Genomic DNA, 72,089 nt, shown 5'->3' with positions numbered 1-72,089 from the left:
GGGTAGGTTCTCAACCTCTGGCTCGGGGTTAGCATCGTACGAAAAGTCTTCATTACGGTGATCATCCAAGGGGATAGGATGATCATTCTCTGGTTCTTCTCCAAACCAACCAGCTATGACTTCATTCGGAAGGTACTGGTTGTCAAGGGAATGGAGTCCAGCTATGATTTTTATGCGAGAATTTAGGGTAAGAGGATTATTATTAGACGACCTATCTAGATAATTATTTAGAAAACCTTCATTAGTTACATCGCTAATTGTGAAGTGCATACCAGATATGTGTAATCTAAACAGGATAGACCTTCGAATAAGTGACCTTATTTCCAAATTCACACAGAATAGGGGTAAGGCAAAATTACCACTGATTCTAAGTCTATAACATCCTAATTACATGTAGCCTTAGTGTATCCACTTAGCAACTATCAACCTAGTAATGAGGATTCCGTTTTCTCAAGTATAAAGTACTTATAGTAACACCAAATACTCCTATAGTATTTTAAATTTTTATGTTATGTTCTATTGTTCTCATTGTGGTAGGGTTGGTAAGATTTTAGCATTGTTGCAACCACACACTTAAACTTAGGCACATGCTAGTCAACCCTCGGATAATATAGGCGATCAGGCTATATCTTCCCAGTTTTGACCATATGTCTCTAAGCACACTTGTGTTGCCCAACAATCGTAATTCTTTTGTACTGTCCTAGTGACACTGATTTTAGTATGAATGCAGGCACGTATACTTACTTAAATATTTTATTATTTAAAGTATAAACTCTAAATCAGAGTATTTTTAATCCCATTGTATTTATAGTTAGTATATCTTTTATGGGTTGATATACTCAATTCACTATAAACAATGCTCTGATACCAATCTGTCACACCCCAAAACCGAGAACGGCGGAAACGTTCCGGGGCGGAGGACGTCATGTATAATATCAACAACAATGTAAAGTAGTAAACAAGCAACAACATCATCCATTGCATTAATAAAATAATTATTATACAATTGTATTCTGACAAATTTTGATAAACACTAGAGCATAAATCAAAATGAAAGATAAGTCTTGAATAAGCTCCATCTTCCGTTTTCCTTGCATCGGTACCTGTCTATGATGACCTGAGGATACAAGTAATTTTGAAAGCGAGTATCAGCTTTAAAGCTGGTGAGATCATAAGTATTAATGTGTCTTAATTTGTGAAAACTTATAATTTCTAAGACTTGACATTGCTTTGAAAGAAAACGAGTATAAGTATGAAAATATTTGTAGCTCAACTGTATATGTTTGAAAATCCCTAGAAATCCCTATGATTCCTATTAGTAACAAAAGGAGTCTTCTACCAAGACTTAACTGTTCTGTGTGTGTGTGTCTCTTGTAAGAGTATGTATTTTTCCAAAGTATAACTATCATTACTCAAAATATAGATTGTATATTTATGTTTAAGTGAGGTTATCACTGAAATATGTACTGGAATAAATTAACGTAGTACTAAATCGTAGCTCTAAAAGGGCTACTATTTATCAACAGATAGCATCTACATTACCGCGCTTCCTATGAAAAATTCACGAAGTGAATGTAATGGGAAAGAAATGGTACTATGGTGTAGTGTCGAACTACAACCGTACCTATTACCTTAAATCTAGGGTAATACTACCAAGTACCACAGTATTTGGATATATATAAATATATATATCAATACACCGATACTCAAATTGCCTTATTTGATGGATAAGGTATAATGTGATGTCTAGATCCCAGACTGTTTCGCTCCCCTATCAAAGGGATTTTAGGACCTACACACGACCCCTGCATGAATGCAAGCCGTGAGCATCACATTACCTGCGATCATGTATACTCGATATAACAATCACAATCGTAGTGTGTTTTATCAGTATAGTTAGATCCTAAACTGGTTCTGAGCTATAGCCCCTAGTGACGTCTATCCTATGTATATGAAAGCGTACTCATGTAAGTGTGATCATGTAATTGTACTTATGGTGTACTGAAATGTTCTACGTGTGCTAGCTGTAATGTGTGTTCTCTCTATCTAGAAAGTATTGTCATGTAAGCGTTCTAGTATAATTGTATATGTTCTCGTTCTAGTATAGATGTATATGTATTGTACAGCAATGTTCTAGAAAGTATTGACTCATCAATGAACTGACTCGTTGTATGATATCGCGTTCTAGTAATGGTTCTAGTATCTTCCCGAACTACCCATATGGTAGCTTACTAGTGATCTAAGTGGTACGTATGGACGTGGATGTATACCCTTGCTACCCAAGGGCATAGGATGAATTGGAAGGACCTTTTATGACTTTATGTGTACACATGATATATAACTAATATTTAAACGACCTTCGGATGAGTATCCAATATCCCACCAGACCACATCCAAATCGAGAAAAAGGAAATAGGGTGAATAGCCTTCCTAAGTCTTTTAAACATTTCTTATATAACTATATATATAGAGGCATGCAATTTATAATATAAAAGCATAAATAAGTTTGGTAAAACATTTGAAACATAAATATTAGTATAAGGAAAGATCGACTTGATGTCAATCTATAAAACAATTTGAAGGCATAAGTTTGATAAAACAATATAAGTATAAGGAACATTTGTTTGAAACACAGTTGTAAATAAGTTTGAAATATGATAAACAGAGTAAGAGGTATAGTGTAATAAGGAGTTTAAAACATATAAAATGTTTATAAAAATCATTTGAAGGAAACTGTTTGGTAAAACGGCTAATGAGTAGCCAAATCTTTTGAATGTTGTATATTAATCACATGTGATTGATGTAATAAGTAATATACTCCTACTTACTAATCACATGCGATTGACATAATAAGTAGCATGATTCTACTTGTATCCCCCCCCCATAAAGCATTTAAAAGTAGTTTAAAACATTATTTAAGGGGTATGAACTCACTTGATTGAAGTGGTTGATTTGAAATAGTCTAGAGAAGAATCGAGCAGAACTTCGACAGGAAGAGTTGAAAACGCGGGAAAATCTCGGGATTCTCGGGAATCTCGAGAACACAAAACCTTCCTTCAGGATTTGAAGGTGAAAACCGGGTCTTTGGGAGGGTCTCGGGGGCTTAAACGCAGAGTTTCGGCGCTAGAAAGAAAGGAATTGAGCAATGGAGCTCGGAGCCCTTGAAATCTACTTATAGGGGCATTTTTGGGGTGTGCCACGTCGTGGCAAGTGATGGCCACGTCGTGGGGAGTCAGACATATCCTCTTCCATTGATTGGACGGCCTCAGTCACTTGCCGGGTCGCGGCAAGCTTGTGCCACGTCGTGGGGGCCTGATAGCCTCGGATTTTGGACCCCGAACTTGTAAAATCCATAACTTTCGCGTACGAGCTCCGTTTTCGACGTTCTTTATATGCACGCGTAGCTAAAAACATGATCTACAACTCTCGTTTAGACTTCATTGGCAAATTCTGATTTTATTTTTAATTATTTATTTTTAACGGGCCGGGACGCGATAATTCCGTTAAAAATCCATAACTTCTTCATCCGGTGTCCGTTTTCGTCAGAATTTTCGCCGTTGCGCTACTAATGTTGAGACCTTAGATTCTCATTTATTTTGTTTTGGTCAAAAGTATCTCGAGCTCTATTTCGAGTTTTTAGCTGTCTACTGCTATACCCGAATCTTGGAAAAATCATAACTTTCTCATACGAAGTCAGATTTGGACGTTCTTTTTATGTACGCTCACGGTTTGAGGTTATCTATAACTTTCATTTAGATCCTTAAGGCTAAAAACTATTGTATTGAAAATTCGCGTTTTTCGTTTATTCGGTGATGCCGGTTTTGCCGAGAATCTTCGGTTGGTCATAACTTCTTCGTTATAACTCGGATTTTAGGGTTCTTTATATGTACGAAAACCTTGATACGATTCCTACTACTTTATTTAAACCAAATAAGATTTTAGGAAAGTTATATTTTGACCTAAATTTGATTGGTTTACATTACATTGTCTCGAAATATCGGGTTGTCACATCATCCCCCCGTTAAAGGGAATTTCGTCCCGAAATTAGAATTTAAGCAAGGAAGTATGCACGAATGATCGAGTCGTGAGGAGGAAACTTCCTAATCGATTGGTTCTAGCGCACCTAAGTGATAATGGGTTCTCGGTTGGCATTCCAACGAACCTTCACTAACTGGCGATGGTGTTTCTTCGTCCTCTTGACCTCTCGGTCGAGGGTCACTACGGTTCTAATACGAAGTTGAGGATCTCGAAGAGTGGACTTGCAATAGACTTAACGGAAAGGTATGGTTTCACGATCGAGATGCGAAGAGTAGAAAGTATGTTACTGAGTTCGCGGAGTAGGTCTAGTTTGTGTGAGGCACAGGACCGATTCTGATAAGAATCTCGGAGGTCCTGTCTAACTTGGATTTAGCTTTCCACGCTTTACGAAGCGTATTAAGCCATTCCTAGAGTGAGTTATCCTAAAGAACTTGGTCACTCACTTGGAATCTCAAAGGTTCCTTTTCTTACGTAACTTCCCAGTCAAAGGCCACCCCTTGCTGGGTCAAAGTCGTACGAGTTTCTGTAGCTTGCGAGGAGTTCTGAATGAACTAAGGCGGTAGGTCGGTAAGACCTAGAATCTGGCGAAAAACTGTCGGCGTCTCTGGTGTCGATAAATGCTCAACGGTTTTGACAAATTGAAAGAGTACTCAAAATTTCTCACATTACTATCAGTGTGTCCTAGAAATTTGACTCTTCAATTTCAAAACTCGTGCCTAGAGAACTTTGCTAAAAGTTCCTCTGTAGGAATGTTACCATGGGCTTTCTTCTTACTACGAGGGTAGATAAGTAAGACATTACATGGAGAAATGATGACTGATCCCAGTAAGAAAGACGTAACTCTATTTATTTAGCTCATGAAAACTATGGGCGTATTGGTCCTATCCGAAAGGTATCACTACGAACTCGATGTGTCTGCATCGAGTTCAGGAGATAGTCTTCCGGACATGCTCCCCTAACACTCGAACTGGTGATATTCGGATTTTAGATCCATTCCTGGAAGTAGTTTCTTTCCTTGCGTTTGCTCAACCATTTTGTCTATGCGAGGCAGAGATAACAATTTCTATGAAAATCTTGACGGAGTCCTCGATATCTGAGGCTCATACGTTGCAATCCGTCGATCTCCGCGAGAATATGACCGGGGTTCTCTAGTGTGAGAAGCCTAGTCTTCTAATTCTCTTTCTGTGTAGTTCGTCAAGCGGTTTGTACTATTCTGGGATCTCCGAGGGTGTTTAAACTATAGGGCGATCTGTTTTCGGGTGTGGTACTGGGTTCTAAGTTTGTTCACATGACGATGTGATTACTCGTATACTTAGGCAGTTCTCCGTCCTGAAGTCCATTTTAGAATTTATACAGGGCTTCACGATCACAATCTCGTGTATACGAGTTGTATATAATTAAGATTGAAAAGGTAGTCGAATAACTGATTCTTCCTTACCCTCACATCCCATCCGGGAAAAGAAGTTAAAGTGGAATCATCAATTCTAAACCTGTAGAACCTTGATTATATATCACTCTTATGCATGCATTTCTCAGTGATAGATCAATCATATAAATCCTTGGATTGAACTTGACGTACTGCACGAGTGGTACTTCGGGGATTTCTTCGGAAAGAAAATAACTAAGAGGTACTCCTGGAATGAGTACTTCGGGGATTTCTTCGGAAAGGAAAATAACTAAGAGGTACTCCTGGAATGAGTACTTCGGCATTTTGATGTGACGGTTTCGCTGGAAAAGTGATCTAGAAGAAAGAGATGTACGCATGAAGCTGTTTTTGTGAGGATCAAATTGAATCGAGTCATATGATAATGTCGGAATCATACTGAAGATTAAAGACATTAGATTTGAACATAAGACGTTCACAGACTAAGCACAACCGTGCAACCATGAACAGAGTTACAGTACTTTAGATTTACCACAAGACTAATGCTGCGAATAAGATATACTACAAAAGGCAAGTATACGCAGCACGAGAATTCCTATACAGACAGGATTTCGCAAAAGGTAAGACTCTAGTTGCACCAGTTCTAGATAGTTTATAAGTCTGTTACAACGAAACGCCTAAATTACATTAACGTGGTTCCTGAGCAGGCTCCCCTGCAGCTGTGATCCTGAGAATCTTCCCGTCTGCGCCAGAGTTCTGCGTTATCGGGCAATTCTTCTTGAAGTGCCCTATCTCACTGCATTGGTGGCATGACTGGCTAGTACCCACATCAGTGGAGGAAGTGAAGTGTCGGGTAGGAGTTATGGGAACACGGGTGCTTTCCTTGTTTTCCTTCTTTGGGCAATCTCTTTTATAGTGCCCAAACTCACCACAGTTATAGCAATTTAGGCTGGCCCTAGTGGTGGAGGTAGCTCTACAGAAACGGACGATGTGTCCTTTCTTGTTGCAGTTCACGCACTGCAAGACTCGGCACATTCCCTCGTGGTGGAAATTGTACCGGTCGCACTTCGGGAGTGTTCCCTTATATGGTCTGCTCGGTACTGGGATGGCAGAGGTTTGTGGCTGCTGTCTGGCAATTTTCTGAAACTGTTTGCGTTCCACTTTGGCTTGACGTTTTCTTTTCTTGTTCTCTGCTTTTTGGCTTTGCGAGCCTGCGGCTGTTACTGTTGGACGACTTCCTGGATGGATATCGCGATTTGAAACTTTATTCCCATAAGGAGCATTGACTGTGCTGATAGCGCTACGGTGCGCCATGACTGCGGTTACGACAGCCACTACGGCAGCTGTAACTGTCGTTTGAAAGGTGGCGGCGTCCATCGGAAAAGTAGAGGTCTCGTTGCTTGGTTGGTTGTTTCCGGACGACGCCATGATTCTGTAACATGAAAGAGTAAAGATTTGTAAGCGATTCTGGTTGACCCTGATGTACTTAGATTGTTTCATGAAAAGAGTAAGAGTATGATCTCTAAAGTTTGACCTACATCCCTATGATGCAGTCCTGGTACGGAATGGAAGTATGTTCGTAGAATGGTTACAAGACGTTTGTCGTTCGAACTGAGGTATCGTGGGTTGGTGAATAACAAGATCCAACCACTGAAAGAGACTTGGAAGTGTCGCCGGAGAGAAATCACTATAGTCCAATGACTTGACTAAAGTATGATTTAAATAGACTCTAATGAAAGTAAGATAAAAGTACTTGAAATGAAAAAATGACGCAACAGTTAGCCGGCTGTCAATATCTTTGATATTCACGATGTAAGGGTTTTGGAAAACGGCCTTTTAAAGGTCTCACATCATATCCCCAAAAGATAGTTCCTGACAGCATAAAGACCTAACTAAAGTTCGTACTGAACAAGATAATTTCATAGAAAATGCCACATCGGGCATAGACAGAAAACGATTCCTTTTTATAAGGGAAATAAGTAAAGCGTCTACTACGGGTGACGGTCATCCCTCTGGTGCACTCTTAGTTCAACCAATTGACGTTCCATTGTCAAGTAGGTGTCTTTCGCACACCATCTGGCGTACTCGGAGTCCTATGACTTCGGCTTGTGATTCAGCTAGTGCTTACAGCAGGGTTTCGTGGTTTCTCTCTGATCTCTCGTGAGCATCCTCTAGAAGAAGGGTGTGGAGGGTATGCATTCTAGCATAGGCGACTTCTTCTGAAATCTGATGTAGGGCTGTCCTGCCTTGAATCTCATTTATGGCCTCTCTGCGGACCAAGATTGGCAAGACTATATCTGCTAAGCCCTCATTGCTCAAGTCGTAAAAGTTTCGGTTGCCAATAAATGGCATGGGCTGATCTTGTTCTTGGCTCCATGTTTCCAAGCATTCCACTCACTCAGGGTCAGGCCATGAAAAGTTGGAAGAGGGTTAGGAATTTGAAACGGGAGCTACTCGGGGTAGGTTCTCAACCTCTGGCTCGGGGTTAGCATCGTACGAAAAGTCTTCATTACGGTGATCATCCAAGGGGATAGGATGATCATTCTCTGGTTCTTCTCCAAACCAACCAGCTATGACTTCATTCGGAAGGTACTGGTTGTCAAGGGAATGGAGTCCAGCTATGATTTTTATGCGAGAATTTAGGGTAAGAGGATTATTATTAGACGACCTATCTAGATAATTATTTAGAAAACCTTCATTAGTTACATCGCTAATTGTGAAGTGCATACCAGATATGTGTAATCTAAACAGGATAGACCTTCGAATAAGTGACCTTATTTCCAAATTCACACAGAATAGGGGTAAGGCAAAATTACCACTGATTCTAAGTCTATAACATCCTAATTACATGTAGCCTTAGTGTATCCACTTAGCAACTATCAACCTAGTAATGAGGATTCCGTTTTCTCAAGTATAAAGTACTTATAGTAACACCAAATACTCCTATAGTATTTTAAATTTTTATGTTATGTTCTATTGTTCTCATTGTGGTAGGGTTGGTAAGATTTTAGCATTGTTGCAACCACACACTTAAACTTAGGCACATGCTAGTCAACCCTCGGATAATATAGGCGATCAGGCTATATCTTCCCAGTTTTGACCATATGTCTCTAAGCACACTTGTGTTGCCCAACAATCGTAATTCTTTTGTACTGTCCTAGTGACACTGATTTTAGTATGAATGCAGGCACGTATACTTACTTAAATATTTTATTATTTAAAGTATAAACTCTAAATCAGAGTATTTTTAATCCCATTGTATTTATAGTTAGTATATCTTTTATGGGTTGATATACTCAATTCACTATAAACAATGCTCTGATACCAATCTGTCACACCCCAAAACCGAGAACGGCGGAAACGTTCCGGGGCGGAGGACGTCATGTATAATATCAACAACAATGTAAAGTAGTAAACAAGCAACAACATCATCCATTGCATTAATAAAATAATTATTATACAATTGTATTCTGACAAATTTTGATAAACACTAGAGCATAAATCAAAATGAAAGATAAGTCTTGAATAAGCTCCATCTTCCGTTTTCCTTGCATCGGTACCTGTCTATGATGACCTGAGGATACAAGTAATTTTGAAAGCGAGTATCAGCTTTAAAGCTGGTGAGATCATAAGTATTAATGTGTCTTAATTTGTGAAAACTTATAATTTCTAAGACTTGACATTGCTTTGAAAGAAAACGAGTATAAGTATGAAAATATTTGTAGCTCAACTGTATATGTTTGAAAATCCCTAGAAATCCCTATGATTCCTATTAGTAACAAAAGGAGTCTTCTACCAAGACTTAACTGTTCTGTGTGTGTGTGTCTCTTGTAAGAGTATGTATTTTTCCAAAGTATAACTATCATTACTCAAAATATAGATTGTATATTTATGTTTAAGTGAGGTTATCACTGAAATATGTACTGGAATAAATTAACGTAGTACTAAATCGTAGCTCTAAAAGGGCTACTATTTATCAACAGATAGCATCTACATTACCGCGCTTCCTATGAAAAATTCACGAAGTGAATGTAATGGGAAAGAAATGGTACTATGGTGTAGTGTCGAACTACAACCGTACCTATTACCTTAAATCTAGGGTAATACTACCAAGTACCACAGTATTTGGATATATATAAATATATATATCAATACACCGATACTCAAATTGCCTTATTTGATGGATAAGGTATAATGTGATGTCTAGATCCCAGACTGTTTCGCTCCCCTATCAAAGGGATTTTAGGACCTACACACGACCCCTGCATGAATGCAAGCCGTGAGCATCACATTACCTGCGATCATGTATACTCGATATAACAATCACAATCGTAGTGTGTTTTATCAGTATAGTTAGATCCTAAACTGGTTCTGAGCTATAGCCCCTAGTGACGTCTATCCTATGTATATGAAAGCGTACTCATGTAAGTGTGATCATGTAATTGTACTTATGGTGTACTGAAATGTTCTACGTGTGCTAGCTGTAATGTGTGTTCTCTCTATCTAGAAAGTATTGTCATGTAAGCGTTCTAGTATAATTGTATATGTTCTCGTTCTAGTATAGATGTATATGTATTGTACAGCAATGTTCTAGAAAGTATTGACTCATCAATGAACTGACTCGTTGTATGATATCGCGTTCTAGTAATGGTTCTAGTATCTTCCCGAACTACCCATATGGTAGCTTACTAGTGATCTAAGTGGTACGTATGGACGTGGATGTATACCCTTGCTACCCAAGGGCATAGGATGAATTGGAAGGACCTTTTATGACTTTATGTGTACACATGATATATAACTAATATTTAAACGACCTTCGGATGAGTATCCAATATCCCACCAGACCACATCCAAATCGAGAAAAAGGAAATAGGGTGAATAGCCTTCCTAAGTCTTTTAAACATTTCTTATATAACTATATATATAGAGGCATGCAATTTATAATATAAAAGCATAAATAAGTTTGGTAAAACATTTAAAACATAAATATTAGTATAAGGAAAGATCGACTTGATGTCAATCTATAAAACAATTTGAAGGCATAAGTTTGATAAAACAATATAAGTATAAGGAACATTTGTTTGAAACACAGTTGTAAATAAGTTTGAAATATGATAAACAGAGTAAGAGGTACAGTGTAATAAGGAGTTTAAAACATATAAAATGTTTATAAAAATCATTTGAAGGAAACTGTTTGGTAAAACGGCTAATGAGTAGCCAAATCTTTTGAATGTTGTATATTAATCACATGTGATTGATGTAATAAGTAATATACTCCTACTTACTAATCACATGCGATTGACATAATAAGTAGCATGATTCTACTTGTATCCCCCCCCATAAAGCATTTAAAAGTAGTTTAAATTATTATTTAAGGGGTATGAACTCACTTGATTGAAGTGGTTGATTTGAAATAGTCTAGAGAAGAATCGAGCAGAACTTCGACAGGAAGAGTTGAAAACGCGGGAAAATCTCGGGATTCTCGGGAATCTCAAGAACACAAAACCTTCCTTCAGGATTTGAAGGTGAAAACCGGGTCTTTGGGAGGGTCTCGGGGGCTTAAACACAGAGTTTCGGCGCTAGAAAGAAAGGAATTGAGCAATGGAGCTCGGAGCCCTTGAAATCTACTTATAGGGGCATTCTTCATCTGGTGTCCGTTTTCGTCAGACTTTTCGCCGTTGCGCTACTAATGTTGAGACCTTAGATCCTCATTTAGTTTGTTTTGGTCAAAAGTATCTCGAGCTCTATTTCGAGTTTTTAGCTGTCTACTGCTATACCCGAATCTTGGAAAAATCATAACTTTCTCATACGAAGTCAGATTTGGACGTTCTTTTTATGTACGCTCACGGTTTGAGGTTATCTATAACTTTCATTTAGATCCTTAAGGCTAAAAACTATTGTATTGAAACTTCGCGTTTTTCGTTTATTCGGTGATGCCGGTTTTGCCGAGAATCTTCGGTTGGTCATAACTTCTTCGTTATAACTCGGATTTTAGGGTTCTTTATATGTACGAAAACCTTGATACGATTCCTACTACTTTATTTAAACCAAATAAGATTTTAGGAAAGTTATATTTTGACCTAAATTTGATTGGTTTACATTACATTGTCTCAAAATATCGGGTTGTCACAGTTGGGAAACCTGGTGAGTACATAGGGATTTCAATCCCACAATGTTATACCATATATATAGTTTAAAACTCACAAAATATACCATTTCACCATATATATAAACAACTCTTATCCCACCCCATCGATCCTCACAACGAGACTATCCATATTCTCGGACCTAAGATTAGCCGTTTTACCTAATATATACTCCCGGATCAGAAATGAACGACTTTACCTAATCCATACTCTCGTACCAGGGACAAATGACTAATCCATACTCTCGGATTAATGATGAATGATTATGCCTAATCCATACTCTCGGACTAGGGACAATGACTATGTCTAATCCATGCTCTCGGATCAATGACATATACTAAAGTTCTATTCTCAGAGTATAAGTCACTCGTACTCGTAAGAAAATACTACCTAATATTCCTCATAATTAATTTAGGTTTACTCTTCATCCTAAATCATCACATATAATCAGGTATGTTCTTTAACATGTATTTCAGGGAACATCAATTAACTCGCACATAAACATATAATTAATACTTCAATCAATACTTGTATTAAAATCATGTTCATGAAAGGGAATATGCACTCACCTGGGAAGGTGGTGAATCGACACTCGGACAGCACTTCGTTACTCTTAAAACAACTTCTTCGACAAAACCTAGTATCATTACCACTAGAGTTTAGTCTGACGTTAACCGCGACAAATTAATAGTCTAACTATTATTATTATTATATAAGAGTTAAATAACACTCAATATAACTCATAATAATAGCCCAAATACTTATTATAAGGTCCTAATAACATTACTATATTGAAACATAAGCTATACTAAAGATAGCGTAGGCATAGCTTACTTACAACAAGTTTTCTCGAAAATTGGGCTTCGCTGGAGCAGCGTTCCCGAGCCGAAAGGCTCTTTTCTCCGGACTCCGGGAGCCTCCGGGCTTCCTTCGGGTGCTAGGGGGTTTACCAAAGCTTTTAGGGGGGTTAGGGAGCTTAGAGAGAGAGTATAGAGAGAGAAAGAAGAGGGTTGAGGGGTGAGGAAATGTGGGAACCCAGCACCTCTATTTATAGGGGTGCTAACTGACCTTCTCGCCGAGTTGGTGCATGTGGCAGCCTTCTGGTGGTGCCACGTGTCCAATTCTGGTGGTGCCACGTCACCCCCTATCGCGTATCAGCCTTCAAACTTAGAAAAATCATAACTCTCGCATACGAGCTCCTTTTTTGACGTTCGTTTTTTCAACGTGTAGGTAAAATCAAGATCTACAACTTTCATTTAGACTCCGTCGGCTAATTCTCGACCGATCTCAAATTTAACAGTAGGAGGCGTTTAGACTGCTAAATGACCGCGAAGAATTCGTAACTCCTTCTTACGGAATCTGTTTTCATCCATCTTTTTATCGTTGAGTTCCTATTAATGAGATCTTCAACTCTCATTTAGGTCGCGCAAGCCAAAAACCGCCCGAACTAAAATTCGAGTTTCGGGTCGTGCACTGCAAAGCCGAATCTTAGAAAAATCATAACTTCCTCATACGAAGTCAGATTTGGGCGTTATTTTTATCGACGCTCTTAGTTTAACATATTATACGACTTTCGTTTAGATTGCTAAGGCTAAATCTCGCTCTATCGTAGATTCACTATTTACGCTTCCCGGTGTCGTGCCGGTTTTGCCGTAAAACTTCGATGGGCCATAACTTCTTCGTTATAACTCGGATTTCGGCGTTCTTTATATGTACGGAAACTACAACTTGGTTAAGACTATTTATTATAAATAATCTTTTGCTAAAAAGTCATTTTCGACACTTATTGTCTCTAAATTGACTAGCCCGGATCTACGGGCGTTACAATTATCTCCCCCTTAGGATGATTACGTCCCGGAATCATCAACGAAATAGGACAGTATAATGATTCCATATGTTATGTCTTCATCCTAGGTAATAATCTTAACTTCCTTGTTTCTTCGAATGAATATCTAACTCTTGGACTCCATGACTGCAGGCGGTGCTCGATCTTTGCACTTGCTCGTTAGACTTTCAATCATGACCTTCGTGTCACAACCTCATTCTTTATCAGAGACTCCTTCTTCTTATTAACAAACTTAGGATAAGTTAAGTTGATTACTACAATTGACCGATGTGTCATATTCTAATGACCTATCATCGTATGTAGCAACGCTTAGACTCAGGTCTCTTAGAGTCAAATTCCGGAATGGAATATGTCTTCCTTCATGGTCTAATGTGATATAATCACATTTTAACATGTAGCATTTCTAGCTACCAACTTCTTAAACAACGAGCGCGAAACTTCGCTTTGATTTCAATCGTTTGGTTTAAGTCAGACGCTACATCAAATTTGGTTCTCTGAACCACGTAACCTACTAATCGTAGTCGGACTCAATGTGATATGACCACTAGGGTCGGAATATTAACAATCTTCTTAGTCATTACCGAAACGATGGGTAACAACATACTTGAATAGAATGAAATCAATTACTAGTTTCTTGGTAACCTTGTGACTTTCCCTGATCCAAGTGTGAGTCCTGTGCTTCCGGTAGTATAGGCCTCTACTACCATTCACACCTACTCATACTCGTCCCAAGTATTGTCCCGCAGTTTTCCAAGTCACCACACAAGAAAATCACATAACAGCTTAACACATCAAATATCAAAATGAAGGTTTATTACTCCTTGAAACTATTACATAGGTGTTCAAGTTCACCCTAGACTATGCCTCTAATAGGCTACATCATATGATTCTATGGTTATTTCATAACTCGACCTTCGGATGTCAAGCCTTCACTCTTGAATCCTCGCATTGTCATCTGCTTCGTCAAGGATCATTTGAAATGCTCTCACCTTTGGTTTTAGCGGCACATTTGGCTTTGTAGCCCCCTCTTTCCTTGGGCAGTCTTGCTTGAAGTGTCCCTCTTCACCACACTTAAAGCAGACTTCTCTCTTGGTTGTGCATTCACTAGCATAATCACTAGTCTTCCCGCATTTAAAGCAGGTAATCTCCTTAGAGCATTTCCCAACGTGCTTCTTTCTGCACTTGTCACACCCTTGTGTTCCTTCTTCGAACTTCTTTGAACCGGACTTCGAGAATTTTCTCTTCTTGTCGGACCTTGAAGACCCTTCAAACTTTCTCTTCTCGCCAACCTCAACCTTGTTGGCACCTCTTCCCTTAATCATATCCTCCACAGACTTGGCAGCCCAAGTAGCTGCCTCTAGAGTATGTGCCTGACGCACTGGCACCGCGTACTCCTATGGAAGTCCCTTTGCATACTTATCAATTTTTGCCAGCTCATCCGGAACAAGATGCAAGGCAAACTCCATCTTTTCTATGAAGTTGTTCGTGTATTCATCAATTGACATGCTTCCTTTCTTCAAGGTTAGGAACTGGTTCTCTAGCTCGAGTAAGTTTTGAGCTGAGCAGTACTTTCGTTTGAATTGCACCAAAAACTCTGCCCATGTCAGTTGCAGGGGCTCATTGGGGCTCGAAGTCTTCCCTAGGGTATTCCACCAGCGAACAACGCCTCCTCTGAATTGACGTACTGCAAACGTGGTTTGTAGCTTGCCTTTGCAACCACATGTCATGAAGGCCAATTCCATCTCTGAGATCCAATCCATGACCCCGATCGGATCTTCCTTCCTAGTGAAAGTCGATGGCTTGCAAGTTAAAAAATCTTTGTACTTGCATCCATTCCTCTCGACTCCTTCATCTTGATTGTTCCTCCTAATCACTGGGGGATCAGCTTGACCAACGGTTCCACTGTAGTTCTCCTCCTCAGTCTGCCCTTCGTTGAACTTGGGCCGTTCGATCTGAATAGTCGCTTCCTCTCGACTTTGCTGGAGCAAAAGTCTGGTTTCCTCCATTTGACGATCCAACATCATTTGGATCAATGGTTGCACTCCAACCATCGTTATTGGCTCAGCAGCGGCTACCACAACTGGTATTTGCTCAATCACTGGGAGCTGATCTTAGTTCCCATTTGCATTCACGTTTCTGCTACGGGTCCTTGCCATCTTGATCTATACACCGAATAAGGTGAATCTAGATCTTTATTTAGGATTGATGTTTAAATCATCCTTATCTCTCCAAAATGTTTATATGCTAGTTCTAATATCGTATTTAAACGCTTAGAATCCTAAACACATAAGGTTTCCAGATCCAGTCGGCAACAGACCATAGATCTGAACAAATAATAGCATGTCAGGCACAAAGCATTTAGCACATAAAAGCATTTTAGGCATAATTCCTAAAATAAGCTAGTGCTCACACCTCACAATCATCGCTTAGCATTCTAAGTTTAAGTCTAGAAATAAATCCATATTCCTAGTTCGCTTAAACTAATGCTCTGATACCAACTGTGACATCCCCATTTTCACGGCCAGAAAAGACCGATTTTGTTTATGGTTTATAAAAATCAGAGTCCTTCTTTTAATAAAAATGTTGCGGAATTTGTTCCCAGAAAAACATGATAAATAAGTTATCAAAACATTATCGAAGAATCGTATTTTATTTATTTTAAAACGTTTGGGATGTCATCATTAATACAGAAACAGAAGCATAAACATAAATTACTAGTGATCTACATCTCTTTAATCTCTCAGTGTAATATGACTTCATGACAACACCTGTAACATAAATAAACTGAGTGGGTCAGGTTGGGAAACCTGGTGAGTACATAGGGATTTCAATCCCACAATGTTATACCATATATATAGTTTAAAACTCACAAAATATACCATTTCACCATATATATAAACAACTCTTATCCCACCCCGTCGATCCTCACAACGAGACTATCCATATTCTCGGACCTAAGATTAGCCGTTTTACCTAATCCATACTCCCGGATAAAAAATGAACGACTTTACCTAATCCATACTCTCGGACTAGGGACAAAACCTAGTATCATTACCACTAGAGTTTAGTCTGACGTTAACCACGACAAATTAATAGTCTAACTATTATTATTATTATATAAGGGTTAAATAACACTCAATATAACTCATAATAATAGCCCAAATACTTATTATAAGGCCCTAATAACATTACTATATTGAAACATAAGCTATACTAAAGATAGTGTAGGCATAGCTTACTTACAGCGGGTTTTCTCGAAAACCGGGCTTCGCTGGAGCAGCGTTCTCGAGCCGAAAGGCTCTTTTCTCGGGACTCCGGGAGCCTTGGGGCTTCCTTCGGGTGCTAGGGGGTTTACCTAGGCTTTTAGGGGGGTTAGGGAGCTTAGAGAGAGAGTATAGAGAGAGAAAGAAGAGGGTTGAGGGGTGAGGAAATGTGGGAACCCAGCACCTCTATTTATAGGGGTGCTAACTGACCTACTCGCCGAGTAGGAGGACCTACTCGCCGAGTTGGTGCATGTGGCAGCCTTTTGGTGGTGCCACGTGTCCAATTCTGGTGGTGCCACGTCACCCCCTATCACGTATCAGCCTTCAAACTTAGAAAAATCATAAATCTCGCATATGAGCTCCGTTTTTTATGTTCATTTTTTCAACGTGTAGTTAATATCAAGATCTACAACTTTCATTTAGACTCCGTCGGCAAATTCTCGACCGATCTCAAATTTAACAGTAGGAGGCGTTTAGACTGCTAAATGACCGCGAAGAATTTGTAACTCCTTCATACGGAACCGTTTTCATCCATCTTTTTGTCGTTGAGTTCCTATTAATGAGATCTTCAACTCTCATTTAGGTCGCGTAAGCCAAAAACCGCCGGAACTAAAATTCGAGTTTCGGGTCGTGCACTGCTAAGCCGAATCTTAGAAAAATCATAACTTCCTCATACGAAGTCAGATTTGGGCGTTCTTTTTATCGACGCTCTTAGTTTAACATATTATATGACTTTCGTTTAGATTGCTAAGGCTAAACCTCGCTCTATCGTAGATTCACTATTTACGCTTCCCGGTGTCGTGCCGGTTTTGCCGTAAAACTTCGACGGGCCATAACTTCTTCGTTATAACTCGGATTTCGGCGTTCATTATATGTACGGAAACCTTGAGACCTATTCTAAAACGTGGTTAAGACTATTTATTATAAATAATCTTTTTCTAAAAAGTCATTTTCGACACTTATTGTCTCTAAATTGACTAGCCCGAATCTGCGGGCGTTACATTAACCAAGAAGGGATAATGGTTGACACAGCGAAGATTGAAGCTGTAATGAAGTGGGAACAACCAAAAAGTCGTACAGAGATTCGAAGCTTTTTAGGATTAGCTGGATATTACCGAAGGTTTATCTAAGGCTTTTCTTCGATTGCTACTCCATTAACAACTTTGACCCACAAAGGAGCTACTTATGCTTGGAATGAGAAGCGTAAGGAAGCCTTTGAGAAGTTGAAGAAAAGATTGTGTGAAGCATCGATTCTTTCGTTGCCTGAAGGAGTTGATGACTTCACGGTTTATAGCGATGCATCTGGAGTTGGGTTAGGTTGTGACCCAAAGGGATAAAGTGATAGCATATGCATCGAGGCAATTGAAGGAGCATGAAAAGAACTACCCCACTCACGATTTGGAGTTGGCAGCAGTAGCATTCGCCCTAAAGATATGGAGGCATTATCTTTATGGCACAAAGTGTAAACTTTTCACTGATCATAAGAGCCTTCAATATCTCTTTAATCAGAAGGAATTGAACATGAGGCAACGACGCTGGATAGAGTTACTCAAGGACTACGACTGTGAGATACTTTACCTCCCTGGTTAAGCAAATGTTGTTGCTGATGCTCTCAGTTGGAAGGTAAACCTTGAAAAGAAAAGGCCAAAAGTGTTGAGAATTGAAGTTGTCTCGACAATTGTGGAAAGCATAAAGAAAGCTCAAGAGGAAGCTTTAGAGAAAAATGACCGAAAGGAAGAACTTTCGGGCAAAACATTAGTATTCGGTACAAACAACCAAGGGTTGAAGGTATTCCAAGATAGGATTTGGGTACCTAAGACGGGAGGAGTAAGAGATGTTCTGATGGAAGAAGCTCACAAGACCATCTACTCGATTCATCCCGGCAGTACGGAAATGTATAGGGATCTAAAACCCTATTACTGGTGGCCGAGGATGAAGCTCGATGTTGCAAATTATGTGGCCGAGTGTGTAACTTGTGCTAGGGTTAAGGCACAACATCAGAAACTGTATGGGAGTTTAGAACCTTTGCTGTACCCATGGGTAAATGGAAAGATATTACCATGGGTTTTGTGACTAAACTGCCCAGAACAAGGAATGGTTACGACATGATTTGGGTGGTCGTTGATCGCTTCACTAAGAGTTCGCATTTCATAGCAGCCAAAGAGAAATGGTCTATGGATAAACTTGCGAATTCTTATATGAAGGAAATTGTGAGGCTTCATGGTGTTCCGTTAACGATTGTATCCGATCGTGACAACCATTTTACCTCAAGGTTTTGGAGGAGTCTACAAGAGGAATTGGGTACCAAGTTGTGTTTGAGTACAATTTACCATCCGCAAACCGATGGTCAGAGCGAACGAACAATTCAAACATTGGAGGATATGCTGAGAGCATGTACCCTAGAATTCCAAGGTAACTGGGATGAACACTTACCTCTAGTAGAATTCTCCTATAATAATAGTTTCCACTCAAGCATTAAGATGGCACCTTATCACGCTTTGTGTGGGGAAAAGTGTCGAAGGACATCATGTTGGCTGGAAGCTGGGGAAAAGCAGCTTATGGGACCTGAAATAGTCCATCAGACTGCTGAAAAGTTGAAAGTGATAAGGGAAAGGATGGTAGCTGCTCAAGATTGACAAAAGTGTTTTGCTGACAAGAAAAGACAACCGATAACCTTTGAAGTTGGAGATTCGGTTTTACTTAAAGTCTCACCGTGGAAGGGACTTATAAGATTTGGTAAAAGGGGAAAGTTGAGTCCAAGGTTTATTGGACCATTTAAAGTTCTTTAGAAGACCGGGAATCAAGCTTACAAGCTAGAATTACCGGAAGAACTGGAGGGTATTCATAACACCTTTCATGTGTGTTATTTGAGAAAGTTCACGGGAGATGTGCCCGACATAATTCCAATTTCTGAGTTAAGGTTGGATGAAAACAAGAGGTTGATCGAAGAACCTGAGGCAATCGTTGGCCGTAAGACTATAAAGTTGCGACGCAAGATGGTTGATTTAGTGCTTGTGCACTGGAAACATACGAATGGACCAAATCTCACCTGGGAAACGGAGAGTAACATGATGAGTCGCTACCCGCAGTTGTTTGGTGATATGTGATTCCGGGGACGGAATCATCCTAAAGGGGAGAGAATTGTAACACTCGTGTTTCTAGCCTAGGCATTAATATTAAGGTGATAGTCTAGGTTAACCTTTGTAACTAATTTTGAAGAAATGAAAAAGGAATTATGTGAATTCTATGTTTTTTATGTGTTTTATGCTTAATTACTATGGCTTAATTAATTAAGAATAAAAATGAGCGTCAAAATTAAATTTTAGATAAAGCCGATATCTATTAACAAACTTGTAGTGGGCGTGACAAGGATTACAGATATATAAAGAATGCCGAAATCCGAGTTATAACGAAGAAGTTATGACCTGTCGAAGTTTCGAGACAAATCGTAAAAAGTATGTTTTTGATAAACTAATTTTTATCCTTAATGATCTAAACGAAAGTCGTAGTATTCGTTAAACCGAGAAGTTCGATAAAAAGAACACCCGAATCTGACTTCGTATGAGGAAGTTATGATTTTTCGAAGTTTCAGCTTAGCAGTAGACAACTAAAAACTCAAATTTTATATCGAGTGATTTTTAGCGGACACAACCTAAATGAGAATTTATGGTCTCATCATTAGTAGCACAACGGTAAAAAGTCTGACGAAATCGGACGTCGGATGAAGAAGTTTTGAATTTTTAACGGATTTCCTGTCCTGGTTTGTTAAAAATAATAATATAAAAATTAAATTCAAAATTAGCCGACGAAGTCTAAACGGAAGTTGTAGAGCGTAATTTTACCTACGCGTGCATATAAAAAAACGTCAAAAACTGAGCTTGTATGCGAATGTTATGGATTTTAGAAGTTTTTGCACAAAAACCGAAAAAATTCGCATAGTCGCGTTTTTGCCACGTCACCCTCGCTCAAAACGCGCCACGTGTCCAAAAATTCTGTTGAGTCATCCGAGCTGCTGAGCTATCCGAAGTGGTCCACTAAGAGTCCGACGCATGTCCCTTATCACGTGTCCGAGTCTCGCAGGAGGAGCCACATTCGATGCCTCAGACTAGACCGCGGTCCAATCAGGAGGCGACAACGAGACCCTCGCATGCACAGACCATGTGCGAGCTATCCCTTGCGAGCTTCAGATCTGCGATGCGTGGCTTCTTCTCAGCGGTTGGATTAAGAGGCTCGCTCCTACAAATAGGAGGGTGCGAGACCTCCCGGGTATACTTTGGAAAATTGTCAATTTTAACTCCTAAACCCATATTTCTTTCATTTTAACTTCCCCCAAAGCCCCGGTATCGATAATAACCCCCGGAATACTCCACGAAATGCCCGAGAAGCCCGGAAAATTTATCTTTTCGGTTTCGAAGCCTGACCTTTGCAGAGCCCGGTTTCTCAATAAAACTCCCAGTTTTATTAGAAACGATCGTTTTAAGCAATGAATTGATGCCCGATTATCATCAAATCAAGTGAGTGTGTAGTCACTTTCATCTTACACCTAGATATGAAGTATTTTCTTTAAAATACGTGCTATGTGTAATTATATTAAGTGTTTATTTAAGGTGACTGTTGAATAAATGTTTTATACAAGTTTTAAAATGTATATGCATTTTATCTACAAAATATGTTGGGTAGAACGTGGGTAGATGAAATAGTTGATGTGTGTTAAAATGGTGAGAGGCCTCGATGTTGTTGTTGTTGTTGTAGTCATCTAGCGGAGTATAGATGACGACCACAGACCTTTCTAGACAGTCCAGTGGAACACTAGCAGGTTCGCAACTTGTAGGTGTTGATGAACTAAATGTTCATTGGTGTACTCTATCCCCCTCATGGTTTCCTTTCGGACATGTATGGCTGAGGAGACCCCTTAGCAGTAGTTTCCATCCCGATGATATTCCTTAGGCTAGGTCCCTTGTTATAGGTGTTTAGGGACGTAAAGTGAGGACAACGGGAATGGGTAATCAGGGTAACTGTTTATTGGTGAACTTAATACGTATATTATTATTATGGGTTGAAAACCCTATATGCTCACCAGGCTCCCAAGCCTGACCCACTCAGTTTTTATGATTACTGGTAGTGGACCCCGAGCATAGTCGGAGGATGATGAGAGATTTTTGATTATAGGCCAGTAGTTGTAAATAACTGTTGAAAGGCTTATAAAGTCTTGTTTATTCTTTTGATCTGTATCAGAACATGACATCCTGAGGTTTTGATATGAAGTGAAAGTATACATTTCTTAAAGAAAGGTTTTGATAAACTTTTATCATGTTTTGTTTTGGGGACCAATTCTGCAACATCTTTTAAAAGATTTCTCTGACTTTATTTTAAAAAGCATAAATTAAATCGGTCTTTTCTGGGCTAGAAATTAGGGGATGTCACATTTGGTATCAGAGCATTAGTTTAAGCGAACTAAGAAATTGTAGAATTTCTAGACTTAAACTTAGAATGCTAAGTGATGATTGTGAGGTGAGTGTCTACCATATTTTAGACACGAACACGAAGGGCGCTTATTAAAAAATGTGTTTCATCTAAACATGTCGTTTTATATTTTTTAATGAAACGCGTTCTTTAGTAACAAGCGGGAAAAGGAAAGCCTAAAATTAGACAAGCCCGCTTTTTTCACTTCCCTCTTTGCCCTAAGCTTTTTTCGATGCATCATTCTTTCTCCCCACACACATAATCGACGATGAATGTCCATGTTCAAGCGATCATCGTAAAATTGTTGATCCCGCCTACGATTGAGTGTTCCCAGTCCCACTCCACCTCCGGTCTACCCTAAATCCATCGATCTACTTCTCACCGGTTCCCACTTTTTTAAACGTAGAAGGTGATTTAGGGTTCTGTATCCCATTTTTTTCCGTTCTCCTCCTTGGCCAGGTAATATCATCAGTCCTGCCATATTAGTCATTGTTTTTCTCGTTCTTGTCTCTTATTGTTTCCTGATTGCATCTCGATATCAATTTTCTAATCTTCATCTTCAATTTGTTTCGTTATTTTCTAATTAAAAAATTCGGTTTGAGATATCACCACTACTGCTGCTTTCCTCACCGCTGCTCTTTTTTGGTTGTATCTTGATCTGATGTATGCATGATAGATTATTAAAATACGATCAAATATGTAAGGCGAAACATATTCTATGTACTGCAAATCAGATCGGAGATAGGGTTGTTTTTTTTATCTCTACTCACACTCCTTCCTCCTTGTCTTCATAGACTTTACTAAGGAAAAAAATACAGTCCCTATATTTATGTGGTTATATATGTTTCATCGTTTAGGTTGTATTTATCAATTCGAATGTTGATGGTTTTTAGTGTTCTTTTTTTTCGTTAATTAGGGATGGCTATAGAAATAGTGATCTTAATTGGCTTCCTGAAGTAGCAAAGTATGCAGAAGATATTGTTGAGAGGGGGTTTAAGTTGAATTATGCTACATTGTCAAAGGTAGGGTAAGGTCTCGCAAAAGCTGGAAAGGGACCTGCTTACGGTGTTCTTTGGAAGAAGTGGAACATTCATCAGGTTAGTTTGTAGAAAAGTTTCTTTTTCTTGATTTGTTTATGAAGATTTTATTGAATTTTTGTTATTTTATATAAGAACAATGGTTTGGATAACCAAGCACAAATGTATATCTCAGTTGATTGTTAGGAAAACCAACGTCCTTTAATGAGTTTTTTTACAAGTTGCAGCTACAATTACAACTGTTTGTTTTATAAAATGTAAAAAAAATATAAATTTAGCATCATAATATGTAAAAAAATATATATAAATTTACATTATATTTTCATTTCAACAATGTGAAAAAGAAGCTTTACAACCAACAATTTGGCAAATCTTACTTAAAACTTGAAATAACTACAATCAAATATAATTTCCTATTAGTTGTCTCAAAAGGTATGAAGTGTTGGATTCATAATATTACACATACATACACAGGTTTCATACAAAAGATCAAAGCTACTACTCTTTTCTTTTCCTTTCTTTTTTCAACCCACAGTATTTGTATCAACATTACCCTATTCATATACGGTAATTATAAGATTATAACATGAACACTTTTGATTATGGGTAATGATGACATTAACATATGTTTTTTGTCCATTTCTACAGATATGCACACTATCTGTTTGAAAACTGTCACACCCCCAAACCGGAAAGATGGAAACGTTCGGGGGCGGAGGACGTCATGTTTAGTATCACAAAACATGCATCATAGTAATCAAAGTAACAAAAAACCATTTCATTAATATGAAAGTGTTTACAAAGTATGTGATTAACATAAGTTAGACTCCAAAAGTAAATAACAAAACAAGATATGAAGTTACATGCTTCCTTTTCTGAATTCCAGAGCGCGTACCTGTCTACTATTCTCCTGAGAATACAAGTTATTTTGAAAGATTAGATCAGCATTTAAGCTGGTGAGTTCATAAGTATTTAAGTGATGAAAAGTAAGTTGTAAGTTCTATTTAGAATAGTTCGCCTGTTCCTTCAGAAAATCCTATATTTTCTTATATGATGAATGAAAGTAAAAATGACTCTACAATTCCTTCTATGAGTACTAAATGGATACAAATTATATACAATTTAGAATAAATAGAAAATCGATTGTGTGAATCTTCCCTAAGCCCACAAGCAAACAAGTAACAGGGAATGAGGCGGAAATCACACATCCCATTGTTTGTTAGATCATCATTGTATATAACCCTGACATATTCATTTGGTACTTATGGAGTTAACTGTAATAGTTCTTTATATTTGATGAAAACTTTCTTTAAGAAAATCATATATTTCCTTTAGTAAAAATTGTAACCACAATAGTTCCTTCTATAATCACTTAGTTTATACAAGCTATATATAATCTAATATCGAACGGATAGTTAAATGGGTGAATCTACCCTAAGCCCACAACCAAACAAGGAACAAGAAGTAAGGAGGAAAGCACACATCCAACTGCCTATCAGATATTAATTATATATAAACCTGATGTATAAAATAAGGTATTATAAACCACTAAATATCCTTTATGTTATACTTGTTTAATAAAATGAATTAAACCCTTTTACTGATAAGTTTCTAGTTTAGCCTACTAAATGGTCTATCTGAAAAGTATGTTTTTGTACTAGAAAACGGTATATTGAATTTGTATGCTATGACCTGGCCCATACCTGGTACTCCTTATGATTACTTGGTGTAAACGGAATATATATATATATATATATATATATATATATATATATACATATATATATATATATATATATATATATATATATATATATAACTAAGATCGAATAGATAGTAGACTGGGTGAATCTACTCTAAGCCCACAACCAAAGAAGGAACAGGAAATGAAGAAATGAAGGAAATTTGTATATAAGGGAAGGGGTTCATGGATTCCAAGAGTTTATGGCCGTAACCTCTAGTTTGCGGCCGTAAACTACTTATGATGGAGTTTTCGACTCTTTTGCAACCCAATGAAGTTTAGCTATCACATCCCTACACATAATCCTTGAATGTCACAACTAGCATTTTAGCTAGGAAATTCTATTCCTGTGTAGCCATTCAACTATTGTAAATCATATACTCTAAGTAAATCTCACTCAATGCTCATTTAGATTCATCTATTATGTTCATCAAAGAGTCTGAAGTCCTAAGAACCATGGTTTAAGTCCATATTGGACTAGGATTTCCTTATTGGGCCTAATGGACCAATAAGCATCCAATTCAACCATTTTGGGCTTGGAAACCCTATTTGGATTCTAAATGGACCCAATTCTCAAATCTATAACATTTTGGACCATTTGGGCCTAGAATGATTCATTCTAACCCTAATGGGCCTTATTAGGCCATAACAACTCCAATTAACCTTAATGGACCTTAGAACCTACTCTTTTATACTATTGGGCTGTGAATTACCCTAAAGGCCCACTGGGCCGAAAATTGTATGTTTAGATTCCAAAAATCCTAAATAAATGTTAATGGGCTCAAACTATTCCATCCCTACGCTTCTTGGCCAAACTCTCGGCCCAAGACCATTTAACAAAAAAATGAAATGTGAGGGGGGGGGGGGGGGAGTTGACTTTGGAGGTGCCATCTCCATAATATCACCATGTATCAAGGCATGGTCTCTCTTATTCCCATGCAAGTCACCTCACTACCTCTCTCCCTTCTCTTCTTCTACTCTCGGCCGAAAGCCAAAGACACACACACACACACACACTCAAAAATTCTCTCCAAACATCTCTAAAATCATCCTCTTCTTTCATCAAAGATCTCAAGGTTTTGCTTGTGCTTCAAATGTAATCTTCAAGGTTTCAACTTCTTGGTAAGTGTTTATTATATATAAACACATATTATCCATCTTAATGCTAAAAATCTTTTCTTACATAACCTCCTTTCATGTTCTAACTCATTAGAATCACCTAAGTTCGAAAACTACTCAAGGGAGTTTGCTAGGGCCGAAAATCACTTCATCTCTTTCCATTCTTCTTCAAAAACTGAAACATCAAGAAAAGGTGAGTTCATACCCCCTTTTTTTCGTTTTTACATGATTTTTGGGGGAGAATGCAAGTAAAATGTGTAGATCTATGTGTTATATGCATGTCTTGTGTAATTTCTTAGATTATGTTCTAAAAACATGTTAGATCTTGCCAAATCACGACTTCTTAAGTAACATTGAGTTAAGATCCATGAACTAAGACACCTTATACATCAAACTATCAAGTTAAAAGTGTTATATGTTTAAGATACAAAATTTAAGGCAAAAACTTTGTTAAGAGTCAAAATTGTCAAGAAAACAAAAGTTAAGGGCAAAAAGTGACATTTATCTTTTTATAGGGACCAAACAGGTCCTATATGTATGAAAAGGTATTGTTATGTTAAACATACTCTAAAAAGGGCCAAAAATGCAAATTTCAGCTTATTGGGCCAAAAGTTTTGGGCCTCATGGTTTTTCCCCAAACTTGCGAAAAAAATGATGTTTTTGGGATTAGAAATGTTATTTGAGTAAAATTTGCGTCATAAATGTAAATAAACCAAATTTAGGGGTGAAAACATTTATTTTCAAATTGGACCAAAAATGTAAATTTTTCCAAAATTAGGCCGAAAGTGTAAATTTTTACAAACCAAGGGCTGAAAATGCACTTTTCTGCAAAAATAGGTCTTAAATGTCAATATATATACCTTTTTGGGCTAAAACTGTAAATTTCTAGACATTTGGGACAAAATTGCAAATTTTTACAAAGTATAGACTAAAATGTCATTTTTACAAAACTTTGGGCCTTAATTGAAAATTTGAGGCTTTGGACCAAAAATGTTGTTTTAAGAAAAAGGAGACTTTTTATAATAAGTTTGGTAAACCACGAACTAAAATAAACAACGAAACAATACGAATGGATGGAATATATCGTTAATAATTTTATTGGGCCTACTATTCATCTTACTTAGCTAATGGGCCTTAAGGGCCCATTCAGGTGTATATTGAGCCCAATACCTACCATGACATGTTTATTGGGCCTTGTGACCCATTTACATGTTAATTTGGGCCTGAGTTATGGGTCACATGTTTATTGGACCTTTGTGGTACATTTACATACCTATTGGGCCCAAATTACCCACTTACATGTTTTTAGGCCTTGTGATCCATTTACATGCTATTTGGGTTTGAATTGAGATTTACGTGCTTAGTAAATTGTAACTATTCCTTTACATTGATGGGTTTGAGCCATAACAACATTCCTATGTGAGCATGCAAACCCTAATTACTTGGATCTAGGTTTCTCTATTGTACATGCAATTCATCCAAGATTTGAAACCCTAGATCTAGCATACATATTAGAAAATCAATGTAACTAATGAGATCTAGATGATTACCTCTTGAATAAATTTTGATCTTTCTTCTTCCTTGAGCTTAGAGTCACAAGTGTAACTCCTCTAATGGGTTACGAACACCAACCAACAAGAGGGTAGTATATGAGAGAGGGAAGAGGCACACACAATCGTCTCTAGGTTTCTTAGAGAAGCAGTGGCTGATTTCTGTAACCCAGGGGTCCTATTTATACTGTGAGCAACTAGGGATTCAGCCAAAACCCTAATAGATAGCTTAAACATTAAGCAACCCGTGGAACCTTCTGGAATAAGGCCATGGAAGAAAATATGACGGGCTCCTATCATAATTCCGTTCATCCCTTTATCCATTAGGTTTCCCAGCTCAAAATTCAACTATCAAACATTTGACAGTTTAAGTCCCCTTTATTCAATTAATCTCTTTTATTCACCAAATCAATTCTCAATTAATCTATGACTAATACTAATTGAATAATATGATTTCTCCTTTAATATATTATTCTTATGATATATTAATCTTCTCTCTCTCCATAAATTACCATGTCAAGTTGCTATGGTGAAGGTAACCCAAAAGGACCATGGGTTTAGTACTTACCAAATATAGTTACATGCTTAGACATTAATCCAATAGTATCACACTTGGATAAGTCTAGTAACTACAAATGTAAGCATAATCCGATTAGCAATCGTAGCTCTCAAAGATGTTGTCAAACTCTGATCTTATCAGTAACTTGTCCTTTAGATAAGGGATCGTATAGTCCTCCATTCTAGATATCGTGCGGACAATTAAATGGAACATAGTCATACTTATTGTCCAACAGTTTGTTTCTCGATCTCTGATTCGTATGACATAGAATTTAATTGAACACATCAATTCAGTCCTGACCGGGCTCGACACATAAGTCAAACCAAATCATCGAGGGGCCTTGATATCGCTTTTACCCTCTTAGGATAAAAGAAACAGATAAACTTCGACTTATATTCATTTATTATTCACTAACCAAATCATACACAATAATGCGTTTTATGACATCAAGTTAATGATGCGTTTTTGCATTATCAATGCATAACCAATCACCAAAAAATAAACCATATATCTAGATTTTAAGACCATATGATATTATCGTCTTGCGAATACTCGAGATAAATACCATGAAGTGATTCCAGCAAGCGTGGGTTTATTCCAATGCTCAAAATCAAACTCATAAGCACTCATGAACACTGTAGCAAAATTTTGATATGTCTAATACATTTTAGACAATCTACACACCAATTCATGACAGTCTTCATTCATCCCAACTTCCAACATATGAACGACTTTGGACGGTTCGAATAATTCTTATTATTCAGGAAGTCAAAACATGAAAAATGAAACAATGGGTAAACAATTAACATAAGATAGTAAAATTACCAATGCATAATACTCTTTTATTTAATCAAATGTTAATTACAGTTTATCTATTACATGTTTCTAAACTATCTAATCAAAACTAATATCGTCCTTCAGCCCGATGCTCCTAGCGTGCTGCAAGTGCTTAACCCATCTCACTCCCTTTGTAAGCGGATCTGCTGGGTTATCCTCTAACGATACCCTATTTACTACAGGGAGTCCTTCTTCCACCCGATGTCGAATAAAATAATATTTTCTATCGATATGTCGAGATATGTCATGATCCCTCGATTACTTGGTCAAGGCAACCACTCCTTCATTATCACAGAAAATTTCCATGGGCTCCTTTATGGCTGGCACAACTTTAAGGTCTCCAATGAAGTTCTTCAGCCATATTGCCTCCTTTGACGCTTCGCTCACTGCAATGTACTCTGATTCGCACGTTGAATCAACCATAGTCTCTTGCTTTGAACTTTTCCAAGTCACTGCTCCTCCATTAAGGGTAAAGACCCAACCTGACTGCGAACGGTAGTTTACCCGGTCGGTCTAAAAACTGGCATCACTGTACCCTCGCACCTTTAAGTCATCACTCACACCGAGGACTAGAAACCATTCCTTGGTCCTACGAAGGTACTTAAGAATGTTTTTGATTGCGGTCCAATGCGCTCTGCCAAGGTTCCCTTGATATTTGCTGACCATGCTCAAAGAGAAGTCCACATCAGGGCGATTACAAGTCATAGCATACACAATCAAGCCAATTGCGGAAGCGTATGGTACTTGACTCATTTCTGCTATCTCGACTTCGGTACTCGGGCATTGAGTCTTACTTAACTTGGCATTACTTTGGATCGGTAACTCCCCCTTCTTAGAATTCTCCATACTAAAACGTTTTAGTACCTAGTCCAAGTAAGTATTCTGACTAAGTCCTATTAGTCTTTTACATCTGTTTCTCACTATCCTTATTCCCAAAATATAGGAAGCCTCTCTGAGGTCCTTCATAGCGAAGCACTTCCTGAGCCAGGACTTAACCTCCTGTAGTGTCGAGATGTCGTTTCCTATGAGTAGTATGTCATTGACATACAGTACGAGAAAGCTAACTATACTCCCACTAGCTTTGACATATACATTTGATTCATCTTTGCTTTGTAGAAAACCAAACTCTTTGACTTTCTCGTCGAAACAAAGATTCCATATGCGAGACACTTGCTTAAGTCCAAAAATGGACTTTTCAAGCTTGCACACTCTATTGGGATGCTTCACATTGACAAAACTCTCCGGCTGAGCCACGTAAACATCCTCAGCCAACTTCCTATTAAGGAGAGTAGTTTTGACATCCATCTGCCGTATTTCATAATCATGAAATGTGGCTATAGCCAGCATCACCCTAATAGATTTTATCTTGGCGACCGGTGAGAAGGTTTCATCATAGTTAACTCCGGGAGTTTGAGTGAAACCCTTCACGACCAATCGCGCCTTATATGTGTGCACATTCCCATCCATGTCAGTCTTCTTCTTGAAGATCCACTTGCACCCGATCTCCGGGCACATGGTCAACCAAATTCCAAACTTGGTTGTCATACATGGACTGAATCTCACTGTCCATTGCCTCTTTCCACTTCGCAAACTTCGGGCCTGTCATGGCTTCCTGATAGCTGTTAGGTTTGTCCAGATTTGTTAGTGTACTATCACTAATATATGTGTCCCCTTCTTAGTAATATGAAAACCATATAACTGGGGTTGAACTCTAACTCTTTCGGAACGTATAAGAGGTAAGGACTCATCAATCGGTTCAACCGAAGTTTCCTCCTCGGGTTGAGCGCCAGCGTTAGAGGTTCCTTCCTCACTTGACTCTTGAATCTCTTCAAGATCGATTTTCCTCCCAGTATTCCCTTGGCTTATGAGTTCTCGCTCTCGGAAACGCCTCTCCTAGCAATGAAGACAACATTGTCACTCGGTCTATAAAAGAGATATCCAAAGGATTTATGCGGGTAGCCGATGAAAATACACCGCTCACTACGAGGTTCGAGCTTGTCATGAGTCTCTCATCTTACGAAAGCCTCGCAACCCCAAACCTTTATATGTGCCAACAAGGGAGCCTTCCCTGTCCACATCTTGTGAGGTGTTTTGGCAACCTTCTTCGTAGGGACTAAGTTAAGGATATGGGTGGCAGTCTCTAAGGCATGCCCCCAAAATGAGATAGGCAGTGAAGCACGACTCATCATGGAACGAACCATGTCCAACAAGGTTCGATTACGCCTCTCAGCCACACCTTTCAACTGCGGTGTCCTAGGTGGCGTCCATTGTGAAATGATTCTGCATTCCTTAAGATAGTCGTGGAATTCAAGACTTAGGTACTCTCTTCCTCGATCGGATTGAAGCATCTAGATTTTCCTGCCAAACTGATTCTCCACTTCTTGTTTAAACTCAACTTTTATAGCTAACAGGATATGTGTATTGTGTATTGTGTGTGTGGTATGCTCTGGGAAACTCACTAAGCATTAGCTTACAAGTTGTGGATTTGTTTCAGGTAACTCGGATCCCAAGGGCAAGGGCAAGGCGTGATGGCGTGAATTGCACACACTCTCTCTCTCTCAGAAATTTTCACAGGACACTCGGATGTTTGGAATAAAATTTGTATTTAACTGATGATTTGAAAACAATTATAACTAGATTTCTTGATGTTGGATATGTGTTTGATTATTCAAAAATGAAAATTGTCTTTGTAAAAATTGGGTCGTTACAAGTTGGTATCAGAGCCTTGGTTTGAGGGATTCAGGCACACTCACGGGTGTGTCAGGACTCAAACTAAGGAAATGGTAAAATTGTTTTCAAAAATAAAATCAAAAACTTTTAAAGAAAGGAAAAGATGAGAGTGCAATGCGTGTGATCAGTCGAGCTAAGTAAGTAGTTTCCCAATGTGTTAGCCATGTTATACTGATATTTAAGCATTGATGATCGTATGGAACTTGCTATGTGTATGTTTTTAAAATTGTATATGGTTAGGAGCTTATAGCCTCTGAATGATTGATTTGGCATTATTTCATGTTCCTTGTTTGGTTGTGGTCCTAGGGTAGAATCTTTTATTCGAAAGTCTATTTGATCCTTTTCTATGTATAATTTGCATGCATAAAAGCAACCTGTTATGATTCGTCTGGTTAGTATGAGTAGAGAAAATCTTAGGACAACCTAGGATTTTATGTATGCGGTAGTTTGTGGGATGTGGTTTAGTTTTGGGATGAATTGAAGTTATCAGGTAGAGCATTGAGGAAAGGTACAGGTAGGTGAAGAAGGTAGTATTGGGCCCGTACTACTGAAAGCACAGGACCTGTACCTGAACCAATGTTAGATCTGACGATTTCAAGGAAGACCGGTTTGGGAAGATCCCTTATATGGAAATCCTGATCATTATAAATTATGAAATTTCAATTCAGCACGGTGGTGACACGATTTGGAGCAGGGGGATCAAGATTGGGATTTTGATCAGGGGCTAGATTAGGCGACACTACCAATGTCATTGATGAGAGGTTGTGTGAGCTTATCGCAACCGAGGTTACCAGGGGCATCCTTGACGCTACCCTAGTCATTTTTGGGATGGTTAAGGAGGGTATGATGAAGATTATGGAGGAGAGACGCAAGGCATTTAGGGCTGGGATTGATGCGGGTTAGGTTGGGGCCCGAACTCCCTCATTCCGGGAGTTCAAGGCGTGCAGGGCACCAAATTTTTTCGGGGTCAGGGACCCCATTGTTAGCCGACGTTGGGTGGCGGGTATCGAAAATGCCCAACACATGAGTTCTTTCCTAGATGCGGCAAAGGTTGGATTTGCATCTTGCATGCTGACAGACAGGGCCCGAGATTGGTGGGGCGAGGTTACTAGCCAGGTAGGAGCAGTCGGGGTGGCTGAGATGATGTGGACCGAGTTTGTATGACGGTTTGATTTGGTGTTTGCACTAGCCATTGAGGCGTAGAGGATGGTGAGGGAATTCTAGGAACTCCAGCAAATCGCTGAGACTGTGGTAGAGATCACCACCAAGTTTCGTGAGCGAGCTTCGTTGATTCCTCAGTATGCTACAGAAGAGGATATGCATAGGACAAGATATCATTCCATGCTGAGGGATGATATCCAGGAGTTTGTGAGCTTTACAGGGTGGAAAACCCTGAATAAGATGGTGGAAAAGGCCCGGGAAAGGGAGATGGAGTTTGACTTTTGCGCCAAACGGAAGCCGGAGCAGGCACAAGCAACAGTGGGTCAAGCTAAGAATCCTAAGACTTCAGACACCTCCAGCAGCGGCCAGCAGGACCAGAGCCAGCGTGCTAGGTGCGGTAGATTTCTTAGTGGGGCTTGTCAGCAAGGATATCAGGATGTTACTCTTGTGGTCAGTAGGGCCACTTGAGCAGGTATTGCCCCAAGAAAGGCTTGATATGTTTCCACTGCAACCAGACTCACCATAAAAAGGCTGACTGTCCGAGGTTGCAGGGAGGGGAAGGAGTAGTGGCGGTGCTTGCACCCGCCACACTGAGGATCACTGATAGCCGCACTGCTATCGAGGAGGCCCGGGCAGTGCCAGACGTTGTCGCTAGTACATGTCTGTTATTCTTTGTTCTTATTATTTGTATAACTTATGTGTACTTTATGCTTGTATAGGGATCTTTTTGGTCAATGGTATGTCTGCTCATGTCTTGCTTGATTCGGGTGCTACCCGATCGTTCGTGTCACTTACGCTTAGCAAGAAGTTCCGGGACGCGCCGGGAACTTTGGATTCCCCGCTCGAGGCAGAGATTGCAGAAGACCGCACTGTGAGTGTTGCGAGGGTGTATCAAGATTGCATCATGAATGTGTTGGGTGAGAGGTTTCACGTGGATCTGGTCCCGATACCGTTGCAAGGGTTGAAGGTGATTGTCAGGATGAACTGGCTGGGGGCCAACAGGGCCATGATTGATTGCGAGCGCCAGTTGCTTAGGGTTCGAACCCCAAGTGGAGGAGAGCTGGTTATACATGGTGAGAGGGTGTTGCGTGGGCCAACCCTCTGATCGGCTGCGAGAGCTAGGAGATTTCTGCAGCACGGGTGTATGTGATTTCTGGCATATATCTCAGATACGAGGGTTGAAACCACGACGGATGTGGGTAGTCTGTCGGTAGTACAGGAGTTTCGGGATGTCTTTCCTGAGGAGTTACCAGGAGTTCCTCTGGAGAGGCAGGTGGAGTTTCGCATCAATTTTGTGTCATGTGCCGCCCTGATAGCAAAGGCACCATACCGGTTGGCAACGCCCAAGATGCAGGAGTTATCTACGCAGCTCCAAGAGTTGCTAGACCGAGAGTTCATCCGTCCGAGCAGTTCCCTGTGGGGAGCACCGATCCTGTTCGTGAAAAACAAGGATGGATCACACAGGATGTGCATCAACTATAGAGAGTTGAACAAACTAACGGTGAAGAACCGTATCCGTTGTCGAGGATTGATGATTTGTTTGATTAGTTGCAGGTGCGTCTTGGTTTTCCAAGATTCATCTTCAGTCAGGGTACCATCAGATGAGGATTCGGGATGAGGATATACCGAAGACGGCCTTCAGGACTCGATATGGGCATTATGAGTTTGGGTGATGCTGGTTGGGGTCACCAATGCCCCAACAGCATTCATGGATCTCATGAATAGAGTGTGTAGACCGATGCTGGATCGGTCAGTGATCATTTTTATTGATGATATATTGGTCTATTCTAAGACCAAGGAGCAGCATGAGCAGTATTTGAGGGAAGTATTGGACACCCTGAGGGCGGAGAAGCTTTATGCAAAGTTCTCCATGTGTGAATTTTGGCTGCTTGAGGTACAATTTTTGGGGCATATCATCAATCAGGAGGGCATTTCAGTTGATCCAGCCAAGCTTGAGGCTATGATGCGGTGGGAAGTACTGAAGAACGCATCAGAGATTCGTAGCTTCTTGGGTTTAGCGAGTTATTATCGGAGATTTATCCAGGATTTCTCCAAGATTTCTGTGCCATTGACCCGCTTAACCAAGAAGAATGTGACCTTTCGGTGGGGCACGAATCAGCAGATGGCTTTTGAGACCCTGAGACGGAGGTTATGCGAGGCTCCGATCCTAGTACTACCCGAGGGGTTAGACGATTTGGTGGTGTACTATGAAACATCGATTTCAGGGTTAGGTGTGGTGCTGATGTAGAGGGGGCACGTGATAGCTTACGCCTCGAGGCAGTTGAAGCCTCATGAGGCGAATTACCCCACTTACGACCTAGAACTGGGGGCAGTGATGTTTGCCCTTAAGATTTGGAGGCACTATCTGTATGGAGTACGGTGCACCATTTATACTGATCACAAGAGTTTAAGGTATTTGATGGATCAACAGAACCTCAACATGCAAAAGAGGAGGTGGCTGGATGTGCTGAAGGATTATGATTTCGAGATCCTATACCATCCAGGGAAGGCCAACGTGGTGGCCGATGTGTTCAGCCGCAAGACGGCGGGGTCCCCGATTGGGAACATTTATATAAGGATGACGGTGATTTCTCCTTTGTTGGATATGATCAAAGAGGCACAGGTCGAGGGAGTGAAGAAAGAGAATTGGAAGATAGAGAAAATTCGGGGACAATATACTTTGTTTGATAAGGATAGTCGTGGCCTCTTGACACTATGTGGCTGGGTGTGGGTTCTGGTGACTGGAGGAGTGAGGCAGAGGATATTAGAGGAGTCTCACAAGTCTGAGTTCTGTATACATCAAGGGGATATGAAAATGTATAAGGACTTGAGACTGAGTTATTGGTGGCTCACACAGAAGCGCGAGGTTGCCTGGTTCGTAGAGTGGTGCTTGACCAGCAGGAAGGTCAAGGTCGAGCATCAACAACCTCATGGCAAGGTTCAGTAGCTACCCATTCCCATGTGGAAGTGGGAAGAGATCACTATGGATTTCATCATGAAGTTACCGAGGGCGGCAAGGGGCGTGGACGCCATATAGGTGATCGTAGAAAGACTGACGAAGAGTGTCCACTTCATTCCGATTTCTGAGAGTATATCCGCGGAGAAGCTGGCGGATATTTATGTACGAGAGGTGGTGGCTAGGCACGGGGTTCTAGTTTTGGTAGTCTCTGACAGGGATGTTCGGTTTACATCCAGGTTCTGGAAGAAGTTCCACGAGGAACTGGGCACTCAGTTACATTTTAGCACTACGTACGACCTCCAGACTGATGGCCAGAGCAAGAGGACGATCCAGTAAGGGAGAGTTGTAACACTCCAAATCTAGTATTACATTGTAGCCCTTGAAGAAATCAAATTTTAGCATAATAGTCCCTTAAGTACGTTGGGCGTACTTATGAGTACGCTTAGCGTACTATGCATGGATGAACAAGGAGGGGCAACACGTACGCTGGGCGTACGTGGTGGATGACCAAACCCTAATTTTCGTACTTGAGGCCTATTTAAACGCCCTTAAGCCCCTTGGATTAAACCCTAGAGAGCCTCCATAGCCTTAGAACGTCCTTCTACTCCATAGAGAGCTTGTGAGACCACTTTTGAGCTTAGAAAGGGTGTTGGTGGCAATTTTTAGTGACATTCAAGAAGGAGAAGTTGTCAAGGAAGCTTAGAGTGGCATTGAGCTTCAAGAATCTGCATCTAGAGGAATTAGCAAAACCAACTTTCATCCCACTAGAAGAGGATCCATCAAGAGACTTTCCCTTGCGGATCTTGGAGGTAGCCTTCCTCATCTTTTCCTTTCCATGTCTGATTGCCAGAACAGGGGCATAAGTAATAGTAGGAGTAAACACAACCGATTTTCCTTTCAGGTTGCTTTCAACAGTCCTTAAAAGGCATTGAAGCTTGCTAAGATGACCTCCACCTTGTTAATATGATAAGTCATACGAAACTGATCATAGCAAGGAGGTAAAGAGTGTAGAATAATATCTATGGCCAACTCTTCATCAAAATTGACAATCAATTTAAGCAAGCAGTCCACGAATCTCTGCATCTTTTGCAAGTGGGCCGTGATGGGTTCACCATCTTTCATTTTGGTTGTGATCATGGAGGCAATGATTTGAAACCTCTCCTGCTGAGCACTTTGATGGTATCTTTCCATCAAATCATGATACATTTCATAAGGATAGTAGTCCTCATAGGAGTTCTGTAGCTCTGCAGTCATGGTTGCAATCATAAGACACGACACCTTTGTCGTATCCCTCTCACGAGTAGTGTGTTTAGCGATTTGTTCAAGAGTAGCAGTGGTGACATCAATATTTTTTTAGCTCTTTATCAAGGACATATACTTTGTCCTCATAGGAAAATAGCCATTATGATTCATTGAAGTTCGAGCCATCAAAAATGACCCTCCCACATAGGTTCATGAGAGAGAAAGAGCCTAAAGGAATTATTATGGAAGCATTGTTTGGGATAGACATCTGAAAAGAAGAATAACAAAGTTTAGATTAGATGATAATCCTTAATATCACATCCAATATGAAATATTAAGGCTAGGACCCAACACAATATTCTACAATTGCGAAGAGGGATGTCGTAATCCAATTGTAAAATATTTAAAGGTAGGTAAATGATGATTTATCAATTTCGACCATGAACAACGAAATAGATTATTAAGTTTTAGTTGGTTTGAAACTTCTAGATCTTTGAGATTCATTGAAATTTTCAATGGTATGTTTAAATCTCGGAGTGGCCTTGAAGTTTGTGACTGGGATGTCCAGGATCATAGACAATGTGTGAATAACCAGGCAAAGTAGCTTGGTACACCCAATGTTGCAAATCACCTAATCAATGTGCCGGTTAACCACATACACTCCATTAATCTATGATTAACACATGATTACCTCCTTATAGACCATCTTCGTGAATGAGCCTACTAACGGTAAGACTGACTTGTTCTTATATATATATATATATATATGTATATATATATATATATATATATATATATATATATATCATTAAACTTATAATATTATAAAGTATAAGGGTTAATTTTAACTTTTAAAACTCTAGGGTTTGGAATTAAAGTTTCATTTAACGAGACTTTTCAAATTCCAAAACTTGAGGGCAAGTTTTGAAACTTGTCATAACTCATCACATTCATAACCAATCATGAGTTTAATTTGATTTTAATGAAGAGACCTTTCATTTTTCATAACTCTAGGACAAGTTATGGAGGTCATTAAACATCATTTAGATCATTTTTCTAACAACTAAATTATCACATAATTCATTATCTAACTAAATTCATAATCAAGACAATTGCAAGTGAATAATTTTAAAGGAAACTTTGTTTATCATATAAAACAACAATTATTTTAAAAACTTTGACAATTATCTTGTGGTTGGATGAGCATAAGCACTACCATATCATAAAAACCATTTCCAATGATCCAAAACAGTTTGTGGTAGTGTTCCTAATCCAAACCAGACCAAGAAACTCGAAATTTTGCAAACAAGGCCTTCAACTCGTCGAGTGCATCAACTGACTCGCCTATTTGCCCTGTTTGCTTAGTGGACTCATCGAGTCTGTTAATGTACTCGGTGAGTTCACCAGTCAAAGGCAAAATTTCGATTTTTTTTCCAGCTTTGAAAAACTAGTAAGCATGAAATATAATAGAAAACAATCTTAGGCTTTGATACCAATATTGGTTTTTGAGCACTATAACACTCCTATGGTGCACATGCAACCCTAAATGCTTTGGATCCATGTTTTCTCTAATTATACATGCATTTTGGTTTTCCAAAGCATTCTCCCTATCTAGCATACAATTGAAGCTATATAACATAAAACTTTAGTTTGGATGCTTACCTCTTGAGTTGGGTAGAGTTCTTGACCTTTGAAAGATTTAGCACCTCAACGGTGATGTCTTTATTGGTTCACAAACACCAAAATGCAAAAGAAGGATTGAGAAAATAAGTTGGTTATCTCCAAGAGATGGTGTAGCCGATTTTGGCTCCATAGGGGCTCTATTTATAGTGTTGTACATGATAGGGTTACACTTTGCAAACTCTAATAAACCATGACTTTCCACATTCTCATGCTCCATGGGTTTAACCTCCATGGAATATCCATGGATTAGTTTAGCCTACCTACACGATCATGGATCATTGGCCCACACTACAAGAATGATTGATTTACATAAGCATTCCCCCTATATTTATTTAGTGTCTGTTGATCACAAAATTAATTATTGATCAATACTAATTAAATAATATGATTTCATATTAATATATTATACTTGTAATATATTAATAAACCATAAACAACCTTTATCTTAAAATCCATCTTATCAAGTTGCACCGGTGAAGGCAACCGAAAAAGGACCATGCTACAATCGGTTCGAGTACATCCTAGTTATACTTATGGGCTTAGACACCAAGTCCAACAAAAATGGTCCTAACCTCCGATACTTCTCATCTGGCCAATCCCTAATTTGGTATTCTATAAAGTATAAAACAATAATAACCGCCAATCAAAAATAAAATATACAAATAAAATCGCAATATATAAGCGGGTTTAGTATGTAAAGGTTGAGTCACTCCTAAACATAGCCTGATCAACTATGTATAGTGTTGGCTGAATCAATACATTTGTTGAATTAAATAAACAATAAAATAGAAACCATATATAAAAACACAAATAGAAAGCATACATAAAGTGCATCAAATACATCCCACAAAATGAGTATCAATATACAAAGCATCGTCTCAAACCTATCAACCTACTCAACGTTAGTCTCATACTCACCTTCCTCGCCCTCTGCGTCCTCATAATCATCATCAGTATCCCCATGATGTGTGACATAAGTTCCAACACCATCATGACATGGCTGAGTTGGTGGTGGAATAGCAGGACCCGCATGAGGAAAAGGTGGATGGTCCATCCCCAGATGCCGCATCACCCTAGCAATCGAAGCCATAACGAGTCCAGAAAGCTATCTTCTGCACATCCTCATCCCTTACCCAAATCAGATGATAACCCGATCGCAACTTAATCTTCGAGAACCAAGATGCACCTTGAAGCTGGTCGAAAAGATCATCAATCCTCAGGAGTGGATAATAGTTCTTCACCATTACCTTATTCAACTAAAACAATATTCCAAAAACATTATCCATACAACCAAATGAAAATAAGTGTATCAAACATCATATCAATAATACTAATATCTCAAATAGGAATCCATATGGTGTATGCGATGCAGTCAACCCGAGCTCTTCCCCTTGGAACTAGAAGTACCTAAACGTAAACTGAAAACAATAACTACAAAGCTTAGTGAGTTTCCCAAACTACCCCATACCATACATAATAAATCACATATTGGGACCCCGAACTACATCAGACCCCGCTCGGTATACATATCTATTATTCTTAGGCCCCGCCCATTATACACAGACAACACACACGAACACACACACATACACACACACACATATATACATATATATATATATATATATCACATAATCATGCTAATACATATAATGATCAAAAACAATAACAAATGTTTAAGTCATCAGGCCTCGCCCAACATCGAGCCCCACCCGATATACATAGTAGCACATAACACACGCAAGGATAATGCAGTCTCCTAGCATTGTAACATAAACAATAAGGGTCGGCATTGGTGCCTTAGACCTGCTATACCCAGTGAGGAAACTCACCTCGACTTCTAAATCTCACTGAAAAATCCATGGCTGCTGGTCCAACGAATTCCCTAGCTAATCAATACCAAAACAACACCCAATCAACTTGTGGGTTTCAATCCATAACCATAAGTCCAACAATCCATACTTGGGGTAAAAATACCATTTTATCCCTCACCTAATTTGGCCCAAGGCTAAGGCCCAAACTCAAAATCTAAAAGGCCCAAAACCAATTAATCAACCAAAGCCCACTTATGGCCTAATTTTCCAAATTAGGCCCAAACCCCTTCATAGGCCATACCCTAAATCCCAACAACTTTTCATAGTCCAAAATACTTGTACTCAGATGGCCCAACAAGAACCCAAGCATCCAAATGGCCTATACGTCGTGCGTATAGACTTGTATGCCCAACGTATTCACCCAATAAGCCAAATTCCTCATTAAGCCCTTAATGATTAAGACCAGAATCCCCAACCACAGATCCAAGTCCTCATAAGCGTTTATAACCATAAAGTCACTAACTTGGTGACTTTTTGTGCCCCATAAAGACCCAATTTCAAAATATAACACCCTACTTTCATTAAATGGACATAAACTCATGCATGAATGGATCTAAACCCTAAAGGTGCAAACTTTATGAATCTAGAACCTCAAAAACACCAAGAGTGGCAACTCATAGCTCCTGGGGTGGTATCAAACCACTAGATCACATCCTTGGGGTCAAAAGGGACAAAAACTCATAAATACTAGATCTAAGCCATAAATGAACAAGTTCAAAGATTTATACCTCAAACAAGCTGGAAATGAAGCAACTAGTCAAGATCCACATGCTTTTCCTTGATCCACCACCTTGCACCAAGCTTCTACTTCTTGAATATGGACTAAAGCACACCAAAATGGACATAATGAGCTCAAACGACAAGGAGCGGTTTGGGGTTTAAAATATGAGGCTTAAGGGTCAGAGGAGGCTGAGAAATAAGGATTTCATAAGCCATAATGATGAATATATAGTGTCCATTATCGAAAATTAGGGTTTTCATTAGGCACACGTACGTCCCGCGTACACGGCTATACGCCCATGTATGTGTTTGGAACCACCATCTAACCCTCGCATGAGTATGCTAAGCGTACCGTGTGGGACGCCCCGTGTACTTGCTTTCCATCTTGTATGCCATCCGTGCCATGTGGTACGCCCCGTGTACAACATAAGGACCAAAATCCAAATATCAAGTACATAACAATCCATAATGGACATACCTAGATTCCAAGTGTTATAATTCTCCCCCACTTGAGTCAAACTTTGTCCTGAAAGTCTGCTACCACGAATAACTCTGGATAGTGCTCTCCCACCTCATCCTAGGGCTCCCAAGTCCACTCGATCCCTTGTGGTGCTACCATTACAAATTCAACAACTCGACTACGTTGTTCCTCCAGGTTTTTGCCCGTCAATCCAAAATTGCCACGGGTCTCTCAATATACTTCGGGCGGTCATCCACCTAAATATCCTCCAATGGTACCATTATGAAATCATCCATTAAACACTTCCGCAGATCAGATACATGAAACATGTTATGAATCTGACTGAGCTCAGCTGGAAGATCCAAGCGATAAGCAACCCTGTCCACCCGAGCCAAACCCCTGAAAGGACCAATATACCTGGGGCCCAGCTTGCCATGCTTCCAGAATCAAATGACACCTTCCGAAGGTGACACCTTTAGGAGAACCATATCTCACACCTGAAACTCTAAGTTTGGTCAGCACCTGTTGGCATAACTCTTCTGCCGACTCTGATCTATCTGGAGCCTACTCCGAACCTACTGCATCAGATTAGTTGTCTTGAGCACCACCTTGGTACTCCCCATAACCCAGCGACAAACCTTGCCCTAACAAATTGGGGTCCTGTATTTCCTCCAGTAGAGCATCTCAAAAGGAGGTCGATCAATGCTGGCGTGATAACTATTGTTATACGGAAATTCTGCTAACGGAAGATACGTATCCCAACACCCTCCAAAGGCCAACACACACGCACGCAACATATCCTCAAGAGTCTGAATAGTCCGCTCACTCTTAACATCGGTCTACGGATGAAATGTTTTATGTAAATGAAGAGGAGTGCCTAACTCGTCATGAAACCTCTTCCAAAATTTGGAAGTAAAGCGAGCATCCCTGTTAGAAGCCACTGATATAGGTACCCCATGACATGCCACCACGTCCCTGATATAAACCTCGGCCAAATTCGCTAGAGAAATACTCTCCTGAACCAGAACGAAATGCGCGCTCTTGGTCAAATGATCCACGATGACCCAAATTGAATCCACTCCGCGCCTAGTCATGGGAAGCTTCGAGATAAAATCCATGGTGATTTCTTCCCATTTCCATACGAGAATCTCCAACGGCTGCATCTTGCTGTGAGGTCGTTGATGCTCGACCTTGACTTTCCTGCAAGTCAATCACCGCTCCACGTACCAAGCCACATCCCGCTTCCTGTAGGGCCACCAATAATCAATATGAATATCCTTGTACATCTTCTTCGCCCCTAGATGAGTGGAGAACCTCGAATTCTGAGCCCCTTCCATCAGAATTTGTCGTACACCTCCTTAATACGGAACCCAAACTTGCCGATGCAAAGTCAACAATCCACAGCTATCATAAACGAAGGAAGCCACCTGACCCACAATGTGCTTGCTCTTTCGGTGCTCTTCCTTCATAGCCTCGGCTTGAGCCTTGTGAATTCTCTCCACTAATTGAGTAATCATGGTCATTCTCAAACATATGTCTCTGATCAGAACCGCGACTGCCTTGCACCTGAGAGCATCGGTCACCACATTGGCCTTCCCCAGGTGGTAAAGGATCTCGAAATAATAATCCTTCACCACATCCAACCATCAATGTTGCCTCATATTTATATTTGGCTAATCCATCAAATACCTCAAGCTCTTGTGATCCGTCTAAATAGTACAACGGACCCCATAGAGGAAATGTCGCCAAATCTTGTGGGCGAAGACCACGACCCCAACTCCAAATCATGTGTCGGATAATTCGCCTCATGAGGCTTTAGCTGCCTCGAAGAGTAAGTGATCATGTGACCCCTCTGCATCAGCACTATCCCCAAACCTGTGATCGAAACATCACAATAAACCACAAAATCATCAATACCCTCTGGCAGGGTCAGAATCGACGCCTCACACAACTGCTATTTAAGAGCATGAAAAGTTGCAAGCTGCTCAGGACCCCAGTGAAATGTAATTATCTTATTGGTCAATCGGGCCAAAGGAACAACTATCTTGGTGAAGTCCTAGATGAATCTCTTGAAGGGTTTTAAGCATTCTAACACTCCTAAGGTATACATGCTACCCTAAATACCTTGGATCTAGGTTTTCTCTATTGTACATGCAAACGTTCATTTTACAAGGTATTTCCCTAGCTTACATACAAAAATTTGATACTTGGGTAATAAAACAAGTTAGATAACATACCTTTGTTGTAGCTTGTTGCTTGGAGCTTTAAGAACCTAGCACCAGTAGTGTGAATGCCTAAAGTGGAATCACAAATCACAAATCACCACTAACACTTGGAAACTTGGAAGAGGACTATTTAGCTCACAAAAATCAGTCACACTCTTGCAAAGACTCTAGGTGCCAATTTCTTGAACCATAAGGCTTCTTATACAGTGTGGTTACATTAGGGTTACACTATGTAAACCCTAATGTGCATGACTTTCCACATTCCTCATGATCCATGGGTTTTAACCTCCATGGAGTATCCATGGGTCACCACATGGGTTAAGCCCAACATAAGGAATCATGAATCATTAGCCCCCATTATAAGAATGATTGATTTACACAATCAATCCCTATATATTTAATTAGTCTCTTTTTATCACAAAATTAATTTTGAATTAAATACTATGATTTCATTTTAGTATATTATAACTTATATTAATAAATCATAATTATCCTCTTCTCAAAAGTTCAAATTGTCCTGGTGAAGCGCAACCCAAATGGACCATGCCAAACCAGGTCAAGTACATACCAAATATAGTTATGGACTTAGACACCTTATCCAACAGTCTCCCACTTGGATAAATCTAATAACTATAGTTGTAAGTATAACTTTAGGATCCGACTAGCAATCGTGGCTCTTAAATGCCTTTGTCAAACTTAGACATTACCATGTTAGATAAGTGATCATATAATCCTATGTTCTCAAGATATCAGCCGGACAAAAACATGGAACAACGTCATACTTATTGTCCAACAGTTTGTTTCCCGATTTCTGATTTGTTTGACATAGAACTTAATCGAACAGATCAATTTAGTTCTGACCGGGTAGGTCAAAACAAAATCATCGAGGGGCCCAAGATATCGCTTTTAATCCTCTATGGACTAAAAGGAATAGACAAACTTCGACTCATATGCTTGTACTAACTATTTGCCAAATCATACACAACAACACGTTTTATAACATCAAGTTACTGATCCGTTTTCGTACTATCAATGCACAATCAACTCATAGTCAACAACTCATATCTCTTGGTTTGAAGACTTACATGATATTATCATCTCACGATTAGTCGAGATAAGTTACATGAAGTGATACAAGTGAGCGATGGTTTAATCTAATACTCTGAACTTATGAGCACCGATGAATGTCATATCAATGTCTAACCATTTTAGACAACATACAAGCCAAATTCATGACAGTCTTGATTGAATACCTACTTCCACAGTATGATCGATTGTGAACAGTTCAAATAATCTTATTATTTTGGAAGTCAAAACATGCAAAATTGAAACATCAGTAAATAATTAACACAAGATAGTAACTTTACTCATAAATAAACAACAAATTTTATTTAATCATCAAATGTCAATTACAATTTATCTATTACAAGTTTCTGAAATAACTATCTAATCATTAAAACTAATATCGTCTTCCAGCCCAATGTGCCTCGCATGCTGCAAATGCTTAACCCTATTCATTCCCTTCGTGAGGGGATCTGCTGGGTTCTCTTCTGACGATACTCTCTTTGCTACGAGGAGTCCTACTTCTATTTTGTGTCTTATGAAGTGATATTTTCTGTCAATGTGCCTGGATCTTCCATGATGCCTTGGTTCCTTGGCAATGGCAACCGCACCGTCACTATCACAAAAACTCTCCATTGGCTCCTTTATAGCTGGTACAACTCCAAGGTCTCCAATAAATTTCTTCAGCCATATCGCTTCCTTTGCCACTTCACTTGCTGTTATGTACTAAGATTCGCACGTTGAATCAGCTACGGTCTCCTGCTTGGAAATTTTCCAAGTTACTGCTCCTCCATTCAGGGTAAATACCCAGCCCGACTGAGAGTGGAAACTATCTCTATCGGTCTAAAAGCTGGCATCACTATAACCTGTCACTCTCAAGTCATCACTCCCACTGAGGATAAGAACCCAGTCCATAGTCTTTTGTGGGTACTTTAGAATATTCTTTACGGTAGTTCAATGAGCCTTACCAGTGTTTCCTTGATATCTACTGACCATGCTCTAAGCAAAGGCCACATCAGGGCGAGTACAAGTCATATCATACATGATCGAGCCAACAACGGAAGCATATGATAATTGACTCATCTCAGCTATCTCAGCCTCTGTACTCGGACTCTGAGTTTTACTCAGTTTGGCATTGCTCTGGATCGGTAAATCACCTATCTTGGAATTTTGCATGTTGAACCTCTTCAACACCTTCTCCAAGTAGGTGCTTTGACTAAGTCCAATTAGTCTCTTACTCCTGTCTCAATATCCTTATCCTTAGGATATAGGTAACTTCTCCAAGGTCCTTCATAGTGAAGCACTTCCCAAACCAGGATTTCATCTCCTACAAGGTTGGGATTTCATTTCATATGAGTAGTATGTCATCCACATACAATACCAAAAAGCTAACTACACTCCCAATAGATCTAACATCTACACAGGAGTCATCCTCGCTTCTTCAAAAATCAAACTCTTTGACATTTTTCATAGAAACAAAGATTCCATCTACGATATGCTTTTTTTAATCGATAAATGAATTTCTCAATCTTACACACTCTATTAGGGTACTCTGCATTGACAAAACCCTCTGGATGATTCATGTAAACATCTTCAGCCAACTTTTCATTAAGGAAAGCGGTTTTGACATCCATTTCCCATATTTCATAATCATGAAATGTAGTTATGGCTAGCATAACCCTAATAGACTTAATCTTAGTTACTGGTGAGAAGGTCTCATCATAGTCAACTCCCCGAGTTTGAGTTAAGCCCTTCACAACTAGTCGCGCTTTATAAGTATGTACTTTCCCATCGATGTCGGTACTCTTCTTGAAGATCCATTTGCACCCGACTGTCTTACGACCTGGTACATTGTCAACCAAGTTCCAAACTTGATTGTCATACATGGACTGAATCTCGTTGTCCATAGCCTCTTTCCACTTTGCAGACTCGGGGCCCGCCATGGCTTCGTTGTAACTGTTAGTTTCATTCAAATTTACCAGTGTGTTGTCACTGATAAATGTATCACCTTCTATAGTAATTTGGAAACCATAAAACTTAGGTGTATTCCTAGTTCTTGTGGAACGCCTCAAAGTTACAGACTCGTCAATCGACTCAACAAGAGTTTTGTCCTCAGGTTGATCGCTAGTGTTTGAGGTTCCCTCACAACTTGAATCTTGAAGCTCTTCAAGGTCAATTTGCCTCCCACTGTTTCCTTGGCTTATGAATTCTTTCTAACGAAAGACTCCACTCCTCGCAATGAATACAACATTGTCACTCGGTCTATAGAAGAGATAACCAAAGGATTTATTGTTGGATAAGGTGTCTAAGTCCATAACTATTTCTGGTATGTACTTGACCCAACCCGACATGGTCCATTTGGGTTGCATGGCACCATGCAATTGGATAGACTAAATGAGAGAAATAACACTTGTGGTCTATTAATATATTATAAGTTCTAATATATTAACAATATTATTTAATTATTTTGATCAAGAATTAATTTAGAATTAATTAAGTGGTCAAAAGATAACTAATTCAATATATGGGTTGATTATGTAAATCATCCATAACTTATATAGTTGGCTAAAAGGCTCCATGGATAATCAAGTTGGGTTAAACCCATTGGATGCTTCATGGAGGCTCCATGGGAGTTACAAACCCATGGGTCATGGAAATGAAGAGTCATGACACATTAGGGTTTACATGGTGTAACCCTAGATGTGTCAACACTATATAAAGCTCATGTTTCTCCCAAAATCGGCTACACATGCATACTTGAGGGCTAGAGCCGATTTTAGAGTGTTATACTTTCTCTCCAAGTTTACTCCATAACATTTGGTGTTGTGTGAAGCATTTGAGGCATCACACTTGGGGTGCTAGGCTCACAAGGTTTCAAGGATCAAAATCAACAACAAGGTATGTAGTTCTATCTTTCATTCAAGTTGAAATTGTTCCCCATGTATGCTAGATAGGATCATAACCTTGGAAATAAACTTTGCATGCGAATTAGACAAACATAGATCCAAGGTTATTAGGGTTGCATGTACACTTAGGAAGTGTTAGAATGCTCAAATCCCATCATTTATGTGGGTAGCCGATGAAAATACACTGCTCACTCCAAGGTTCGAGCTTGTCATGAGTCTTGCGTCTCACGAAAGCCTCACCACCCCAAACCTCGATGTGTGCTAACGAGGGAATCTTCAATGTACACATCTCGTGAGGTGTATTGGTAACCTTCTTTGTAGGGACTAGATTAAAGATACGGGCGGCGGTCTCTAAGGCATACCCTCAAAATGAGATAGGAACTCGACTCATCGTGGAACGAACCATGTCCAAGAAGGTTCGATTGCACCTCTCAGCCACACCATTAAGTTGTGGTGTCCTAGGAGGTGTCAATTGTGAAACTCTTTCACATTCCCTAAGATAGTCTAGGAACTCGATACTAAGATATTCACCACCTTGATCGGATCAGAGCATCTTTATCTTCCTGCCCAGCTGATTGTCTACTTCTTGCTTAAACTCTTTGAATCTTTCAAAGGTTTCTGACTTATTCTTGATTTAGTAGACATAGACATATCTACTATAATCATCAGTAAAAGTCACATAGAAGCGGTTAGCATCCATTGTGGCGGTTCTTAAGGGCCCACACACATCGGTGTGTATGAGATCCAACAAGCCCTCACCCCTCTCACAAGTGCCAGTGAAGGGTGGCTTAGTCATCTTTCCAAGCAAACAAGATTCGCAACTATCATCTAACTTTAAGTCAAATGATTCCAAGACTCCAGCCTTTTGGAGTTGGCTTATGCGCTTCTTGTTGACATGTCCAAGGCGACAATGCCACAAGGATGCTTTATCCAAACCAGTGGAAGAATCAATATGCAATACATTATTTCCTAAGTTGTCTACAACCATCACAATTTCATATACACCATTACAAGGCAATGCTTTAAAATAAAAAACACCATTAAAATAAGCATTTATTACACCAATTTCATTATCACACAAAATGTGAAGCCTTGTTTTACAAACGATGAAAAGAAATAATATTTCTCGCCATTTCATACGAGTAACAACAATTATTCAAATCTAATTTTAACCCACTACAAAGCAATAAAGAATAAACTCCAATCTTGGTGACAGGTGAAGCTTTCTTATTCCCCATGATCAAGTTTATCTTCCTGTGCTCCACATTCTCACTTCTTTTTAGTCCCTGCAAATAAGAACAAATGTGAATACCACAACATGTATCAAGGACCCAAGAATTAGTATGCGGTGAGTTATTAAACAATATAGTGTAAATACCTACATGGGTGGGTTTTACTTTCCCATCCTTAACATCGTGCAAGTACTTTGGGTAGCTTCACTTCCAGTGCCCCTTATCATGATAATAGAAGCACTCGGCTTCTTTTGTGTTGGAGGAAGGAGTAGCAGGACCGACTTTAGCCTTGCTATAAGAGGACCCATCAAGAGACTTTCCCTTGTGCCTCTTGGAAGAGGTTTTCTCTTCTTTCCCTTTCCTTTCCCGATTGCTAGGACTGGGGTAGTAGCAGTAGGAGTGGTTACAGTAGATTTACCTTTGATACCACTTTCAGTAGTCCTCAAAAGGCCCTGAAGCTTGCTCAAGTTGACTCCCTCCTTGTTCATATGATAAGTCATATGGAACTGATCATAACATGGAGGTAAGGAGTGTAGAATAATATCTATAGCCAACTCCTCATCAAAGTTCACATTCAATTTGAGCAGACGGTCCACAAACCTTTGCATTTTCTGCAAGTGGTCTGTGATGGGTTCAACATCCTTCATCTATGTTGTAATCATGGAGCAGATGATTTCATATTGCTCTTGATGAGCACTCTGATGGTATCTTTCCATCAGGTCCTGGTGCATCTCAAAAGGGTAAAAGTCCTCATAGGACTTTTGGAGTTCAGGAGACATGGTGGCAAGCATGATACAAGCTACCTTCGTGGCATCTTTCTCATGTGCCCTGAAATCAGTAATCTCCTGAGGAATGGCAGCAGACTCATCAATTTCCTTCAGCTCCTTGTCTAGGACATATTCCTTGTCCTCATAACGAGTGACCATCGTTGTGTTCCTAATCCAATCATTGAAATTAGTTCCATCAAAGATGACTCTCCCACAAAGGTTCATGAGAGAGAAGGAGCCGGTAGAGTTTGAGCCAGAAGCAGCATTGTTAGAAGACATCTGAAAAAGAAGAAAGACAAAGTTTATATTAGATATAAAGTCCTTAATATAACACCCAAAATGAAATATTCAGGCTAGGACCCAACACAATATTTTACAATTTTGAAGAGGGATATCGTAATCCAAGTTTCAAAGTATTTGAACGTATGTAAATGACGATTTACTAATTTCCACCATGAAAAACGAAATTGATTATTAGGTTTTATATGAATTGAAATTCCTAGATTCTTTTGAGATTCATTGAACTTTTCAATGGCATGTTTAAATCTCGATTATGCCCTTCAAGTTTGCGACTGGGATACCGAGGATCACAAACAAGGTGTGAATAACCATGCAAATATACTTGATACTCTTAATGTCATTTATCACCTAACAGATGTGTCGGTTAACCACACACGCTCCATCGATCTATGACAAACATCAATCTACCCTTTGCCACCCTTATTAGTCCATGTCAGTGTATCGGTTAACCACATACGCTCCACTTACGACTTGGTAAAGTGCAAAGTGTAATTTCATGGGTTAGCATCAATTTCACATTTTCCTAAGGTAACTAAGATTGGGAATTTTTAAAACATTTAGTTACTTTATATCTATCATTATACTTTTAATGAGAATTGTATTCTTTGTCCTACCCATTCGGATTACGACCCTCCACCAGTCAAGGAAGCGGTGGGTGAGAGTGGATACCCATTAAACCACCATTTTATAAGCAGTCACCTTTTACCCCGCCCCCCTTATAGACCGACTTCGTGAATGAGGCCTACTAACCGTAAGAGTAACTTGTTCTTATATATATTATTAAACTTATAATATTATAATAATATAAGTTTTAATGTGTGACTTTACAAATTCGAAAACTTGAGGGAAAGTTTTGAAACTCTTCAAAACTTTTCAACTTCATAACATATGAGTTTAGTGGTCTTTTAAAATAAGACACTTCATTTTTCTATAATATATGACTTTTAATGATTCATTTAAATGAAAAACGTTTGGAATTCCATAACTTGAGGACAAGTTACGGAGTCCATAAAAATCATCAAGATCATAAATTAAACTAACAAGCATGTTCAAGCTCTTGATTAAAATCATGTGAACAATATAATTCAAATTAAACAAATTCCATGTAATTAGACTAATCATATAAACTAATACAAAATATGAATTTTTGATAATCACCTTTCAAATGGATGAGCATGATCATTACTATATCTTAAAAAACATATTTTTATAATTCAAATCAGTTTTGGGGTAATGATCCTATCCATTTGTGGCCAAAAAATCGATTTTTTGCACTCTGCCCAACCAACTCGGTGAGTTAATGATCCTATCCATTTGTGGCCAAAAAATCAATTTTTTGCACTCTGCCCAACCAACTCGGCGAGTCCATGAATTGGACTCGTCGAGTATCTCATTTTGTACATGGACTCGGCGAGTTTGTCTGTCAGAATGCATAAAACATGATTTTTTTCAACTTTAATCAAAAAGTAGCATCAAGTATAATTGAAAACAAGCCTAGGCTCTGATACCACTAAAGGGTTTTGAGCATTCTAACACTCCTAAGGTGTACATGCAACCCTAAATACCTTGGATCAATATTTTCTCTAATATACATGTAAACTTTAATTTTACAAGGTATTACCCTAGCTAGCATACAAAACTTTCATACTTAGGTAATTAAACAATTTAGAAAACATACCTTTTGTTATAGCTTGTTGCTTCGATCTTTAAGAGCCTAGCACCAATTGTGTGAATGCCTCAAGTGGAATCACAAATCACCACTAACACTTGGAAACTTGGAAGAGGACTATTTAGCTCACTACAATCGGCCACACTCTTGCAAAGAATCAAGGTGCCAGTTTCTTGAACCAAAGGGCTTCTTATACAGTGTGGTTACATTAGGTTACACCATGTAAACCCTAATGTGCATGACTTTCCACATTCCTCGTAACCCATGGGTTTTAACCTCCATGGAGTATCCATGGGTCACCACATGGGCTAAGCCCAACATAAGGAATCATAAATCATTAGCCCACATTATAAGAATGAATGATTTACACAATCAATCCCTATATATTTAATTAGTCTCTTTTGATCACAAAATTAATTCCAAATTAATTCTTGATCAAAACTAATTAAATAATATGATTTCATATTAATATATTATAACATATAATATATTAATAAATCATAACTATCCTCTTCTCAGAAGTCCAAATTGTTCCAGTGAAGTGAAACCAAAATGGACCATGCTAAACTGGGTCAAGTACATACCAAATATAGTTATGGACTTAGACACCTTATCCAACATCTCTCATAGTAACCAACCAAACCAACAAAACTCTGAATCTCAGATGGAGACCTCGGAACCTCCCGCTGTATCATGGCCTCGACCTAGGCCGAATCGACCAGAATACCCTTCTGGTTGACAAGGTGCCCCAGAAACTGCACTCTAGCTGACCAGATATCACACTTGGAGAACTTCGCAAAAAGTCTATCCCTCCTCAATGTCTCCAGCACTTCCCTCAAGTGCTCCTCATGTTGCCCCTGAGTCTTGGAATAAACAAGGCTATCATCGACAAATACTATCACAGACTGATCCAACATCGGTTTGCACACACGGTTCATGAGATCCATGAACGCAGTTGGAGCATTGGTGAGCTCGAAAGGCATCACCATGAACTCGTAATGACCATAAGGAGTCTGAAAAGTTGTCTTTTGCACATCCTCATCCCTAAACCGTATCTAATGATAACCCGATCGCAAATCAATCTTGGAGAACCAAGATGCACTCTAATGTTGGTCGAAAAGATCATCAATCCTCTGGAGTGGACAACGGTTCTTCACCGTTACCTTATTCAACTAAAACAGTATTCCAAAAACATGATCCATACAACCAAATGAAAATAAGTGTATCAAACATCATATCAATCAAAGTAATATCTCAAAGTGGAATTCATATGGTGTGTGCGATGCAGTCAACCGGATCTCTTCCCCTTGGAACCAAAAGTACTTGAAACATAAACTGAAAATCGTAAGCACAAAGCTTAGTAAGTTCCCCAAACTACCCCATAAAATACATAAGAAATCACATACTGGGCCCCGCCCGACGTCGAGCCCCGCTTGGTGTACAGATCTGTTATTCTTAGGCCTCGCCTGACAAAAGGCCCTGCCCACTATACACTTACAACACTTCAATATATATATATATATATATATATATATATATATATATATATATATATATATATATATATATATATATCACATAATCATGCTAACACATATAATGATAATAAAATAATTGCACATGTTTCAATCCTCGGGCCTCGCACGGTATACATAGTAGCACATAACACACGCAACGGTCGCGTAGACTCCTAGGATCCTAACGTAAACAATAAGGGCCAACATTGGTGCCTCAGACCCGCTATACCCAGTGAGGAAACTCACCTGGACTGTTGAATCTCACTGAAAAATCCATGGCTGTTGGTCCAACGAATCCCTGAGTTAATTAATACCAAAACAACACGTAATCAAAATTTGGGTTCCAATTCGTAACCATAAGTTCAACAATCCATACTTAGGGTAAAAAGAACATTTTACCCCTCACCTATTTTAGCCCAAGGATAAGGCCCAAACTCAAAATCTAAAAGGCCCAAAATCAGTTAATCACTAAGGCCCACTTTATGGCCTAATTTGCCAAATTAGCCCCAGACCCCCTCATGGGCCTTACCCTAAAGCCCAACAACTTTTCCTAGTCCAAAATACTGGTACTTAGATGGCCCAACAAGAACCCAAGCCTCCAAGCCCAATAAAATGGTCCAAACTTGTAACCCAAAACAATAAGCCCAACAAACTGAGTATGCGAGACATACTCAGATGTACACCAAGCGTATTTGCAAAATGGCTTGTATGTCGTGCATACAGACTTGTATGCCTAGTGTACAGACCCAACAAACCAAATTCCACATTAAGCACTTAATTCTTAAGACCAGAAGCCCCAATAACTGATCCTTCATAATAAGCATCTATAACCATAAAGTCACTGATTTGGTGACTTTGCATGCACCATAAAGGCTGAACTTCAAAATATAACACCCCGCTTTCATTAAATGGACATAAACACATGCATGGATGGGTCTAAACCCTAAATCTACCAAATTTATGAATCTAGAACCTCAGAAACACCAAGAGTGGCAACTCATAGCTCCTTGAATGGTATCAAACCACTAAATCACATCCGTGGGGCCAAAAGGGACCAAAACTCATATATAGTATATCTAATCCATAAATGATTTCAAAGCTTTATACCTCAAACAAGTTGGAAATGAAGCAACTAGTCAAGATCCACAAGCTTTTCATTGATCCACCACCTTGCACAAAGCTTCTACTTCTTGAATATAGACTAAAGCACACCAAACTGGACGTAATGAGCTCAAAACACAAGAGAGGCTTAGGATTTTGAACATGAGGCTTAAGGGTCAGAGGAGGCTGAGAAATAAGGGTCTCATAAGCCATAAGGATGAATATATAATGTCCATTCTCGAAAATTAAGGTTTTCATTAAGCACACGTACGCCCTGCATACGTGTCTGGAACCTCATCTAATGCTCGCATGAGTACAGTAAGCGTACCATGTGGTACGCCCCGCGTACTCGCTTTGTAGCTTGTACGCCAAGCATACCATGTGGTATGCCCTGCGTACAACATAAGGACCAAAATGAAAATATCAAATACACAAGGGGCCATATTGGACATACAAGGATTCCAAGTGTTACAATTCTCCCTCATTTGAATCAGATTTCGTCCTCTAAGTCCGCTGCCTTGAATAACTCCGGATAGTGCTTACTCATCTCATCTTCGAGCTCCCAAGTCCACTCTGATCCCTTGCGGTGCTGTCATTGCACCTTTACCAGCTTGACTACCTTGTTCCTCATGGTTTACCGTCTCTCAATATAATTCAGGCAGTCGTCCACATGAATATCCTCCAATGGCACCACTACGGAATCATCATCCACTAAGCATTTCCATAGCTGAGAGACATGAAACATGATATGAATCTAAATGAGATCATCAGGAAGATCCAAACGATAAGCAACTCGGCCCACCCGAGCCAAAACCCTAAAAAGACCAATATACTTGGGGCCCAGCTTGCCCCGCTTCTTGAATCAGATGACATCTTTCCAAAGTGACACCTTTAGAAGAACCATATCTCCCACCTGGAACTCTAAGTCTGACCGTAATTTCATAGTTAAAAAAAATAATTAATAATAAATAGAAGAAATCAAAGCAATTCTTGTTTAAATGCTACAACAAGAATTCGTGTTTCCTAACATATAGTGCAAACTCATAGGTAAAAACAAACGACCTTAAATTATTTTATAACCATACACAATTTGAATTATTTCATAACATAAACGTACAATAAAAGCATAAAAAGACCAATAAAGCTGTTATTTGAATAGATAAAAGCAACTTAAAAATCATAGATAAATGCTTAAATTTAAATTAACAAACAAACCATAGAAAAAATCATGGAAAAATGAAATAGCATTAAATGAGAACAACAAAAGTGAAGAGTAGGAACAAAATCTGGTCATGATGATGGATAATATGCAATTAAAAAAAGTTGAGAAAGAGAAAATGGGAAAACAAGTTACCATAATTTAAGCTTCCATGGCATCGATTTGTCATTAGTCTCAATCTGTAGGATGAATTGTCTTCAACATGCCTTTACCTTTCACCCTTTTCAACATCAATTATGAAGCAACAAAACCCTTAGAGAGAAAAATAGGAACTGAGACATATTGAGTAATTGTAGAAGAATTACGGGAAATGGATGTGTGAATGAAGCAAAACGATAGAGAGGGAAACAACAACAAAGAATTTTTAGAAATGGGGAAATAATAAAGAAAAAATCCAAAAAAACAAAATTAATAACAAATGTATGAAATTATACGACTTTCAATGGAGAATAAACATGGAGTCGGTGTGAAGAGGAAGTCAATGGGTGACTCAGCCACACTCAAGGGGAGGTGGTGGAAAAAGGTGATCCAAGGGTGCCAACTAACTTTGGGGAAAACGCCACTGCTAAGAAGGAAAACCCATTGCCAAGTTTTTTGGAAGAAAGCAGATAGACACGAGCGGCCAAACGACACCATTTTTGGAACCCAATGTGTAGGGTTGAGAGGAGTTTAAGAAAAAAAAGCAGGTAGCTAACCTCAGGATGACGGATTAAGCAAGTAACTAGATAAAGGAGGTGTAAGAGTGGTCTGTGGGGAAACGTAGACAACCTAATCTTTTAGAAGTGGGTCTTGCGTATAGGTATATGTTAGTCTCAATCTTTAGGATAAATTGTCTTCCACATGCCCTTGCCTTTCGTCCTTTTCAAAATCAATTGTGAACTAACAAAACCCTAGAGTGAAAAAGAGGTACTGATGCATATTGAGTAGTTATAGAAACATTACGAGAAGAAGGAGGTGAGAATGCAACAAAACGATCAAGAAGAAAACAACAATAGATCAATTCTAGAAATGGTAAAAGAAGAAAGACAAACTACTAAAAAAACAAAATTAACAACAAAAGTATGAAATTATACGAATTTAAATAGAGAATAAACATGGAGTCTGTGACAATCGGGAAATTTCTGTCACCAGTCATCACTAGAGATTAGCATCAACTATTGATGATACTAGAAATTTTCATATTTAAGGAAAAATATGATCAATAGGTAATAATGCAAAGGGTAAAAAATGATTAAACAAAAAGTTATATCACTTTTTATGATGGTTAGTGTATTTGGAAAGTACACAAAAAAGTGATCCCAATGATTTAAGCGTTGCAAAAATCTGACTCCGGTTAGAGGAATTATGATTTTATAAAATGTAAAAACCAACTGTGTTAATAACACTATTAACGTCAAAATGGCACAAAGAAATCGGTTGAATTTTGGCTAACGTCACAAAAAGGAAAATCGTGGTAACCCGAGAGATAAGGACTTTGAAAGGAAAAACGTCAAAAACGGAGTTAGTATAAAGAAGATATGATTTTTAGAAAAATATAAAATACGGGTTAAAAATGAGAGTTAAAATTTGGCAACGCGACCTTACGGAAAGTTTTAGTACTACTATAGAGCTATACAAATATATAAAGAGTATAAAAAACAAGATTCATATAAGATATGAATTTTGTTAGAAGATTTAGAGGTTCATGCCAATAGCGCCTGATGCTCATCGCGCACGCATGTTAACCAGATTCATCGAGATTAGGATGACGTTGACCATCAAAAGCGTGACACGTTGAAAGCTATGGATGGATCCATGAAGCAAGTGCACGTCGCGCATGAAGTGCACCGCACGCACAACTACTATAAATTGAGGTGCTCACTTTTTGATTTTCTCACCTCCCAAAACACTTTATCTATATCTCTCAAGCTTTTTCAAAAGTCCTCTTAATGGCGTGAAGCTTCAGCTTCAATAGCTTGGATGCTTAATATTACACTGCTAGAGTGAGTTCACGACCCCTATTTCACTATTTTAAATGTTTTACCGGGGGGGGGGGGGATATGTGACAACCCGAAATTTCCATTTTGTACGAACATTAACTATTCAATAGAAGTTAGTCCAGTTTCAATGAATTTCAGGCTTTTCCGAATAAGTTTGTGTACATTAGGGTTTACATTTAAGGAGATATCAGGAGAGTGGATGCTCATGGGTTTGTGAAACTTGAGCATTTCAACACTTCATAATGTTAGAGTCGAATTCCAGAATAAAAATATTTTCTGCCAAAATATTTCAGGACCAATAAATAGATTTATGAACTAAATTCATTCATTATTCACATTTCCAACTAGAGAAAAGCCATTTTCTCTCTCACGGATCTTCGGGTTTTCATCCCAAATCGTGAGTACACTTCTCAAGTTGTGTTATAATGTTTGTTTTATGCTTATTAACATAGATTACATGTCAAATATGTGAGATCCGGGAGTTTACCGCCCAAGAACGTTCTTGGGGAGTAAACTCCAAAATGAAGCTTTAAGGCTATCTAGTCCCAATTCCTTGTTAGGAAACTAGTTTAGGATAATATGTAGGATCATTTGAGACTAGAAATCAATCAAAAACACATAGTTTTAGGAGTTTACGGCCCAAGAGTTTCTTGGACCGTAAACACCTTTTTCAAGGGCTTAATGTGCCCTAATCGCCCCCTAAGGCTTTAGACTTTAACCCTCAATTACTTGTAGCTAAAATGGGAACTTTAACACATCAAAATCATCCCTAAAAGGGAGTTTATGGCCAAGAAATACTCTTGGGCCGTAAACTCCAAGTAAAGGCACCAAAGTGTGCCTAGGGTTCCCCTTAGCCTAAATCAAAAGCCTAGAAATTATCCTACTTGTGCAAGAGACTTAAAAGAATTAAAACATCCATCCCATGAGAGTTTACGGCCGTAAAATCTAAGGGATATGGTCTTTAGGCCGTAAACTCCTCAAAGGAGTATAATCTATGCCCTAAACTACCCAAATGATTAAACCACCAAGCTAGGCTTATTCTAGAAATCATTTAGCACCTTGAAACACCCAAAACCACCAAGATTGGAGTTCACGGCCGTAAACTCAAGGGTTTACGACCGTAAACTCCTTGTGTGGGGTTTATTGGGTAGTAAACTCTTATTCAAGGTCCTTGGAAGCTTTAAACCCTTTTAGCTTGTCCCATAACAACTTAGATGCAACCATTAGGACCTATAACACTTATACCAAGTGTTTACATGTTCCTAAGGGTCCTAACTTATTTCATTAAGTTATTATTTGGCTAATTAGTTATATATATGCTCATTATATGATAACTAGGCTCGTGCGTGTGAACAAGTCTCCGGTTGCCACCTAGCACAGTATACGACACTACAATCCAAACCACTCACCACAAGTGAGTTCATACCCCTTTAATTAACCTTTGAAATACTTTTAAATGTTTTAAATACTTTATGGGGGGATACAAGTTAAATGCTAATAGTTATTGCATCAATCACATGTGATTACATTAATCACATGTGATTAATAACTAGAAAACCAATGATTTTATCACTGTTCAAACTGTTTTACTTAAAACTGTTTTACAAACTCTTTTACTTATCAAATACTTTTATTTAAATTTTGTTATACTTCTTATAACTGCATGCCCATATATGTATAGATATATAAGCAATGTTTAAAGGGCTTAGGAAGGCCATCCGCCCTATTTCCTTTTTCTCGATTTGGATGTGGTCTGGTGGGATTTCGGGTAACCATCCGAAGGTCGTTTCAATATTAATTATATATCAAATGTCATACCTTATTTTTCGACTATACGTTGTCGATGTTACCAGGCTATAGTATGGTGCAATTTATCACATAATACCTTAATACAAATTCGGTTTAAGGTAGTTAGTACAGCAGTAGTTCCTATAATACAAAACTACAGTACTACAATGATTTACCCATTACATATTTTAAGTGATTATTTCACTTAAACATTAATGTACAAACTATATTACACACTTTTACAATAAACGAGCATACAAAACAGTTAAGCCTTGGTAGAAGGCTATTTTAATAGAAAATATAGGTTTTTCTGAGAGATTCAAACTTTTACAAACACTTACATACATTTTACAAACTTATACTTGAGACACGTTCAAACGTTTTGATAACAAACATCGACACTAAAATACTTATGAACTCACCAGCTTAATACTGATAAACTCTTTCAAAATAACTTGTATTCTCAGGTCATCAGTAGACAGGTACCGATGCCAGCTTTTGAGAAGATGGAGCGCATTCAAGACCCATCATATTATTTTGATTTACATTTTATTTTTGGTGTCTAAAACTGTACAGAACACGCTTGTATTAAAATTATATATTTAATGCAATGGATGATGTTGTTTGCTTATTTACATTTACTGTGTTGTGATACTTTACATGACGTCCTCCGCCCCAGAATGTTTCCGCCGTTCTTGGTTTTGGGGTGTGACAGATTGGTATCGGAGCATTGTTTATAGTGAATCAAGTATATCAACCCATAAAAGATATACTAAACTATAAACCCATTAGGGATTAAAGCACTCTGACCCAGAGTCTATACTTTAAATATTAAAATATTTAATTAACTATACTAGTATGCATTCATACTAAAATCAGTGTCACAATGACAAGAACCAAAGTATTACGATTGTTAAATATCACAAGTGAGCTCGGGGATGTATGGTCAGTCCTGGGAATGGCATAGCCTGATCAACTATGTTGGTCCGAGGAGTGATTAGCATATGCCCTAGAATGGTTGTGATGTGTTAACAAGTCTAAAAATTTACCAACAATACCACAAGAAGATTAGTAGAACCTAAACTTAAAATACTATTGGTGAATTTTGTACTACTAGTTACATGTATACTATATTCTTATACCTCTCTTCTCGCGTAGATTTAAATGGCTGGATTCCATCACGGCGACCCGTACTTTCCAAATGAAGGCAATGCCGGGTGGATCGAAGAAGAGCCCGAAGATGAGCATCCAATCCCTTTGGATGATCACCTCACAGAAGGCTTTTCTGATAGATCCGACTCCGAGCCTGAAGTCAACAACCTACCGCTAGTAGGTCAAGCCCCGAACAACAACCCCCGACCAGCTTTCCCAGGTCCTACTCCCTTGTGGGCAACCAACTTGAATCGCTGGAGTGACAAACAGGGTCAACCCTTACCATACTTTAGGGACCGAAGCTTTTACAACATCAGTGAAGGTGGTTCTGCTGACCGAGCTCTGCCCGTCATTATCCGCAGAATAGCTCGAAATGTTGAGCAAGGTCGAGCAGCCATCGACCGGTTCATGGAGATTGATGCCAACTCTGGTGTCAACACAGTCCGCATCCTCCGTCTTGAAGAAGACATGGAACGAACCCGGAGAACCAATGAAACCCTGCAGCAACAGCTGGCTGCCTCCTGAGCTGAAGTCTTGGAACTTCGAGCCTGCCAGAGGGCTCAGGAGCGACACCTTCAAGAGGTGTTTCGTCAAGTGTCAGACCTCAGGGCTCGCCTGAGGAATTCCCATCGCCGTTAGATGATGTCTAGCACATCTCTGTCTTTTGGTTAAGGAATAGCCTTTAACATCTGTGCTCTAAGTAGCACCTGTCTGTAAAATATTCCTAACTTTCAGTACTCTATTTAGGAATCTAAGAACTGTCAAACTTTTCTGTATGGTATGATGTAAGACCTACTGTTAGGTCGATTTTCCCTGAACTTATTACATCAGTGATATCAGTATTATTGACATCTATCGAATCTGTGGGAAAAATCTGTACGTTTGTGTTTCCTACTAATATTCTTTTTTGTGATCTCAAACACTCATTCAATTGTTGGGCTATGGTTAGTTAGTCCATGTGTCGCTCTCACGTTGCTTACAAATTGATTCTTACCATTTTCTTATCTTTATAAACTTATAGCTGAAAGATGCCTCCTCGCAAATCTCCCAGGAATAACCCTGCACCTCCACCGCCTCCTCCGTCTTCGGTCATCGATACTGCAGCCCTGAATGCTGCCGTAGCTGCAGCAGTGGCAACTGCCAGGGCTCAGTATCACTCATCTGATGCCAGCAGAGGTGGAACCCCTGTGGAATCAATTCCGGTTGAAACCCCTGTGCGCTCGAGAGAGTGCTCCTACAAGGATTTCACCAATTGCAAGCCGAAGCCTTTCTATGGCACCGACGGAGTCATTGCCCTCTCGCAATGGTTCGAGAAGACTGAATCAGTCTTCAAAATCTATTCATGCCCTGCTGCAAGCAAAGTCAAGTATGCCGCATGCACCTTTGAAGGAAAGGCCCTGACATGGTGGAACGGCCATGTTAAGGCACTAACCCTCATCATAGCCAACGACATGGGCTGGGAAACGATGAAAGACCTCATGATTGAGGAATACTGCCCGAGGGGCGAAATCCAGAAATTGGAGCAGGAACTTTGGAACCTGACTATGAAGGGCTCCGACGTAGTATCCTATACCGCCAGGTTCAGCGAACTGGTGGCCCTCTGCCCCAGTATGGTTCCCACTGAAGGGAAAAAGATCGAAAGGTACATATGAGGGCTAGTACCTCCGTATCAAGGGAATGTTCTATCATCAAACCCTGCTACCTTCGATAGTGCCAAACGATTGGTACAACGACTCATTGACCATGGAGTCAAAACCCCTGCAACCACAACAAACCTAGCCTTCTCAGAACCCTCCAAACCCGCTGACACAAAGCGGAAACTCTGGGAGGACAAGAAGAAGAAGAAATGGGCTACCAAAAAGCAACAAATTGTGGCAGTGCATGCCGCAATAACCCCTGCTGCTGCTGCTACTACTGCTCCGGTGGGTCAGTATGCTGGAAGTTTGCCCAAGTGCAACAAATGCAACTACCACCACAATGGCCCCTGCCATGAAATGCAGTGCTCTAACTGCCACAGGAAAGGACACACCGTCCGTTTCTGTAAGTTCCTGGCGAAACCGATCACCCAAGTCCCCGGCTCTGGCGTGAGCCCGACCTGCAATGGATGTGGCGAAGCAGGCCACTATAAGAGGGACTGCCCCAAAGCAAAGAATGCTGGTGGAGCAGGGAGGGTACTAGTTATAGGCCACGGGGAAGCAGTTGCTAACCCGACAGTGGTGACTGGTACGTTCCTCCTCGATAACTCCTATGCATGCATTCTGTTCGATAGTGGAGCGGAGCGAAGCTTCGTAAACCATAAATTTGCTCGCATGCTTAAACAACAACCTCACACACTTAAGGAACAATTCACAGTAGAAATGGCTAATGGAAAAACTGAAAGTACGAATAACATATACTTAGGTTGTACCCTAACTCTAGATAACCATTCATTACCCATCGACCTCATGCCGGTCTCAATTAAAAGCTTCGACGTTATCATCAGCATGGATTGGTTAAGTCTCCATCACGCCGACATCATGTGCTATGAGAAAGCAGTCCGTCTAAACCTTCCGTCTAACGAAACTCTTATAGTTTACGGCAACAAACCTGGTGCGAGTCTTCGTATTATATCAAGTATTCAAGCACAGAAGTATCTGCGTAAAGAATACCATGCATTCCTTGTTCACGTCGTCGACACGAGCCTCGAAACGAAAGAACTAAAGAACATTCCAGTAGTGAGCGACTTCCCCGACATTTTCCCCGAAGAGCTACCTGGATTACCTCCGCAACGACAGGTCGAGTTCAGAATCGACTTAGTCCCAGGAGCTACCCCAGTAGCCAAGTTGCCCTACTGCTTAGCACCAGCTGAGATGCAGGAACTCTCTGGTCAACTTAACGAACTGCTCAGCAAGGGCTTTATAAGGCCAAGTTTCTCACCTTGGGGAGCACCGGTCTTGTTCGTTAAGAAGAAAGACGGATCACTCCGTATGTGTATCGACTACAGAGAACTCAACGAACTGACGGTCAAGAATCGTTACCCTCTGCCTCGCATATACAATCTATTTGACCAACTGCAAGGGGCGAACTATTTTTACAAAATTGATCTGAGATCCAGATATCACCAGTTACGAGTACTAGAGGAGGATGTGCCGAAAACAGCCTTTCGAACTCGTTACGGACATTACGAGTTCGTGGTGATGCCATTCAGATTGACCAATGCGCCTGCAGTCTTCATGGATCTGATGAATAGAGTATGCCAACCTTACTTGGATCAGTCCGTCATCGTTTTCATTGACGACATCCTGATCTACTCCCGAAGTAAGGAAGAACATGGCGATCACCTGCGACAAGTCCTAGGGAAATTACGAAAGGAGAAACTTTATGCGAAGTTATCGAAATGTGAATTTTGGATCCGAAGAGTCGAATTCTTAGGACACGTGGTAAGCGAAGAGGGAATCCACGTGGACCCATCCAAAATTAAAGCCATTGAGAACTGGTCAGCACCCAAGATGCCTACAAAAATTCGTCAATTTCTAGGTCTCGATGGCTACTACCGCAGATTGATTCAGAACTTCTCCCGAATAGCGAAACCCCTTACAACCTTGACCCAGAAAGGCGTGGCCTTTGACTGGGAAGAGAAACATGAGAGAGCGTTCCAAACGCTCAAGCGAGCCTTGTGCACCGCGCCAATACTATCCCTCCCCGAAGGGATAGAAGACTTCGTAGTCTATTGCGATGCATCGAATCAAGGGCTCGGGTGTGTTCTGATGCAGAGATGTAAGGTCATCGCCTACGCCTCGAGACAGTTGAAGACACACGAGGTTAACTACACGACCCACGATCTTGAACTGGGAGCAGTGGTGTTTGCTCTGAAGATCTGGAGATATTACTTGTACGGAACGAAAAGCATTATCTTTACCGACCACAAGAGTTTACAACACATTTTCGATCAGAAGGAGCTCAACATGAGACAACGACGGTGGGTAGAGCTACTCAGTGACTACGAATGCGATATTCGTTATCATCCGGGTAAAGCCAACGTAGTAGCAGACGCCCTAAGTCGGAAAGAATATTCTGGTCGCAATGTCAAGTCATTGTCAATAACCATCCATTCACACTTGTCTAAGAAAATTCAGGCGGCCCAACTTGAAGCCATGAAACCTGAAAATGTGACGAGTGAATCCCTTAGAGGAATGGACAAGAATTTAGAAGCCAAGGGTGACGGAGCTTTATATTTCATGAACCGGATCTGGACACCGAAACACAGTGGTTTCCGAGACTTGGTCATGACCGAGGCGCACAACACTCGGTATTCCGTCCACCCAGGTTTAGATAAGATGTATCTGGATCTTAAAAAGCTATACTGGTGGCCTAATATGAAAGCAGAGATTGCTACCTTCGTAAGTAAATGCCTTACTTGCGCAAAGGTTAAGGTCGAGTACCAGAAGCCCTCTGGTTTATTGCAACAACCAGAGATTCCAGAATGGAAGTGGGAGCGGATCACTATGGATTTCATAACCAAGTTGCCCAAGACAACGGGTGGACTTGATACCATATGGGTCATCGTCGATAGATTGACCAAGTCTGCACACTTCCTGCCTATCAAAGAAACTGACAGGATGGAGAAACTTACGAGAACATACATTAGGGAAATCGTACGGCTACATGGTGTACCTATGTCCATTATCTCCGATAGAGATAATAGGTTCACCTCAAGATTCTGGCAATCACTACAACATTCCCTAGGAACAAGGCTGGACATGAGCACAGCCTACCATCCACAGACCGACGGACAGAGTGAGAGGATCATCCAAACACTGGAAGATATGTTGCGAGCCTGTGTGATATACATTAGGAAGGCATGGGATACTCATTTACCCCTTGTCGAGTTTTCCTATAATAACAGTTATCACACGAGCATCAAGGCTGCTCCATTTGAAGCCCTCTACGGCCGAAAGTGCAGATCCCCTCTGTGCTGGGCTGAGGTGGGTGATACCCAATTAGCCAGGGGGCAAGCTTCTGACATTACTCTCACCGGTCCGGAGATCATCCGGGAAACGACAGAGAAAATCGTTCAGATCTGTGAACGATTAAAAGCCTCCAGAGACCGACAGAAGATCTACGCTGATAAACGAAGAAAACCTTTGGAATTTCAGGTGGGAGACAGAGTCCTTCTCAAAGTCTCACACTGGAAGGGCTTGATTCGCTTCGGCAAGCGTGGGAAGCTTAATCCGAGGTACATAGGGCCTTTCGAGATTCTTGCAAGAATCGGCCCCGTATTATACAAACTCAACCTACCCGACGCACTTCGTAACGTACATTCTACATTCCACGTATCTAACTTGATTAAGTGTCTGTCCGACGAGACTCTAGTAATCCCACTTGACGAGATCGAGATCAACGAGAGCCTCAACTTCGTGGAAGAACCAGTAGAGATTATGGACCGTGAGGTCAAGCAGATGAAGCAAAGCCGTATCCCTATCGTGAAGGTTCGCTGGAACGCCAAGCGAGGACCGGAATTCACTTGGGAACGCGAGGATCAGATGAAACTGAAATACCCTCATCTTTTCGCTTAATTGTTTGTAACTTCTTGTTTGCTTAAATTCTAATTTCGGGACGAAATTCCTTCTAACGGGGGGATGATGTGACAACCCGCAACCCGAAATTTCCATTTTGTACGAACATTAACTATTCAATAGAAGCTAGTCCAGTTTCAATGAATTTCAGGCTTTTACGAATAAGTTTGTGTACATTAGGGTTTACGTTTAAGGAGATATCAGGAGAGTGGATGCTCATGGGTTTGTGAAACTTGAGCATTTCAACACTTCATAATGTTAGAGTCCAATTCCAGAATAAAAATATTTTCTGCCAAAATATTTCAGGACTATAAATAGATTTCTGAACTAAATTCATTCATTATTCACATTTCCAACTAGAGAAAAGCCATTTTCTCTCTCACGGATCTTCAGGTTTTCATCCCAAATCGTGAGTACACTTCTCTAGTTGTGTTATAATGTTTGTTTTATGCTTATTAACATAGATTACATGTCAAATATGTGAGATCCGGGAGTTTACCGCCCAAGAACGTTCTTCGGGAGTAAACTCCAAAATGAAGCTTTAAGGCTATCTAGTCCCAATTCCTTGTTAGGCAACTAGTTTAGGATAATATGTAGGATCATTAGAGACTAGAAATCAATCAAGAACACATAGTTTTAGGAGTTTACGGCGCAAGAGTTTCTTGGACCGTAAACACCTTTTTCAAGGGCTTAATGTGCCCTAATCACCCCCTAAGGCTTTAGACTTTAACCCTCAATTACTTGTAGCTAAAATGGGGACTTTAACACATCAAAATCATCCCTAAAAGGGAGTTTACGGCCAAGAAATACTCTTGGGCCGTAAACTCCAAGTAAAGGCACCAAAGTGTGCCTAGGGTTCCCCTTAGCCTAAATCAAAAGCCTAGAAATTATCCTACTTGTGCAAGAGACTTAAAAGAATTAAAACATCCATCCCATGAGAGTTTACGGCCGTAAACTCCTCAAAGGAGTATAATCTATGCCCTAAACTACCCAAATGATTAAACCACCAAGCTAGGCTTATTCTAGAAATCATTTAGCACCTTGAAACACCCAAAACCACCAAGATTGGAGTTCACGGCCGTAAACTCAAGGGTTTATGACCGTAAACTCCTTGTGTGGGGTTTATTGGGTAATAAACTGTTATTCAAGGTCCTTGGAAGCTTTAAACCCTTTTAGCTTGTCCCATAACAACTTAGATGCAACCATTAGGACCTATAACACTTATACCAAGTGTTTACATGTTCCTAAGGGTCCCAAATTATTTCATTAAGTTATTATTTGGCTAATTAGTTATATATATGCTCATTATATGATAACTAGGCTCGTGCGTGTGAACAAGTCTCCGGTTGCCACCTAGCACGGTATCCGACACTACAATCCAAACCACTCACCACAAGTGAGTTCATGCCCCTTTAATTAACCTTTGAAATACTTTTAAATGTTTTAAATACTTTATGGGGGGATACAAGTTAAATGCTAATAGTTATTGCATCAATCACATGTGATTACATTAATCACATGTGATTAATAACTAGAAAACCAATGATTTTATCACTGTTCAAACTGTTTTACTTAAAACTGTTTTACAAACTCTTTTACTTATCAAATACTTTTATTTAAATTTTGTTATACTTCTTATAACTGCATGCCCATATATGTATAGATATATAAGCAATGTTTAAAGGGCTTAGGAAGGCCATCCGCCCTATTTCCTTTTTCTCGATTTGGATGTGGTCTGGTGGGATTTCGGGTAACCATCCGAAGGTCGTTTCCATATTAATTATATATCAAATGTACATATATAGACATAAAAGTACTCCTTTATTCATACTTATCAGTACATCATCAGTAAGTTACCACCGGGGTAACACATGATCATACTACTACAATTTCTAGATCAATGAGTCAGTTCATTCATGAGTGAATACATTACATTACTATGAGAACATATACATTACATTACTATGAGAACATATACATTACATTACTACGAGAACATATACTACTATACTAGAAAGAGAACATATACAACTATACTAGAACAGTTCATTACATTACACTTACATTAATACGTTAATAGAATTGTGATCCACTATAAAGGATAATGCCTTAATTGTCATGACCCGGGTTGTAGCCAGAGTCTCTTGAAGGGAGAGCGTGAGTTTGCGTATAGATCTATACTGGATTGACTATCCTACACCTTGCTGCTAGCTACAACAGGAGCGGCAGGTCTGCGGGTGCCAAACGTCATACCTTATTTTTCGACTATACGTTGTCGATGTTACCAGGCTATAGTATGGTGCAATTTATCACATAATACCTTAATACAAATCCGGTTTAAGGTAGTTAGTACAGCAGTAGTTCCTATAATACAAAACTACAATACTACAATGATTTACCCATTACATATTTTAAGTGATTATTTCACTTAAACATTAATGTACAAACTATATTTGTTAAATGATAGTTACACTTGGGAAATTACACACTTTTACAATAAACGAGCATACAAAACAGTTAAGCCTTGGTAGAAGGCTATTTTAATAGAAAATATAGGTTTTTCTGAGAGATTCAAACTTTTACAAACACTTACATACATTTTACAAACTTATACTTGAGACACGTTCAAACGTTTTGATAACAAACATCGACACTAAAATACTTATGAACTCACCAGCTTAATGCTGATAAACTCTTTCAAAATAACTTGTATTCTCAGGTCATCAGTAGACAGGTACCGATGCCAGCTTTTGAGAAGATGGAGCACATTCAAGACCCATCATATTATTTTGATTTACATTCTATTTTTGGTGTCTAAAACTGTACAGAACACGCTTGTCTTAAAATTATATATTTAATGCAATGGATGATGTTGTTTGCTTATTTACATTTACTGTGTGGTGATACTTTACATGACGTCCTCCGCCCCAGAACGTTTCCGTCGTTCTTGGTTTTGGGGTGTGACAGAATACATGCTTATCAAATTGCTTTATCTAAATATATTTATATCTATAAATGGAAATTGTCTTATAAAGCTTAAAGCCTTAGGATAATGTAGCTATATATACTATGCCTAGTTGTAAGCTATGATAATATACCTAAGAGTTATGATGCTCAATAGTCTAGGAAGTGATAATACCTAAATGTTATAATAGCCAAATACGTAGGATAACATAGTATGTAGAAGGTATACTAGTCAAATATAGGGATATGCAATGTACTGAATCATTACTCTGCCCAAATATATGTTTTAAAATAACCATAATTAGGGTATATATATGTCTTGCAAAATAAAATATATACATATATATATATATATATATATATATATATATATATATATATATATACAAAATAATTATGAAATCTAAAAGATATAATTATCAAATATAAAATTAAAGGGGTTTATATTTTGATAGTTATCGGAAATCTCTAAGAAATATAAAAGATAAATACCTAAGGTTAATGCGTTAGTGAGCTGTTAATATTCATACTTATCCTAATTAAATTCGACTACCCTGACACCTGTAATTGTTAATCATGAAAGAGCTAGGAAGATAGAAGATATGTATATATCTATACGGGGATTGACACCCCCACCTGCGATTGCTAGCAACAATCCCGACAAGATTAATTTATTATTAATCACTACTCGGCGTCCGATGAAGCGTCGTGGCAGGGTAATCATTAGTAAAATAGCGTCGATTATGGGGGCTCATGGTAATACATTACAACCACCTGAGAGATCTGACTACCATTAGAGAGACCTTTGAATGCTAGGTAAAATACGTTAGGATTAGTTAAATATCCTACAAAGATATTAAATTAGGATTAATAAAATATCATAAAAGGAAATAAAGATAGGATCGTTAGATATCCTGTTAAAGATAGTAAACTATGATTAATAAAGCATCATAGAGAGATAGTAATATAGAATTAACAGAATGTCCTAAAAAGAAAATAATCTAGGAGGTGATATAATAAAACACAGGAAACCAGAAATTTAAGAATCATAAAATATCTAGAAATCTTTCAAAAGAGTGTATTACACTTTTACCACAAAACTTGTGAACTCACCAACATCAAGTTGAAGATTTCAAAAATCGCATGTGTTCCTAGGATGGATTAAAGATCAAGACAAGAAGGGATTATTAGATCGAAGACATATAAGTTTCATTTACTAGTTATGATTTGTTCTCTGTGATTTGGGTAATCTATGTACCATCAACACTTGGTATTTCCATGATCATCCGGGTAGAGGAGTGACAGAATGGTGCCAAAGCTAGTTGCTATAGCGAATTAGTATTTATTTGGGAATTACGACTATAGCTTAGGATATATACTCCAATTAGATTTGCCCTCAAACCTATAAATAAAATTATTATTGTTAATTACCCTACTGATAGACTACTTAAGGGAGAGGTGACTAGTTTGAATGGTCGCTTGGGTTGCTAGATTTCAGAACGGCTATATGTTAACATGGTCATGTCCTTCGACACTTCTCATCTGGCCAATACCTAATTATGTGAATTGAATGAAATATTTTTGTGGTGTGTGTGTGTGTGATTTGCCATAAGTATAAGAGGGGGGAGATGGGACTCTTCCTTGATACATGATGGTTAATAGCACTTGCATGGATATATGATAGATAATTGCCTTGAGCTTTGTGGGGTGAATGTGAGCTGTCTCCTTTTTTTGTTATTTCCATTTCCTTTATTTGTCTACTCCCAACCAAAAATCTATATGGTTTTCGGCTTTAGAGGCTTCTCAAAGGGTTTTCGGTTTTAGGGTGGCCAAAAACACCCTATGTTCTTAATTGGGTTTTCGGTTTGGAGTGTGCATGAGCTTTTGGACTTAACTGGGCGCAATAGGAGAGTTTCCGGTCTAATAAGGCCAAAATTAAATGGGTTTTCAACCTAGAGTGTTAGGGCTGAGAATTCTTGGGTCAAGGCCCAAAATTGTTTAGGCTGAGCTATTGGATCAAGTTTTAGGCTTGCATGAGGCTATTTCAGTTTGATTCTAAATGTACGTTCATAAGTATTCAAATAACATTGTAGTTTGAATTTCACTAATTTGATGTTACAAGGTTACATAGAAGAAATTTTTTGTACATGAATCGCCATCTCAACCCTAAATTTGCTAGTTGTGACACTCTCACTGATTTTACAAAGCGTTCCAGTTTTCAAAGAGGAATTCTTGATCCTACATTATTCCGAAGATTGAATGGAAACCATCTCATGTTACCTAAATTATATGTTGATGGATTCATCATTGGATCTACGAATTCAAGTATGGTTGTTGATTTTGTAAAGCAAATGGTTAGTCAGTTCTAAATGAGCATGAATCATGAATTAAGATTATTCCTCGGTCTTAAAGTTAAGCAGAACACAGAGGAATCTTTATTCATTAAGAGAAATACATTTCCAAACTTCTAAATATTTAATGGACACTTGTTCCTCTACAAAGGTTCCAAGGGGTTTCGGACACAAGATCTTGTCAGACCCATCAGGTGTTGTTGTTGATCAGAAGAAGTACAAGGGAATGATTGGATCGCTACTCTGCCTCACTACAATTCGTTCGAACATCATGTTCTCTATATGTGTGTATGCTAGATTCTAGCATAATCCGAAGATGTGTCATCTTCTGGTAGTCAAGCAAAATTTCTGACTCAAATTATGGAAGTCTTCAACTGGATAGAAAAAGCACATATGGAGGTTGTCAATTTTTGGATGGAAGATTGGTCATTTGATCATCAAAAAAATAGAACTGTTTTGCTCTTTCTACGGCTGAAGCAGAATACATTGC

This window comes from Lactuca sativa, chromosome 8 (assembly GCF_002870075.4).
Source record: "Lactuca sativa cultivar Salinas chromosome 8, Lsat_Salinas_v11, whole genome shotgun sequence".
In the NCBI taxonomy this organism is placed as follows: domain Eukaryota; kingdom Viridiplantae; phylum Streptophyta; class Magnoliopsida; order Asterales; family Asteraceae; genus Lactuca; species Lactuca sativa.
The sequence above is the reverse complement of the archived record's forward strand: the minus strand, read 5'-3'. Positions refer to the sequence as shown.